Consider the following 72089-nt stretch of genomic DNA (forward strand, 5'->3'; position numbering starts at 1 on the left):
GCACTTGTATTGATGTGGAAAAAACACTTTTCGCACTTGTGTTAGTGTTGAAAAACCACTTTTCGCACTTGTGTTAGTGTTGAAAAACCACTTTTCGCACTTGTGTTGGTGCAGGAAACCACTTTTGCACTTGTATTAGTGTGGAAAAAACACTTTTCGCACTTGTGTTAGTGTTGAAAAACCACTTTTCCCACTTGTGTTAGTGTTGAAAAACCACTTTTCGCACTTGTGTTAGTGTTGAAAAACCACTTTTCGCACTTGTGTTGGTGCAGGAAACCACTTTTGCACTTGTATTAGTGTGGAAAAAACACTTTTCACACTTGTATTAGTGTTGAAAAACCACTTTTCGCACTTGTGTTAGTGTTGAAAAAACACTTTTTGCACTTGTGTTAGTGTTGAAAAACCACTTTTCGCACTTGTGTTGGTGCAGGTAACCACTTTTGCACTTGTATTAGTGGAGAAAAAACACTTTTTGCACATGTGATAGTGTTGAAAAACCACTTTTCACACTTGTGTTAGTGTTGAAAAACCACTTTTCGCACTTGTGTTAGTGTTGAAAAACCACTTTTCGCACTTGTGTTAGTGTTGAAAAACCACTTTTCGCACTTGTGTTGGTGCAGGAAACCACTTTTGCACTTGTAATAGTGTGGAAAAAACACTTTCTGCACTTGTGATAGTGTTGAAAAACCACTTTTCGCACTTGTGTTAGTGTTGAAAAACCACTTTTCGCACTTGTGTTAGTGTTGAAAAACCACTTTTCGCACTTGTGTTAGTGTTGAAAAACCACTTTTCGCACTTGTGTTGGTGCAGGTAACCACTTTTGCACTTGTATTAGTGGAGAAAAAACACTTTTCGCACTTGTGTTAGTGTTGAAAAACCACTTTTCCCACTTGTGTTAGTGTTGAAAAACCACTTTTCGCACTTGTGTTAGTGTTGAAAAACCACTTTTCGCACTTGTGTTGGTGCAGGAAACCACTTCTGCACTTGTATTAGTGTGGAAAAAACACTTTTCGCACTTGTGTTAGTGTTGAAAAACCACTTTTCGCACTTGTGTTAGTGTTGAAAAACCACTTTTCGCACTTGTGTTGGTGCAGGTAACCACTTTTGCACTTGTATTAGTGGAGAAAAAACACTTTTCGCACTTGTGTTAGTGTTGAAAAACCACTTTTCCCACTTGTGTTAGTGTTGAAAAACCACTTTTCGCACTTGTGTTAGTGTTGAAAAACCACTTTTCGCACTTGTGTTGGTGCAGGAAACCACTTCTGCACTTGTATTAGTGTGGAAAAAACACTTTTCACACTTGTATTAGTGTTGAAAAACCACTTTTCGCACTTGTGTTCGTGTTGAAAAAACACTTTTCGCACTTGTGTTAGTGTTGAAAAACCACTTTTCGCACTTGTGTTGGTGCAGGTAACCACTTTTGCACTTGTATTAGTGGAGAAAAAACACTTTTTGCACATGTGATAGTGTTGAAAAACCACTTTTCCCACTTGTGTTAGTGTTGAAAAACCACTTTTCGCACTTGTGTTAGTGTTGAAAAACCACTTTTCGCACTTGTGTTGGTGCAGGAAACCACTTTTGCACTTGTAATAGTGTGGAAAAAACACTTTTTGCACTTGTGATAGTGTTGAAAAACCACTTTTCGCACTTGTGTTAGTGTTGAAAAACCACTTTTCGCACTTGTGTTAGTGTTGAAAAACCACTTTTCGCACCTGTGGTGGGGCAGGAAACCACTTTTGCACTTGTATTAGTGTGGACAAAACACTTTTCGCACTTGTGTTAGTGTTGAAAAACCACTTTTCGCACTTGTGTTAGTGTTGAAAAACCACTTTTCGCACTTGTGTTAGTGTTGAAAAACCACTTTTCGCACTTGTGTTGGTGCAGGTAACCACTTTTGCACTTGTATTAGTGGAGAAAAAACACTTTTCGCACTTGTGTTAGTGTTGAAAAACCACTTTTCCCACTTGTGTTAGTGTTGAAAAACCACTTTTCGCACTTGTGTTAGTGTTGAAAAACCACTTTTCGCACTTGTGTTGGTGCAGGAAACCACTTCTGCACTTGTATTAGTGTGGAAAAAACACTTTTCACACTTGTATTAGTGTTGAAAAACCACTTTTCGCACTTGTGTTCGTGTTGAAAAAACACTTTTCGCACTTGTGTTAGTGTTGAAAAACCACTTTTCGCACTTGTGTTGGTGCAGGTAACCACTTTTGCACTTGTATTAGTGGAGAAAAAACACTTTTTGCACATGTGATAGTGTTGAAAAACCACTTTTCCCACTTGTGTTAGTGTTGAAAAACCACTTTTCGCACTTGTGTTAGTGTTGAAAAACCACTTTTCGCACTTGTGTTGGTGCAGGAAACCACTTTTGCACTTGTAATAGTGTGGAAAAAACACTTTTTGCACTTGTGATAGTGTTGAAAAACCACTTTTCGCACTTGTGTTAGTGTTGAAAAACCACTTTTCGCACTTGTGTTAGTGTTGAAAAACCACTTTTCGCACCTGTGGTGGTGCAGGAAACCACTTTTGCACTTGTATTAGTGTGGACAAAACACTTTTCGCACTTGTGTTAGTGTTGAAAAACCACTTTTCGCACTTGTGTTAGTGTTGAAAAACCACTTTTCGCACTTGTGTTAGTGTTGAAAAACCACTTTTCGCACTTGTGTTGGTGCAGGAAACCACTTTTGCACTTGTATTAGTGTGGAAAAACACTTTTCGCACTTGTGTTAGTGTTGAAAAACCACTTTTCGCACTTGTGTTAGTGTTGAAAAACCACTTTTCGCACTTGTGTTAGTGTTGAAAAACCACTTTTCGCACTTGTGTTGGTGCAGGAAACCACTTTTGCACTTGTATTAGTGTGGAAAAAACACTTTTCACACTTGTATTAGTGTTGAAAAACCACTTTTCACACTTGTGTTAGTGTTGAAAAACCACTTTTCGCACTTGTGTTAGTGTTGAAAAACCACTTTTCGCACTTGTGTTGGTGCAGGTAACCACTTTTGCACTTGTATTAGTGGAGAAAAAACACTTTTTGCACATGTGATAGTGTTGAAAAACCACTTTTCGCACTTGTGTTAGTGTTGAAAAACCACTTTTCGCACTTGTGTTAGTGTTGAAAAACCACTTTTCGCACTTCTGTTGGTGCAGGAAACCACTTTTGCACTTGTAATAGTGTGGAAAAAACACTTTTCGCACTTGTGTTAGTGTTGAAAAACCACTTTTCGCACTTGTGTTAGTGTTGAAAAACCACTTTTTGCACTTGTGTTAGTGTTGAAAAACCACTTTTCGCACTTGTGTTGGTGCAGGAAACCACTTTTTGCACTTGTGTTAGTGTTGAAAAACCACTTTTCGCACTTGTGTTGGTGCAGGAAACCACTTTTGCACTTGTATTGGTGTGGAAAAAACACTTTTCGCACTTGTGTTAGTGTTGAAAAACCACTTTTCGCACTTGTGTTAGTGTTGAAAAACCACTTTTCGCACTTGTGTTGGTGCAGGAAACCACTTTTGCACTTGTATCAGTGTGGAAAAAACACTTTTCGCACTTGTGTTAGTGTTGAAAAACCACTTTTCCCACTTGTGTTAGTGTTGAAAAACCACTTTTCGCACTTGTGTTAGTGTTGAAAAACCACTTTTCGCACTTGTGTTGGTGCAGGAAACCACTTTTGCACTTGTATTAGTGTGGAAAAAACACTTTTCACACTTGTATTAGTGTTGAAAAACCACTTTTCGCACTTGTGTTAGTGTTGAAAAAACACTTTTTGCACTTGTGTTAGTGTTGAAAAACCACTTTTCGCACTTGTGTTGGTGCAGGTAACCACTTTTGCACTTGTATTAGTGGAGAAAAAACACTTTTTGCACATGTGATAGTGTTGAAAAACCACTTTTCACACTTGTGTTAGTGTTGAAAAACCACTTTTCGCACTTGTGTTAGTGTTGAAAAACCACTTTTCGCACTTGTGTTAGTGTTGAAAAACCACTTTTCGCACTTGTGTTGGTGCAGGAAACCACTTTTGCACTTGTAATAGTGTGGAAAAAACACTTTCTGCACTTGTGATAGTGTTGAAAAACCACTTTTCGCACTTGTGTTAGTGTTGAAAAACCACTTTTCGCACTTGTGTTAGTGTTGAAAAACCACTTTGCGCACTTGTGTTAGTGTTGAAAAACCACTTTTCGCACTTGTGTTGGTGCAGGTAACCACTTTTGCACTTGTATTAGTGGAGAAAAAACACTTTTCGCACTTGTGTTAGTGTTGAAAAACCACTTTTCCCACTTGTGTTAGTGTTGAAAAACCACTTTTCGCACTTGTGTTAGTGTTGAAAAACCACTTTTCGCACTTGTGTTGGTGCAGGAAACCACTTCTGCACTTGTATTAGTGTGGAAAAAACACTTTTCGCACTTGTGTTAGTGTTGAAAAACCACTTTTCGCACTTGTGTTAGTGTTGAAAAACCACTTTTCGCACTTGTGTTGGTGCAGGTAACCACTTTTGCACTTGTATTAGTGGAGAAAAAACACTTTTCGCACTTGTGTTAGTGTTGAAAAACCACTTTTCCCACTTGTGTTAGTGTTGAAAAACCACTTTTCGCACTTGTGTTAGTGTTGAAAAACCACTTTTCGCACTTGTGTTGGTGCAGGAAACCACTTCTGCACTTGTATTAGTGTGGAAAAAACACTTTTCACACTTGTATTAGTGTTGAAAAACCACTTTTCGCACTTGTGTTCGTGTTGAAAAAACACTTTTCGCACTTGTGTTAGTGTTGAAAAACCACTTTTCGCACTTGTGTTGGTGCAGGTAACCACTTTTGCACTTGTATTAGTGGAGAAAAAACACTTTTTGCACATGTGATAGTGTTGAAAAACCACTTTTCCCACTTGTGTTAGTGTTGAAAAACCACTTTTCGCACTTGTGTTAGTGTTGAAAAACCACTTTTCGCACTTGTGTTGGTGCAGGAAACCACTTTTGCACTTGTAATAGTGTGGAAAAAACACTTTTTGCACTTGTGATAGTGTTGAAAAACCACTTTTCGCACTTGTGTTAGTGTTGAAAAACCACTTTTCGCACTTGTGTTAGTGTTGAAAAACCACTTTTCGCACCTGTGGTGGGGCAGGAAACCACTTTTGCACTTGTATTAGTGTGGACAAAACACTTTTCGCACTTGTGTTAGTGTTGAAAAACCACTTTTCGCACTTGTGTTAGTGTTGAAAAACCACTTTTCGCACTTGTGTTAGTGTTGAAAAACCACTTTTCGCACTTGTGTTGGTGCAGGTAACCACTTTTGCACTTGTATTAGTGGAGAAAAAACACTTTTCGCACTTGTGTTAGTGTTGAAAAACCACTTTTCCCACTTGTGTTAGTGTTGAAAAACCACTTTTCGCACTTGTGTTAGTGTTGAAAAACCACTTTTCGCACTTGTGTTGGTGCAGGAAACCACTTCTGCACTTGTATTAGTGTGGAAAAAACACTTTTCACACTTGTATTAGTGTTGAAAAACCACTTTTCGCACTTGTGTTCGTGTTGAAAAAACACTTTTCGCACTTGTGTTAGTGTTGAAAAACCACTTTTCGCACTTGTGTTGGTGCAGGGAACCACTTTTGCACTTGTATTAGTGGAGAAAAAACACTTTTTGCACATGTGATAGTGTTGAAAAACCACTTTTCCCACTTGTGTTAGTGTTGAAAAACCACTTTTCGCACTTGTGTTAGTGTTGAAAAACCACTTTTCGCACTTGTGTTGGTGCAGGAAACCACTTTTGCACTTGTAATAGTGTGGAAAAAACACTTTTTGCACTTGTGATAGTGTTGAAAAACCACTTTTCGCACTTGTGTTAGTGTTGAAAAACCACTTTTCGCACTTGTGTTAGTGTTGAAAAACCACTTTTCGCACCTGTGGTGGTGCAGGAAACCACTTTTGCACTTGTATTAGTGTGGACAAAACACTTTTCGCACTTGTGTTAGTGTTGAAAAACCACTTTTCGCACTTGTGTTAGTGTTGAAAAACCACTTTTCGCACTTGTGTTAGTGTTGAAAAACCACTTTTCGCACTTGTGTTGGTGCAGGAAACCACTTTTGCACTTGTATTAGTGTGGAAAAACACTTTTCGCACTTGTGTTAGTGTTGAAAAACCACTTTTCGCACTTGTGTTAGTGTTGAAAAACCACTTTTCGCACTTGTGTTAGTGTTGAAAAACCACTTTTCGCACTTGTGTTGGTGCAGGAAACCACTTTTGCACTTGTATTAGTGTGGAAAAAACACTTTTCACACTTGTATTAGTGTTGAAAAACCACTTTTCACATTTGTGTTAGTGTTGAAAAACCACTTTTCGCACTTGTGTTAGTGTTGAAAAACCACTTTTCGCACTTGTGTTGGTGCAGGTAACCACTTTTGCACTTGTATTAGTGGAGAAAAAACACTTTTTGCACATGTGATAGTGTTGAAAAACCACTTTTCGCACTTGTGTTAGTGTTGAAAAACCACTTTTCGCACTTGTGTTAGTGTTGAAAAACCACTTTTCGCACTTCTGTTGGTGCAGGAAACCACTTTTGCACTTGTAATAGTGTGGAAAAAACACTTTTTGCACTTGTGATAGTGTTGAAAAACCACTTTTCGCACTTGTGTTAGTGTTGAAAAACCACTTTTCGCACTTGTGTTAGTGTTGAAAAACCACTTTTCGCACCTGTGTTAGTGTTGAAAAACCACTTTTCGCACTTGTGTTAGTGTTGAAAAACCACTTTTCGCACTTGTGTTGGTGCAGGAAACCACTTTTGCACTTGTATTAGTGTGGAAAATACACTTTTCGCACTTGTGTTAGTGTTGAAAAACCACTTTTCGCACTTGTGTTAGTGTTGAAAAACCACTTTTCGCACTTGTGTTGGTGCAGGAAACCACTTTTGCACTTGTATTAGTGTGGAAAAAACACTTTTCGCACTTGTGTTAGTGTTGAAAAACCACTTTTCGCACTTGTGTTAGTGTTGAAAAACCACTTTTCGCACTTTTGTTGGTGCAGGAAACCACTTTTGCACTTGTATTAGTGTGGACAAAACACTTTTCGCACTTGTGTTAGTGTTGAAAAACCACTTTTCGCACTTGTGTTAGTGTTGAAAAACCACTTTTCGCACTTGTGTTAGTGTTGAAAAACCACTTTTCGCACTTGTGTTGGTGCAGGAAACCACTTTTGCACTTGTATTAGTGTGGAAAAACACTTTTCGCACTTGTGTTAGTGTTGAAAAACCACTTTTCGCACTTGTGTTAGTGTTGAAAAACCACTTTTCGCACTTGTGTTAGTGTTGAAAAACCACTTTTCGCACTTGTGTTGGTGCAGGAAACCACTTTTGCACTTGTATTAGTGTGGAAAAAACACTTTTCACACTTGTATTAGTGTTGAAAAACCACTTTTCGCACTTGTGTTAGTGTTGAAAAACCACTTTTCTCACTTGTGTTAGTGTTGAAAAACCACTTTTCGCACTTGTGTTGGTGCAGGTAACCACTTTTGCACTTGTATTAGTGGAGAAAAAACACTTTTTGCACATGTGATAGTGTTGAAAAACCACTTTTCGCACTTGTGTTAGTGTTGAAAAACCACTTTTCGCACTTGTGTTAGTGTTGAAAAACCACTTTTCGCACTTCTGTTGGTGCAGGAAACCACTTTTGCACTTGTAATAGTGTGGAAAAAACACTTTTTGCACTTGTGATAGTGTTGAAAAACCACTTTTCGCACTTGTGTTAGTGTTGAAAAACCACTTTTCGCACTTGTGTTAGTGTTGAAAAACCACTTTTCGCACTTGTGTTAGTGTTGAAAAACCACTTTTCGCACTTGTGTTAGTGTTGAAAAACCACTTTTCGCACTTGTGTTAGTGTTGAAAAACCACTTTTCGCACTTGTGTTGGTGCAGGAAACCACTTTTGCACTTGTATTAGTGTGGAAAATACACTTTTCGCACTTGTGTTAGTGTTGAAAAACCACTTTTCGCACTTGTGTTAGTGTTGAAAAACCACTTTTCGCACTTGTGTTGGTGCAGGAAACCACTTATGCACTTGTATTAGTGTGGAAAAAACACTTTTCGCACTTGTGTTAGTGTTGAAAAACCACTTTTCGCACTTGTGTTAGTGTTGAAAAACCACTTTTCGCACTTTTGTTGGTGCAGGAAACCACTTTTGCACTTGTATTAGTGTGGAAAAACCACTTTTCGCACTTGTGTTAGTGTTGAAAAACCACTTTTCGCACTTGTGTTAGTGTTGAAAAACCACTTTTCGCACTTGTGTTAGTGTTGAAAAACCACTTTTCGCACTTGTGTTGGTGCAGGAAACCACTTCTGCACTTGTATTAGTGTGGAAAAAACACTTTTCGCACTTGTGTTAGTGTTGAAAAACCACTTTTCGCACTTGTGTTAGTGTTGAAAAACCACTTTTCGCACTTGTGTTGGTGCAGGTAACCACTTTTGTACTTGTATTAGTGGAGAAAAAACACTTTTCGCACTTGTGTTAGTGTTGAAAAACCACTTTTCCCACTTGTGTTAGTGTTGAAAAACCACTTTTCGCACTTGTGTTGGTGCAGGAAACCACTTCTGCACTTGTATTAGTGTGGAAAAAACACTTTTCACACTTGTATTAGTGTTGAAAAACCACTTTTCGCACTTGTGTTCGTGTTGAAAAAACACTTTTCGCACTTGTGTTAGTGTTGAAAAACCACTTTTCGCACTTGTGTTGGTGCAGGTAACCACTTTTGCACTTGTATTAGTGGAGAAAAAACACTTTTTGCACATGTGATAGTGTTGAAAAACCACTTTTCCCACTTGTGTTAGTGTTGAAAAACCACTTTTCGCACTTGTGTTAGTGTTGAAAAACCACTTTTCGCACTTGTGTTGGTGCAGGAAACCACTTTTGCACTTGTAATAGTGTGGAAAAAACACTTTTTGCACTTGTGATAGTGTTGAAAAACCACTTTTCGCACTTGTTTTAGTGTTGAAAAACCACTTTTCGCACTTGTGTTAGTGTTGAAAAACCACTTTTCGCACCTGTGGTGGTGCAGGAAACCACTTTTGCACTTGTATTAGTGTGGACAAAACACTTTTCGCACTTGTGTTAGTGTTGAAAAACCACTTTTCGCACTTGTGTTAGTGTTGAAAAACCACTTTTCGCACTTGTGTTAGTGTTGAAAAACCACTTTTCGCACTTGTGTTGGTGCAGGTAACCACTTTTGCACTTGTATTAGTGGAGAAAAAACACTTTTCGCACTTGTGTTAGTGTTGAAAAACCACTTTTCCCACTTGTGTTAGTGTTGAAAAACCACTTTTCGCACTTGTGTTAGTGTTGAAAAACCACTTTTCGCACTTGTGTTGGTGCAGGAAACCACTTCTGCACTTGTATTAGTGTGCAAAAAACACTTTTCACACTTGTATTAGTGTTGAAAAACCACTTTTCGCACTTGTGTTCGTGTTGAAAAAACACTTTTCGCACTTGTGTTAGTGTTGAAAAACCACTTTTCGCACTTGTGTTGGTGCAGGTAACCACTTTTGCACTTGTATTAGTGGAGAAAAAACACTTTTTGCACATGTGATAGTGTTGAAAAACCACTTTTCCCACTTGTGTTAGTGTTGAAAAACCACTTTTCGCACTTGTGTTAGTGTTGAAAAACCACTTTTCGCACTTGTGTTGGTGCAGGAAACCACTTTTGCACTTGTAATAGTGTGGAAAAAACACTTTTTGCACTTGTGATAGTGTTGAAAAACCACTTTTCGCACTTGTGTTAGTGTTGAAAAACCACTTTTCGCACTTGTGTTAGTGTTGAAAAACCACTTTTCGCACCTGTGGTGGTGCAGGAAACCACTTTTGCACTTGTATTAGTGTGGACAAAACACTTTTCGCACTTGTGTTAGTGTTGAAAAACCACTTTTCGCACTTGTGTTAGTGTTGAAAAACCACTTTTCGCACTTGTGTTAGTGTTGAAAAACCACTTCTTCGCACTTGTGTTGGTGCAGGAAACCACTTTTGCACTTGTATTAGTGTGGAAAAACACTTTTCGCACTTGTGTTAGTGTTGAAAAACCACTTTTCGCACTTGTGTTAGTGTTGAAAAACCACTTTTCGCACTTGTGTTAGTGTTGAAAAACCACTTTTCGCACTTGTGTTGGTGCAGGAAACCACTTTTGCACTTGTATTAGTGTGGAAAAAACACTTTTCACACTTGTATTAGTGTTGAAAAACCACTTTTCGCACTTGTGTTAGTGTTGAAAAACCACTTTTCGCACTTGTGTTAGTGTTGAAAAACCACTTTTCGCACTTGTGTTGGTGCAGGTAACCACTTTTGCACTTGTATTAGTGGAGAAAAAACACTTTTTGCACATGTGATAGTGTTGAAAAACCACTTTTCGCACTTGTGTTAGTGTTGAAAAACCACTTTTCGCACTTGTGTTAGTGTTGAAAAACCACTTTTCGCACTTCTGTTGGTGCAGGAAACCACTTTTGCACTTGTAATAGTGTGGAAAAAACACTTTTTGCACTTGTGATAGTGTTGAAAAACCACTTTTCGCACTTGTGTTAGTGTTGAAAAACCACTTTTCGCACTTGTGTTAGTGTTGAAAAACCACTTTTCGCACCTGTGTTAGTGTTGAAAAACCACTTTTCGCACTTGTGTTAGTGTTGAAAAACCACTTTTCGCACTTGTGTTGGTGCAGGAAACCACTTTTGCACTTGTATTAGTGTGGAAAAACCAATTTTCGCACTTTTGTTGGTGCAGGAAACCACTTTTGCACTTGTATTAGTGTGGAAAAAACACTTTTCGGACTTGTGTTTGTGTTGAAAAACCACTTTTCGCACTTGTGTTAGTGTTGAAAAACCACTTTTCGCACTTGTGTTAGTGTTGAAAAACCACTTTTCGCACTTGTGTTGGTGCAGGAAACCACTTTTGCACTTGTATTAGTGTGGAAAAAACACTTTTCACACTTGTATTAGTGTTGAAAAACCACTTTTCGCACTTGTGTTAGTGTTGAAAAACCACTTTTCGCACTTGTGTTAGTGTTGAAAAACCACTTTTCGCACTTGTGTTGGTGCAGGTAACCACTTTTGCACTTGTATTAGTGGAGAAAAAACACTTTTTGCACATGTGATAGTGTTGAAAAACCACTTTTCGCACTCGTGTTAGTGTTGAAAAACCACTTTTCGCACCTGTGGTGGTGCAGGAAACCACTTTTGCACTTGTATTAATGTGGACAAAACACTTTTCGCACTTGTGTTAGTGTTGAAAAACCACTTTTCGCACTTGTGTTAGTGTTGAAAAAACACATTTCGCACTTGTGTTAGTGTTGAAAAACCACTTTTCGCACTTGTGTTGGTGCAGGAAACCACTTTTGCACTTGTATTAGTGTGGAAAAACACTTTTCGCACTTGTGTTAGTGTTGAAAAACCACTTTTCGCACTTGTGTTAGTGTTGAAAAACCACTTTTTGCACTCGTGTTAGTGTTGAAAAACCACTTTTCGCACTTGTGTTGGTGCAGGAAACCACTTTTGCACTTGTATTAGTGTGGAAAAAACACTTTTCGCACTTGTGTTAGTGTTGAAAAACCACTTTTCGCACTTGTGTTAGTGTTGAAAAACCACTTTTCGCACTTTTGTTGGTGCAGGAAACCACTTTTGCACTTGTATTAGTGTGGAAAAACCACTTTTCGCACTTGTGTTAGTGTTGAAAAACCACTTTTCGCACTTGTGTTAGTGTAGAAAAACCACTTTTCGCACTTGTGTTAGTGTTGAAAAACCACTTTTCGCACTTGTGTTCGTGTTGAAAAACCACTTTTTGCACTTGTGTTGGTGCAGGAAACCACTTTTGCACTTGTATTAGTGTGGAAAAACCACTTTTCGCACTTTTGTTGGTGCAGGAAACCACTTTTGCACTTGTATTAGTGTGGAAAAAACACTTTTCGCACTTGTGTTAGTGTTGAAAAACCACTTTTCGCACTTGTGTTAGTGTAGAAAAACCACTTTTCGCACTTGTGTTAGTGTTGAAAAACCATGTTTTGCACTTGTGTTAGTGTTGAAAAACCACTTTTCGCACTTCTGTTGGTGCAGGAAACCACTTTTGCACTTGTATTAGTGTGGAAAAAACACTTTTCGCACTTGTGTTAGTGTTGAAAAACCACTTTTCGCACTTGTGTTAGTGTTGAAAAACCACTTTTCGCACTTGTGTTGGTGCAGGAAACCACTTTTGCACTTGTATTAGTGTGGAAAAAACACTTTTCGCACTTGTGTTAGTGTTGAAAAACCACTTTTCCCACTTGTGTTAGTGTTGAAAAACCACTTTTCGCACTTGTGTTAGTGTTGGAAAACCACTTTTCGCACTTGTGTTGGTGCAGGAAACCACTTTTGCACTTGTATTAGTGTGGAAAAAACACTTTTCACACTTGTATTAGTGTTGAAAAACCACTTTTCGCACTTGTGTTAGTGTTGAAAAAACACTTTTCGCACTTGTGTTAGTGTTGAAAAACCACTTTTCGCACTTGTGTTGGTGCAGGTAACCACTTTTGCACTTGTATTAGTGGAGAAAAAACACTTTTTGCACATGTGATAGTGTTGAAAAACCACTTTTCACACTTGTGTTAGTGTTGAAAAACCACTTTTCGCACTTGTGTTAGTGTTGAAAAACCACTTTTCGCACTTGTGTTAGTGTTGAAAAACCACTTTTCGCACTTGTGTTGGTGCAGGAAACCACTTTTGCACTTGTAATAGTGTGGAAAAAACACTTTCTGCACTTGTGATAGTGTTGAAAAACCACTTTTCGCACTTGTGTTAGTGTTGAAAAACCACTTTTCGCACTCGTGTTAGTGTTGAAAAACCACTTTTCGCACCTGTGGTGGTGCAGGAAACCACTTTTGCACTTGTATTAATGTGGACAAAACACTTTTCGCACTTGTGTTAGTGTTGAAAAACCACTTTTCGCACTTGTGTTAGTGTTGAAAAACCACTTTTCGCACTTGTGTTAGTGTTGAAAAACCACTTTTCGCACTTGTGTTGGTGCAGGAAACCACTTTTGCACTTGTATTAGTGTGGAAAAACACTTTTCGCACTTGTGTTAGTGTTGAAAAACCACTTTTCGCACTTGTGTTAGTGTTGAAAAACCACTTTTCGCACTTCTGTTGGTGCAGGAAACCACTTTTGCACTTGTATTAGTGTGGAAAAAACACTTTTCGCACTTGTGTTAGTGTTGAAAAACCACTTTTCGCACTTGTGTTAGTGTTGAAAAACCACTTTTTGCACTTGTGTTAGTGTTGAAAAACCACTTTTCGCACTTGTGTTGGTGCAGGAAACCACTTTTGCACTTGTATTGGTGTGGAAAAAACACTTTTCGCACTTGTGTTAGTGTTGAAAAACCACTTTTCGCACTTGTGTTAGTGTTGAAAAACCACTTTTCGCACTTGTGTTGGTGCAGGAAACCACTTTTGCACTTGTATTAGTGTGGAAAAAACACTTTTCACACTTGTATTAGTGTTGAAAAACCACTTTTCACACTTGTGTTAGTGTTGAAAAACCACTTTTCGCACTTGTGTTAGTGTTGAAAAACCACTTTTCGCACTTGTGTTGGTGCAGGTAACCACTTTTGCACTTGTATTAGTGGAGAAAAAACACTTTTTGCACATGTGATAGTGTTGAAAAACCACTTTTCGCACTCGTGTTAGTGTTGAAAAACCACTTTTCGCACCTGTGGTGGTGCAGGAAACCACTTTTGCACTTGTATTAATGTGGACAAAACACTTTTCGCACTTGTGTTAGTGTTGAAAAACCACTTTTCGCACTTGTGTTAGTGTTGAAAAACCACTTTTTGCACTTGTGTTAGTGTTGAAAAACCACTTTTCGCACTTGTGTTGGTGCAGGAAACCACTTTTGCACTTGTATTAGTGTGGAAAAACACTTTTCGCACTTGTGTTAGTGTTGAAAAACCACTTTTCGCACTTGTGTTAGTGTTGAAAAACCACTTTTTGCACTCGTGTTAGTGTTGAAAAACCACTTTTCGCACTTGTGTTGGTGCAGGAAACCACTTTTGCACTTGTATTAGTGTGGAAAAAACACTTTTCGCACTTGTGTTAGTGTTGAAAAACCACTTTTCGCACTTGTGTTAGTGTTGAAAAACCACTTTTCGCACTTTTGTTGGTGCAGGAAACCACTTTTGCACTTGTATTAGTGTGGAAAAACCACTTTTCGCACTTGTGTTAGTGTTGAAAAACCACTTTTCGCACTTGTGTTAGTGTAGAAAAACCACTTTTCGCACTTGTGTTAGTGTTGAAAAACCACTTTTCGCACTTGTGTTCGTGTTGAAAAACCACTTTTTGCACTTGTGTTGGTGCAGGAAACCACTTTTGCACTTGTATTAGTGTGGAAAAACCACTTTTCGCACTTTTGTTGGTGCAGGAAACCACTTTTGCACTTGTATTAGTGTGGAAAAAACACTTTTCGCACTTGTGTTAGTGTTGAAAAACCACTTTTCGCACTTGTGTTAGTGTTGAAAAACCACTTTTCGCACTTGTGTTAGTGTTGAAAAACCATGTTTTGCACTCGTGTTAGTGTTGAAAAACCACTTTTCGCACCTGTGGTGGTGCAGGAAACCACTTTTGCATTTGTATTAATGTGGACAAAACACTTTTCGCACTTGTGTTAGTGTTGAAAAACCACTTTTCGCACTTGTGTTAGTGTTGAAAAACCACTTTTCGCACTTGTGTTAGTGTTGAAAAACCACTTTTCCCACTTCTGTTGGTGCAGGAAACCACTTTTGCACTTGTATTAGTGTGGAAAAAACACTTTTCGCACTTGTGTTAGTGTTGAAAAACCACTTTTCGCACTTGTGTTAGTGTTGAAAAACCACTTTTTGCACTTGTGTTAGTGTTGAAAAACCACTTTTCGCACTTGTGTTGGTGCAGGAAACCACTTTTGCACTTGTATTGGTGTGGAAAAAACACTTTTCGCACTTGTGTTAGTGTTGAAAAACCACTTTTCGCACTTGTGTTAGTGTTGAAAAACCACTTTTCGCACTTGTGTTGGTGCAGGAAACCACTTTTGCACTTGTATTAGTGTGGAAAAAACACTTTTCACACTTGTATTAGTGTTGAAAAACCACTTTTCGCACTTGTGTTAGTGTTGAAAAACCACTTTTCGCACTTGTGTTAGTGTTGAAAAACCACTTTTCGCACTTGTGTTGGTGCAGGTAACCACTTTTGCACTTGTATTAGTGGAGAAAAAACACTTTTTGCACATGTGATAGTGTTGAAAAACCACTTTTCGCACTCGTGTTAGTGTTGAAAAACCACTTTTCGCACCTGTGGTGGTGCAGGAAACCACTTTTGCACTTGTATTAATGTGGACAAAACACTTTTCGCACTTGTGTTAGTGTTGAAAAACCACTTTTCGCACTTGTGTTAGTGTTGAAAAACCACTTTTCGCACTTGTGTTAGTGTTGAAAAACCACTTTTCGCACTTGTGTTGGTGCAGGAAACCACTTTTGCACTTGTATTAGTGTGGAAAAACACTTTTCGCACTTGTGTTAGTGTTGAAAAACCACTTTTCGCACTTGTGTTAGTGTTGAAAAACCACTTTTTGCACTCGTGTTAGTGTAGAAAAACCACTTTTCGCACTTGTGTTGGTGCAGGAAACCACTTTTGCACTTGTATTAGTGTGGAAAAAACACTTTTCGCACTTGTGTTAGTGTTGAAAAACCACTTTTCGCACTTGTGTTAGTGTTGAAAAACCACTTTTCGCACTTTTGTTGGTGCAGGAAACCACTTTTGCACTTGTATTAGTGTGGAAAAACCACTTTTCGCACTTGTGTTAGTGTTGAAAAACCACTTTTCGCACTTGTGTTAGTGTAGAAAAACCACTTTTCGCACTTGTGTTAGTGTTGAAAAACCACTTTTCGCACTTGTGTTCGTGTTGAAAAACCACTTTTTGCACTTGTGTTGGTGCAGGAAACCACTTTTGCACTTGTATTAGTGTGGAAAAACCACTTTTCGCACTTTTGTTGGTGCAGGAAACCACTTTTGCACTTGTATTAGTGTGGAAAAAACACTTTTCGCACTTGTGTTAGTGTTGAAAAACCACTTTTCGCACTTGTGTTAGTGTTGAAAAACCACTTTTCGCACTTGTGTTAGTGTTGAAAAACCACTTTTCGCACTTGTGTTAGTGTTGAAAAACCACTTTTCGCACTTGTGTTAGTGTTGAAAAACCACTTTTCGCACTTGTGTTGGTGCAGGAAACCACTTTTGCACTTGTATTAGTGTGGAAAAAACACTTTTCACACTTGTATTAGTGTTGAAAAACCACTTTTCGCACTTGTGTTAGTGTTGAAAAACCACTTTTCGCACTTGTGTTAGTGTTGAAAAACCACTTTTCGCACTTGTGTTGGTGCAGGTAACCACTTTTGCACTTGTATTAGTGGAGAAAAAACACTTTTTGCACATGTGATAGTGTTGAAAAACCACTTTTCGCACTTGTGTTAGTGTTGAAAAACCACTTTTCGCACTTGTGTTAGTGTTGAAAAACCACTTTTCGCACTTCTGTTGGTGCAGGAAACCACTTTTGCACTTGTAATAGTGTGGAAAAAACACTTTTTGCACTTGTGATAGTGTTGAAAAACCACTTTTCGCACTTGTGTTAGTGTTGAAAAACCACTTTTCGCACTTGTGTTAGTGTTGAAAAACCACTTTTCGCACCTGTGTTAGTGTTGAAAAACCACTTTTCGCACTTGTGTTAGTGTTGAAAAACCACTTTTCGCACTTGTGTTGGTGCAGGAAACCACTTTTGCACTTGTATTAGTGTGGAAAATACACTTTTCGCACTTGTGTTAGTGTTGAAAAACCACTTTTCGCACTTGTGTTAGTGTTGAAAAACCACTTTTCGCACTTGTGTTGGTGCAGGAAACCACTTTTGCACTTGTATTAGTGTGGAAAAAACACTTTTCGCACTTGTGTTAGTGTTGAAAAACCACTTTTCGCACTTGTGTTAGTGTTGAAAAACCACTTTTTGCACTTTTGTTGGTGCAGGAAACTACTTTTGCACTTGTATTAGTGTGGAAAAACCACTTTTCGCACTTGTGTTAGTGTTGAAAAACCACTTTTCGCACTTGTGTTAGTGTAGAAAAACCACTTTTCGCACTTGTGTTAGTGTTGAAAAACCACTTTTCGCACTTGTGTTCGTGTTGAAAAACCACTTTTTGCACTTGTGTTGGTGCAGGAAACCACTTTTGCACTTGTATTAGTGTGGAAAAACCAATTTTCGCACTTTTGTTGGTGCAGGAAACCACTTTTGCACTTGTATTAGTGTGGAAAAAACACTTTTCGGACTTGTGTTAGTGTTGAAAAACCACTTTTCGCACTTGTGTTAGTGTTGAAAAACCACTTTTCGCACTTGTGTTAGTGTTGAAAAACCACTTTTCGCACTTGTGTTGGTGCAGGAAACCACTTTTGCACTTGTATTAGTGTGGAAAAAACACTTTTCACACTTGTATTAGTGTTGAAAAACCACTTTTCGCACTTGTGTTAGTGTTGAAAAACCACTTTTCGCACTTGTGTTAGTGTTGAAAAACCACTTTTCGCACTTGTGTTGGTGCAGGTAACCACTTTTGCACTTGTATTAGTGGAGAAAAAACACTTTTTGCACATGTGATAGTGTTGAAAAACCACTTTTCGCACTCGTGTTAGTGTTGAAAAACCACTTTTCGCACCTGTGGTGGTGCAGGAAACCACTTTTGCACTTGTATTAATGTGGACAAAACACTTTTCGCACTTGTGTTAGTGTTGAAAAACCACTTTTCGCACTTGTGTTAGTGTTGAAAAACCACTTTTCGCACTTGTGTTAGTGTTGAAAAACCACTTTTCGCACTTGTGTTGGTGCAGGAAACCACTTTTGCACTTGTATTAGTGTGGAAAAACACTTTTCGCACTTGTGTTAGTGTTGAAAAACCACTTTTCGCACTTGTGTTAGTGTTGAAAAACCACTTTTTGCACTCGTGTTAGTGTTGAAAAACCACTTTTCGCACTTGTGTTGGTGCAGGAAACCACTTTTGCACTTGTATTAGTGTGGAAAAAACACTTTTCGCACTTGTGTTAGTGTTGAAAAACCACTTTTCGCACTTGTGTTAGTGTTGAAAAACCACTTTTCGCACTTTTGTTGGTGCAGGAAACCACTTTTGCACTTGTATTAGTGTGGAAAAACCACTTTTCGCACTTGTGTTAGTGTTGAAAAACCACTTTTCGCACTTGTGTTAGTGTAGAAAAACCACTTTTCGCACTTGTGTTAGTGTTGAAAAACCACTTTTCGCACTTGTGTTCGTGTTGAAAAACCACTTTTTGCACTTGTGTTGGTGCAGGAAACCACTTTTGCACTTGTATTAGTGTGGAAAACCACTTTTCGCACTTTTGTTGGTGCAGGAAACCACTTTTGCACTTGTATTAGTGTGGAAAAAACACTTTTCGCACTTGTGTTAGTGTTGAAAAACCACTTTTCGCACTTGTGTTAGTGTAGAAAAACCACTTTTCGCACTTGTGTTAGTGTTGAAAAACCATGTTTTGCACTTGTGTTAGTGTTGAAAAACCACTTTTCGCACTTCTGTTGGTGCAGGAAACCACTTTTGCACTTGTATTAGTGTGGAAAAAACACTTTTCGCACTTGTGTTAGTGTTGAAAAACCACTTTTCGCACTTGTTTTAGTGTTGAAAAACCACTTTTTGCACTTGTGTTAGTGTTGAAAAACCACTTTTCGCACTTGTGTTGGTGCAGGAAACCACTTTTGCACTTGTATTGGTGTGGAAAAAACACTTTTCGCACTTGTGTTAGTGTTGAAAAACCACTTTTCGCACTTGTGTTAGTGTTGAAAAACCACTTTTCGCACTTGTGTTGGTGCAGGAAACCACTTTTGCACTTGTATTAGTGTGGAAAAAACACTTTTCGCACCTGTGTTAGTGTTGAAAAACCACTTTTCCCACTTGTGTTAGTGTTGAAAAACCACTTTTCGCACTTGTGTTAGTGTTGGAAAACCACTTTTCGCACTTGTGTTGGTGCAGGAAACCACTTTTGCACTTGTATTAGTGTGGAAAAAACACTTTTCACACTTGTATTAGTGTTGAAAAACCACTTTTCGCACTTGTGTTAGTGTTGAAAAAACACTTTTCGCACTTGTGTTAGTGTTGAAAAACCACTTTTCGCACTTGTGTTGGTGCAGGTAACCACTTTTGCACTTGTATTAGTGGAGAAAAAACACTTTTTGCACATGTGATAGTGTTGAAAAACCACTTTTCACACTTGTGTTAGTGTTGAAAAACCACTTTTCGCACTTGTGTTAGTGTTGAAAAACCACTTTTCGCACTTGTGTTAGTGTTGAAAAACCACTTTTCGCACTTGTGTTGGTGCAGGAAACCACTTTTGCACTTGTAATAGTGTGGAAAAAACACTTTCTGCACTTGTGATAGTGTTGAAAAACCACTTTTCGCACTTGTGTTAGTGTTGAAAAACCACTTTTCGCACTCGTGTTAGTGTTGAAAAACCACTTTTCGCACCTGTGGTGGTGCAGGAAACCACTTTTGCACTTGTATTAATGTGGACAAAACACTTTTCGCACTTGTGTTAGTGTTGAAAAACCACTTTTCGCACTTGTGTTAGTGTTGAAAAACCACTTTTCGCACTTGTGTTAGTGTTGAAAAACCACTTTTCGCACTTGTGTTGGTGCAGGAAACCACTTTTGCACTTGTATTAGTGTGGAAAAACACTTTTCGCACTTGTGTTAGTGTTGAAAAACCACTTTTCGCACTTGTGTTAGTGTTGAAAAACCACTTTTCGCACTTCTGTTGGTGCAGGAAACCACTTTTGCACTTGTATTAGTGTGGAAAAAACACTTTTCGCACTTGTGTTAGTGTTGAAAAACCACTTTTCGCACTTGTGTTAGTGTTGAAAAACCACTTTTTGCACTTGTGTTAGTGTTGAAAAACCACTTTTCGCACTTGTGTTGGTGCAGGAAACCACTTTTGCACTTGTATTGGTGTGGAAAAAACACTTTTCGCACTTGTGTTAGTGTTGAAAAACCACTTTTCGCACTTGTGTTAGTGTTGAAAAACCACTTTTCGCACTTGTGTTGGTGCAGGAAACCACTTTTGCACTTGTATTAGTGTGGAAAAAACACTTTTCACACTTGTATTAGTGTTGAAAAACCACTTTTCGCACTTGTGTTAGTGTTGAAAAACCACTTTTCGCACTTGTGTTAGTGTTGAAAAACCACTTTTCGCACTTGTGTTGGTGCAGGTAACCACTTTTGCACTTGTATTAGTGGAGAAAAAACACTTTTTGCACATGTGATAGTGTTGAAAAACCACTTTTCGCACTCGTGTTAGTGTTGAAAAACCACTTTTCGCACCTGTGGTGGTGCAGGAAACCACTTTTGCACTTGTATTAATGTGGACAAAACACTTTTCGCACTTGTGTTAGTGTTGAAAAACCACTTTTCGCACTTGTGTTAGTGTTGAAAAACCACTTTTTGCACTTGTGTTAGTGTTGAAAAACCACTTTTCGCACTTGTGTTGGTGCAGGAAACCACTTTTGCACTTGTATTAGTGTGGAAAAACACTTTTCGCACTTGTGTTAGTGTTGAAAAACCACTTTTCGCACTTGTGTTAGTGTTGAAAAACCACTTTTTGCACTCGTGTTAGTGTTGAAAAACCACTTTTCGCACTTGTGTTGGTGCAGGAAACCACTTTTGCACTTGTATTAGTGTGGAAAAAACACTTTTCGCACTTGTGTTAGTGTTGAAAAACCACTTTTCGCACTTGTGTTAGTGTTGAAAAACCACTTTTCGCACTTTTGTTGGTGCAGGAAACCACTTTTGCACTTGTATTAGTGTGGAAAAACCACTTTTCGCAGTTGTGTTAGTGTTGAAAAACCACTTTTCGCACTTGTGTTAGTGTAGAAAAACCACTTTTCGCACTTGTGTTAGTGTTGAAAAACCACTTTTCGCACTTGTGTTCGTGTTGAAAAACCACTTTTTGCACTTGTGTTGGTGCAGGAAACCACTTTTGCACTTGTATTAGTGTGGAAAAACCACTTTTCGCACTTTTGTTGGTGCAGGAAACCACTTTTGCACTTGTATTAGTGTGGAAAAAACACTTTTCGCACTTGTGTTAGTGTTGAAAAACCACTTTTCGCACTTGTGTTAGTGTTGAAAAACCACTTTTCGCACTTGTGTTAGTGTTGAAAAACCATGTTTTGCACTCGTGTTAGTGTTGAAAAACCACTTTTCGCACCTGTGGTGGTGCAGGAAACCACTTTTGCATTTGTATTAATGTGGACAAAACACTTTTCGCACTTGTGTTAGTGTTGAAAAACCACTTTTCGCACTTGTGTTAGTGTTGAAAAACCACTTTTCGCACTTGTGTTAGTGTTGAAAAACCACTTTTCCCACTTCTGTTGGTGCAGGAAACCACTTTTGCACTTGTATTAGTGTGGAAAAAACACTTTTCGCACTTGTGTTAGTGTTGAAAAACCACTTTTCGCACTTGTGTTAGTGTTGAAAAACCACTTTTTGCACTTGTGTTAGTGTTGAAAAACCACTTTTCGCACTTGTGTTGGTGCAGGAAACCACTTTTGCACTTGTATTGGTGTGGAAAAAACACTTTTCGCACTTGTGTTAGTGTTGAAAAACCACTTTTCGCACTTGTGTTAGTGTTGAAAAACCACTTTTCGCACTTGTGTTGGTGCAGGAAACCACTTTTGCACTTGTATTAGTGTGGAAAAAACACTTTTCACACTTGTATTAGTGTTGAAAAACCACTTTTCGCACTTGTGTTAGTGTTGAAAAACCACTTTTCGCACTTGTGTTAGTGTTGAAAAACCACTTTTCGCACTTGTGTTGGTGCAGGTAACCACTTTTGCACTTGTATTAGTGGAGAAAAAACACTTTTTGCACATGTGATAGTGTTGAAAAACCACTTTTCGCACTCGTGTTAGTGTTGAAAAACCACTTTTCGCACCTGTGGTGGTGCAGGAAACCACTTTTGCACTTGTATTAATGTGGACAAAACACTTTTCGCACTTGTGTTAGTGTTGAAAAACCACTTTTCGCACTTGTGTTAGTGTTGAAAAACCACTTTTCGCACTTGTGTTAGTGTTGAAAAACCACTTTTCGCACTTGTGTTGGTGCAGGAAACCACTTTTGCACTTTTATTAGTGTGGAAAAACACTTTTCGCACTTGTGTTAGTGTTGAAAAACCACTTTTCGCACTTGTGTTAGTGTTGAAAAACCACTTTTTGCACTCGTGTTAGTGTTGAAAAACCACTTTTCGCACTTGTGTTGGTGCAGGAAACCACTTTTGCACTTGTATTAGTGTGGAAAAAACACTTTTCGCACTTGTGTTAGTGTTGAAAAACCACTTTTCGCACTTGTGTTAGTGTTGAAAAACCACTTTTCGCACTTTTGTTGGTGCAGGAAACCACTTTTGCACTTGTATTAGTGTGGAAAAACCACTTTTCGCACTTGTGTTAGTGTTGAAAAACCACTTTTCGCACTTGTGTTAGTGTAGAAAAACCACTTTTCGCACTTGTGTTAGTGTTGAAAAACCACTTTTCGCACTTGTGTTCGTGTTGAAAAACCACTTTTTGCACTTGTGTTGGTGCAGGAAACCACTTTTGCACTTGTATTAGTGTGGAAAAACCACTTTTCGCACTTTTGTTGGTGCAGAAAACCACTTTTGCACTTGTATTAGTGTGGAAAAAACACTTTTCGCACTTGTGTTAGTGTTGAAAAACCACTTTTCGCACTTGTGTTAGTGTTGAAAAACCACTTTTCGCACTTGTGTTAGTGTTGAAAAACCATGTTTTGCACTTGTGTTAGTGTTGAAAAACCACTTTTCGCACTTCTGTTGGTGCAGGAAACCACTTTTGCACTTGTATTAGTGTGGAAAAAACACTTTTCGCACTTGTGTTAGTGTTGAAAAACCACTTTTCGCACTTGTGTTAGTGTTGAAAAACCACTTTTTGCACTTGTGTTAGTGTTGAAAAACCACTTTTCGCACTTGTGTTGGTGCAGGAAACCACTTTTGCACTTGTATTGGTGTGGAAAAAACACTTTTCGCACTTGTGTTAGTGTGGAAAAACCACTTTTCGCACTTGTGTTAGTGTTGAAAAACCACTTTTCGCACTTGTGTTGGTGCAGGAAACCACTTTTGCACTTGTATTAGTGTGGAAAAAACACTTTTCGCACTTGTGTTAGTGTTGAAAAACCACTTTTCCCACTTGTGTTAGTGTTGAAAAACCACTTTTCGCACTTGTGTTAGTGTTGGAAAACCACTTTTCGCACTTGTGTTGGTGCAGGAAAGCACTTTTGCACTTGTATTAGTGTGGAAAAAACACTTTTCACACTTGTATTAGTGTTGAAAAACCACTTTTCGCACTTGTGTTAGTGTTGAAAAAACACTTTTCGCACTTGTGTTAGTGTTGAAAAACCACTTTTCGCACTTGTGTTGGTGCAGGTAACCACTTTTGCACTTGTATTAGTGGAGAAAAAACACTTTTTGCACATGTGATAGTGTTGAAAAACCACTTTTCACACTTGTGTTAGTGTTGAAAAACCACTTTTCGCACTTGTGTTAGTGTTGAAAAACCACTTTTCGCACTTGTGTTAGTGTTGAAAAACCACTTTTCGCACTTCTGTTGGTGCAGGAAACCACTTTTGCACTTGTATTGGTGTGGAAAAAACACTTTTCGCACTTGTGTTAGTGTTGAAAAACCACTTTTCGCATTTGAACAAAACTCGACTAATCACGCGTTTGCCCTACAGCGCCATTAACTGCTTCCCGCGCTTGCGTCATCAGAGTACGTCTACCTGAGTTCGTCTACCTGGGTACCTCTACAGATAGCAGAAATACTCAACCTGACCGCCCCTGCCCAAAAGTGCGTGTCATAACGTGGCGGCCTTCGAGGGCGACTAGCCAACATCGAGGACTTATGCCGTTAATCGATAAGGCATGGGGAATTTGGGAGTACACGGTGACCCCATGAGATGGTAACATTGAGCGTTGCGCCCGACTCCCTTGTCTCCTGAGCAAGCCACGCGGGCACCGTCCTGCCTGTTCACCCTTGACTCTGGGCTTGTTGCTTCTAGGACAGGGCTCTTGGCTCGCCTCCATGACACATTTCGAGACTGCGAGACGCCTCGCCTGGCCGCTGCCTGTTTGCGTTTCCCTCAGACACAGACTGTGAAGGTCGCTCGACTTCGGTACGCGGCGTGCGGCTGCTATCTCAAAACTAGAAAAGCGGGGGGGGGGGTGGATGAGTGGGGGGTGAGATGATGGACATTCCATCCGGGACGTTCTCTCGCTTTGAGTCCATGGATGGACAATCCATCCGGGACATTCTCTCGGTTTGTCAATAGGACGGGCCATGGATGATGGACAATCCATCCGGGACGTTCTCTCGCTTTGAGTCCATGGATGGACAATCCATCCTGGACATTCTCTCGGTTTGTCAATTGGACGGGCCATGGATGGACAATCCATCCGGGACGTTCTCTCGGTAGCCGGTATAGCCGATCTTCTCCGATCCTCCGAGCGCTGTACTGCAGGACGGGATTGCCGTATGCATTGCGGAGGTTCTGCGCGCTTCGCTGGGGAGGCGCATTTTGGTCGTTTTGTGCGTCGTCAGTTTCGGTCGTTTTGTGCGTCGTTGTAATCTGCCATGCCGGTCGTTCGGGCAGCCTTCGGTGGGTGCTCGTGGCAAACGTATATTTGCCGGAGCTTGTAATTCATACACGCTGCCGTCAGAGGGCGCTCGGGTCTCGTGAGAAGGATCGCTGCCAACGGTAGTTTCACGTGCCGAAGCAAGAGTTTGTAATTCGTATGAGCTGCCGTCAGAGGGCGCTCGAGTCTCGTGATTTCAAAAAAGGCCGCTGCCGGAATCGACTATCTCTCGTTATGGCTCTCATCGATTCTCTCCCTCGGCAATTCCATGACATGGATCTAACATGGATCGACCATGTACCCTTGGGAGCCTAGGCAGGTACAGACTTACTGTAATGGACTTACTGTAATGGCCTCCTGTCATGTAATCTTACTTACTGTTACAGCTTACTGTAAAGAGGCTTACTGATTTACACATCTTCCACATCGACACATCTTCCTGTAATGTGTTGCATTGCGACGAATGGACATTCGCTCTTCGACAAGGTACAACTTATCCTATCTAGCTACTGTGCCGACGACCCCACTGTAAGACTAGACTACTGTGACCCAGGCTATGAGTGCGCCTAGGGAACATCTGCCGTCCCTCCCGTTGCCTGATACACCCCTGCCTGAAGCAGTGAAGGCACTGAGGTGCCCCATCCGACAGCTGCCTCCAGCGGCTACTCCGAAGCAGGGGACTCCGGGCTTGGGGATGTCGTACCCGGTAGTTTCTGAACCTGTGCTGGCAGGGTAATTCGCCACCTTGACCGCTACGGATGGACCGACTGACCTGTAATAATAATAATGGATTTATTTTATACTAGGGCATGCCTGTACGTGGGTGCCCGTTCCTTGCCAAAAAAAAAAAAAAACGCTACCCGTACGCTCTGCCCCGCCCGTACGCCCGTAAACAAAAAAAACAACGCTCTTCGCTTCCGCCCTTCGCTCTGACTGAATTGGGAGAAATAATGCGCATAAGAAATCGAGAAATTATTATTTTCTCCGGAAGAAATCGAATTACGAACCGTAATGGCGCACGCGCTCGGCTCGGCTCGCTCTCACATCGGCCACGCCTACGCAACAACGCGTTCTGTGATTGGCTGCCGGAAGTGCAGTCTTCACTGTCCGGAAGGTCGCATATCGCAGTTACGATGAATCGCAAATTAGTTTTAATTAGTTTTAAAACATAGTTGAACGCAAACATAGTTTGCCGAAGGGAAATAAATGAATACGCTCTCAAATGTGCCGTCCGAGGCAGAGTCTGTTCGCCACGTTTCGGCACATGTGATAGCTCGCTGCTCTCTGATTGGTTGAATCGTTTTTTGGACATAGCTCGGTAACTACTTCTCCGATTAATTTAAAACCTTGAAAAGGCACATCCTCGGGTCCCCAGCAATATACCTGGCAAGTTTCAAGTATATCGGACACGTGGTCGTCGAGAAACAGCGGTCACAGACAAACACACAGACATACACACATACACACACACACACACACACACACACACACACACACACACACACACACACACACACACAGAGAGATTACTGGAATTATAGATAGATAGCGCTTTCCAGGAAGCCCTAAAGACGCTTTGACAGAGTGCGAAACATGAAACAATTGCACAAAGACAAGAATCAATAGGGAAATATTTCTTTGACACCCCAATAATGATATAATGACTTCCTCAATCCATTAATGCTGACGCGCGCTCGCTTCCTGCCTAGCGGCAGTATAGTTCTAACGGCGGGGAGAATGTGGTGAAAATGTACCAAAGTTGAACCCAGGTGAGATGCTCACTTAAACCACTGAGCGGCGTCTATAAGACCTCGGACGTCCGCGACTCGAGGCCACTCCTGCGACATTATACAATGACATGTAGAATTGAATGGTACATACCCACATATATTCTAGGCTTGCTTGCATTGACTGATATATTCAATCTTTCTCATATGATGCCTAGATCCTGACATATATATTGCATGATGTATTTTACAGGATGATGCAAAGACCTGATTGAGATTAAACATACATATGGGACAAGTTGTGGACTTGGTTGATTTTCACAACACCCGGCATTGCCGGGCGGGGGAGGGGAGGGGGAGCGGGAAGGGGAGGGGAGGGGAACGGGGGGGGGGAGCGAGCCCCTTGGCAAAGCGAGCTATTTTTTTTTTCATAGCGTCAAAGCGTCATAGCGTTCATAGCGTCATAGCATTCATAGCGTCATAGCGATTTTTTTTTTCATAGCGTCATAGCGTCATAGCGTTCATAGCGTCATAGCGTTCATAGCGTCATATCGTTCATAGCGTTTCATAGCGTCATAGCGATTTTTTTTTTCATAGCGTCATATCGTTCATAGCGTTCATAGCGTCATAGTGTTCATAGCGTTTCATAGCGTCATAGCGATTTTTTTTTTCATAGCGTCATAGCGTCATAGCGTTCATAGCGTCATAGCGTTCATAGCGTCATATCGTTCATAGCGTTCATAGCGTCATCACGTGATCGCTCTGAGCGAATCAGCGCCCACCTGCTCTGATTCCGTTGATTCCGTGCGCTGAAATGCGCTGAGGTAAATATGAATAAAAAATATGGATCGTCAAATATTTGGAGTTCGGCCATGTTCGTCCCAGGCTCAATGGCGATGTCTATGCCAAATATCAAGCACGTAAGCCTCTCCGTTTAGGAGTCTATTGGTAACATTACACACACACACACACACACACACACACACACACACACACACACACACACACACACACACAAACTGTGTTTTATATATATAGATGAACGATTCCGAAAAGGGAAATAAAGGACATTCTTACTGAAAGTTCATATGGTGAGTGCTGTATAACAGATATGTCAAAATGAAAACTGAAATAAGTAGGGAGTTCGTAGAACACCTCACTGTGCACAGTTTTGAGGGAAAAGGACATGGGTGGGTCTGCTATCGGCAAATTTGATTGGTCGAGATTACGTGAAATGTTGTCATATTTTGTCCAAGTATTGCTAAACGGAAGAATGAATGAATAAATGATCGTTTTAAGGCCATTTCCCCCGCTTGAGCCGGGGTTAGCCTTGCGGGCCCCATGACAATCATGGTTCCCTGTTTTGAGGCAATGTTTTTATGGCCGGATGCTCCTTCCTGATGCCAACCCTCGGTCGCCTCTTAGGATGCGCAGGGATACGGTGTACCTATTCTAAACTGGGGTACACACCGTGATCATTCATCCCAGCAAGCTGGTACTCAATTTGCCGAACTCGGAAGGATGACAGGCTGAGTCAACCCCCCTGGTGTTAATTCAGCGATCGACTGGGATTACGAACCCAGGATCGTAGGACCCCAAGCCAGCACACTAACCGCTAAGCCAACACCAGGCTAAACGGAAAGTTATTGAAAATGCCAAAAATGCGATTTGTGTTCTACAATGTTCAATTATATGATTTAATTGAAATAAAATCGATATTTTAAAAGCCACCGACAAAACAATTGAGAAGTTTACCGCCGTTGAATACACCACCTTATTTAACACGTTACATTCGTTATTCTTGCCTGTTGTCCTTTAGGACGTCGCTAAAAACAGTAAGTTTCATCTTTGGAATGATTTTCAAGCTTGTGTGACAGGCAGAGTAAAAAATATTATCGCACTCATCTCTGCGCATGTGCGATCGGGACAGTTTCAGAGCCAAAGTATGGTAAAACTGCAGGTTTGCATTCCCATCCATGTTCCGATTCGTGCGCAAAATACAACATTCAAATGAAATAAAGTTGTTCCTCGTTTGTAGACAGGACAGATCGATAGACAATGTGAACCAATTGCTTAACCCTGATTTTAACTTCGCGCAAGTGGGGTAATAAAAATGAAATTGCATTCCTAGTAAGAGTGAGTGTTAAGACTGATCTTTTGAATTACAGAGCAGTCAATGTTCTCATCATCTTGTGTTGGTAATGGTATAATTAATCTATACTCGCAACGGTACCCGCCCTATGGGCGGGGCTTCAATTGGGGGCGGGGCTTCAATTGAGAGGCCCAAATGAAAAGGCAAAATATCAGAAATGTAAGGCTTTTTTTATTTTAAACGATTTATATAAACATCCGTCAAATCATACCACACGCAAATCATCAAAATCTAAACAGTATTTGTAGAATTTCAATAAAAGTCACATCACTGTTCATATCGGTAAATATTATTCCATGGTGTTTGGAAAAACTGGAAAAACGGAAAAATTGGAAATTGGAAAAAATTGGAAAATCAATAAAGCCTGTTTTACTCCAGGTGGTCCCAGGGTTACCCACCCAAAATTTCGTTGCGATCCGTTCAGCCGTTTTTGCGGTACCTGGGAATGGACAGACAGACAGACATTTTGTGAATGATAGTAAGATGCTGATTTAAGGTAAATTTGACGTTAGGGTTCAAATTAATTTTGGCCCACAAAACGTCTTTCCTTTCAGTATCTATGAAAAGAAAACTTTTCAATGTACATTTCACGAAAAAAATTAATAAACGCCAAGCTTGAGAATTGTACTGCGCACCACCATGGCTAGGTATCCAGCTCACCTACATATAAGAACGGAAATGTCACCTCACCTGAACAATTTTTGCTCCAGGTGACCTAAAAATAGACGGCTCCATCAGTAAATGTTTTGATTTAAAAAATTATTTTCCCATGTTATGGAATTTTGGCCCACTGTGGAAAATGTGACGCGATCACTGCTTTGCGTGAGTTTGACATTCAAAGCGAACGGCCATGGGAATCAAACGCACGTCAACAAAATCAAAACGTACAAAAAAACATTCTATATACTTAACTCTGTCACAGTTTAAAATGTAATAAAAATAATTGCGTTGGTAATTAAAAATGTGACGTTTATGAGAATGAACCTATCGTTGAGGAGAACGTGAGGAAATGTTATCCAATCAGAATCCGCCGTATGTTTGACGTCAGAATCCGAAGAACGTCCAATCAGCAGTCGTTTTATTGAAATTGGGGTTGTTGGTGTTTTTTGCGCTTGCCTTTGTGTATGTAGGATTCGGGCCTTTTCATTTATTTATTTCATTTAAATCTCGTCTCTTTTGCTTTTATCGTGAGTATGTTGGAAAGTTATGATTTGGTAACGTGTGTTTACTTGGATTTATTGTTGGAACAGTGCATGTTGAGCACTGTATAGTGTATATTACAATACTGTACATTGAGAGAATTTACTTCAGGATAAACGGACACCCCTCATTGGCTTGTGGGGACGGTGACTCTGACTGTGACACCTTGCCCTGACTAAAAACATCACCTGACAAAGGGTGAATGAGTTCCCTTCAGGAGCCAGCAGACATCCAGTAGTCAGTACGGAAATGGTGTCTCCGAAAACAAAACACCCAATGGTGGTAGGAAAGCTTATTTTGCCCGTTTTCGTGTGAAGAGGTTTCCTTCTTTCAGGATGAGGTGAAGGTTTTGCCGGTTTTCCTCTTCTTCTCTGTAGCCCTTCACCTTTTGTGGATGTCAGTCTTGTTTAGGGCGAATTTGACGAAAATAAATGAAAGGTTGTGTGTGTTCTATCAGAACATTAATCATTATGTCGTCGTGTCCAGGTTAGCAGAGAGTAATGTAGCTGCAGTGTCCGCCGAACAGACTAATCCGGAGCTGCTGCGCCACACGATGTGGAGTGATGTGCAAAAAGGAGCAGAGGGTTTTCCAAAACATTGGAGACGTCGTTTATCGTGAAGATGAACATGATTGGGTCCAAGATACTGGCTTTGGGAGAGGGGACGACGAGGTTCCATTGATGGCAACACGTTTACTATTTGGGTGAAGCGACATGTTTACTGTTTGGGTGGAGGGACCTTTACTATTTGGGTGAAGGGACATGTTTACTGTTTGGGTGGAGGGACCTTTACTATTTGGGTGGAGGGACATGTTTACTGTTTGGGTGGAGGACGTGTTGACTGTTTGGGTGGAGGGACGTGTTTCCTGTTTGGGCAGAGGGACATGTTTACTGTTTGGGTGAAGGGACCTTTACTATTTGGGCGGAGGGACATGTTTACTATTTGGGTAGAGGGACGTGTTTATTGTTTGGGTGGAGGGACGTGTTGACTGTTTGGGTGGAGGGACCTTTACTATTTGGGTGGAGGGACGTGTTGACTGTTTGGGCGGAGGGACATGTTTACTGTTTGGGTGGAGGGACCTTTACTATTTGGGTGGAGGGACATGTTTACTGTTTGGGTGAAGGGACATGTTTACTGTTTGGGTGGAGGGACATGTTTACTGTTTGGGTGGAGGGACATGTTTACTGTTTGGGTGGAGGGATATGTTTACTGTTTGGGTGGAGGGATATGTTTACTATTTGGGTGGAGGGTCATGTTTATTTCGGTGAAGGGACATGTTTACTGTTTGGGTGGAGGGACATGTTTACTGTTTGGGTGAAGGGACATGTTTACTATTTGGGTGGAGGGACATGTTTACTGTTTGGGTGGAGGGACATGTTTACTATTTGGGCGGAGGGACATGTTTACTGTTTGGGCGGAGGGACATGTTTACTATTTGGGTGGAGGGACGTGTTTATTGTTTGGGCGGAGGGACGAGTTGACTGTTTGGGCGGAGGGACGAGTTGACTGTTTGGGCGTAGGGACGAGTTGACTGTTTGGGCGGAGGGACGAGTTGACTGTTTGGGCGGAGGGACGAGTTGACTGTTTGGGCGGAGGGACGAGTTGACTGTTTGGGCGGAGGGACGAGTTGACTGTTTGGGCGGAGGGACGAGTTGACTGTTTGGGCGGAGGGACGAGTTGACTGTTTGGGCGGAGGGACGAGTTGACTGTTTGGGCGGAGGGACGAGTTGACTGTTTGGGCGGAGGGACGAGTTGACTGTTTGGGCGGAGGGACGTGTTGACTGTTTGGGCAGAGGGACGTGTTGACTGTTTGGGCGGAGGGACGAGTTGACTGTTTGGGCGGAGGGACGCGATTGCTGTTTGGGCGGAGGGACGAGTTGACTGTTTGGGCGGAGGGACGAGTTGACTGTTTGGGCGGAGGGACGAGTTGACTGTTTGGGCGGAGGGACGTGTTGACTGTTTGGGCGGAGGGACGTGTTGACTGTTTGGGCGGAGGGACGAGTTGACTGTTTGGGCGGAGGGACGCGATTGACTGTTTGGGCGGAGGGACGAGTTGACTGTTTGGGTGGAGGGACGAGTTGACTGTTTGGGCGGAGGGACCTTTATTATTTGGGTGGAGGGACGTGTTGACTGTTTGGGCGGAGGGACCTTTATTATTTGGGCGGAGGGACGTGTTGACTGTTTGGGCGGAGAACGTCAAAAATCCTGTAGTGTGTAAAAATTATACAAAGAGTTACTGATTACATTATGGGGTCAAGAGGTTAAAGGTCAGAGGTCTTATTAGGTAAAAACTGTAAATGCGCTAGCTTGTGAACCAGGAATGGTATTTTGACCAAGCTTGGTACAAGCATATATTATGATGCAAAGATGAACTGATTAGATTTTGCCATCAAGAGGTCAAAGGTCATGTGAGGTAAAAATGTGATGCTTCAGAAGTGCTTAAGGGATTTTTAACCAAACTTGGTAGAAGTATTATCAATCATGTATCAGGTAAAAAAAAAAAACACATGGATACTGCTAGGACTTCCAGGAAAGAAGTCGGTATTTCAAAAAAGTGGATCTGGGGTGAATTAACGGGGGTAGAAAAGATCAAGGTTTTGGATGGGGGAAGATAAGAGATGGTGGTGAACAGCTGTTTTAAAGACCTGGAGGGAGGAGTGGGATTGAAGGGAGTGGGGGAGTTTGTTCCAGAGGCGGGAGAAAAGAGGAATGAAAGAGTGAAGGTGAGCAGAGAGCCGAGATTTCGGCAGTTTAACCATCAGAGGGTTGCTGGCAGATCTTGTGCGACCTGTAGGAATATTTGGGGGACAGAGCACAGAGAGAGCTGGGGGAGCAAGGCCGGAGAGGAGTCGGTAGAAGACAGAAAGACCACCAACCTGCCTGCGGTGAGTGAGTGAGAGGCCCTCGGAGTTAGCTTCATCGCGGGAGATTCCAATGATTCTGAACGCTTTGGCCTCAACAGCGTGAAGCCGAGCTAGGTGTGAGGCAGGAGCACCGGCCCAGAGGGGAGAACAGTATTCCATTGAGCTGCGGATGAAAGCCTTGCATGTGGTAAGGAGCTCAGGTGTGCCAAGGAAGGACTTCGCACGACGGAGGATGCCCAGTCGGCGACTGGCTTTGGAGGCCAGCTTGGAAATGTGGTTTTCCCAGGAAAGATCATGGTTCATATTATAAATGCCAAACTGACCCACGTCCTTCGGACACGGGTGTGATTTATTTTTTAATTATGGTGATCACCTTGAAATGTTTGTTTCTGAAGATAATTGCATGCTTGCTCTCTTCTAATAACAATCAATGCCCTCATCTCCTGTGTGGGTGCCAGGGGTGGAAGACACGTCCGGCTGAAAGCGGCATGCGAGTTGCTGTGGAGGGTTGCTGTCATGGAGAGCTGGACAAAATCTATGAAACGGTGAGTTTGGTTTGTTGTTACTTGGGCACAAAAACTTTGGGGTATGTTATGTTGTTAGGTCATCTCATCCTGACTCTCAGAGATGAACTTATAAAATGGGTCATGATGTCCGGATGTCTGTCCGTCCATGCGGTCATCCGTCAGTTAACGTTTTGCTATTTTTTCGACTCCTCCCTTGACTCTCTGCCTATTGTTTTGAAACTCGACACATTGATACAAGACAGTGGTCTCACAATCGCCTGGGCTTCGATGTTTATATTTCATATCATAGGGGCGGAGGGGGGGGGGGGTGGAGGGAGGTGGGGGTATCCACTGAAACTTCAGATCCCTACTCGTCCCTTATTTACCAACCAATTGCTCTGCAATCTGATACAGCCCTTATACGTGATGGTGCACAGGATAGCTCGGTCTTATATATCTCGATTTTGGATCAAGGGGCTTCCTGGTGGGTTCTTCTGAACTACAACCTCAAGAGATGCGACTTGATATGAGCCTCGACTTGGTATCAGCCCACTCGGGGCTATTTAATGATTGTTGCTCAAATTATTTATTTATTTGGACCCATGTTGGGAACACTTTGAGTAACGTTGCACCTTATGGTGGCAGAGATGCAGTAACTATTGAATGTTCACAGCTTTTATTATTCCTTCCCTTTTGTACACAAAGAAAATGTTTTTTAATTGCAGCTGGCAGAGGCGGTACAGCAAGGTGGGCAGCCCGTGGACCTCCTCCTTTGCTGTGGTGACTTTCAAGCTGTTCGTAATGAGAGCGACCTGCTTTGCATGGCTGTACCCCCGAAGTACCGACACATGCAAGACTTCCACAGGTAACCAAACACCTTTTAGCCAGCCATACCATGAGTGTCCAGTCTCTGTCGGGAGATGGAATTCCGTCTTGAGAGATTTCTGCCATTTATTTATTCCATTCATTCGGGCTGACAGGATGGCCTGCAGGTACCTACACTCGTCCCTAAGCTGTCTAGCCTGGATTTGAATCCTGACCCAGCTATAAACTGTCATCCTGGTGTTCCACGGGCAGGGCGAGTTGTCAATGAGTGTGCCATCCCTCGGATTGATGTTAAACTGGGGTCCCGTCTCTCGGCACTAGTTGGTGGACGTTAAAGATCCCACGATGTCATTCACAAAGAGTAGGTGCACTCAACGCCGACACCATGAACAAATTAGAAATTCTTGCCCTGACCTTAGTCGAGCATCAGGTGTGGCCAGCTGGTTCGTGAAAGACTCTTACACAAGCCTCGACTTGATATACATAAATAAATAATTAAATAAACTTCCCCTTCACCACCGGCATCTGCCTTCCAGCTCTAGTAAGGCATTGGATACAAGTGCTGCTGCCTTTCATGTCTTGCTCCAGCAGGCCTTGGCATGTCTTGGTGCCTTTTGGAGATTGAAGCCATTTCCTTGTCCCCACTTATTTCACTTCCTTGATCAGTTTGTCTGATCTTCCGTAATATTAATCCTATAGTTACTGTTAACTTGGTATAACATAACATCTACATACCTTTAACATCTTTTGGCAGTCTTCCCCTTCTGACCACTCACTAGTCCTTCATTATTGGACCCATATTGAGGGGTTTTGTAAGGGGCGGTGCAGGATGACGGACTTTGATTGTACGTGCCATTACTTGATGTCGCAGGTATTATTCTGGAGAGAAGCAGGCTCCTGTGCTGACGGTGTTTATCGGAGGAAACCACGAGGCATCAAACCATCTGCAGGAGTTACCTTTTGGTGGATGGGTGGCACCAAACGTCTACTACATGGGTGTGTTTTCCATGAGACACCTCACACACAACCTCATTCTATATGAGCTGTGTTCTAGCAGGAACCTGTCTTCTCTTTTGTTTGTTTGCGTGTTGTAAATAAATGGTTCTTGATCTGCGGTTCCTGAGATGATGCGTTTTGCTTGGTGCACTTTGTACCTTCGTCTCCATCCTCGGTCCTTGACTGCTGCCTGCAGGTCAACTACGACCGAGCCAGAGGGTCCTGGTAGGCAGTGGTCATGGGCCGAGGACTGCGGTGGCGATGCAGTCACACAGGACTGAAAACGTGTTCTCTCAAGGACTGCAGGTTTGTTTGTCTTGCTTCTTGTTGTTGCTGCTGCTGTTGTTGTTTTAAAATATTAATTTCTGCACATTACGAGGTTGATTTGCCTTTGTGTGACATGTGTGCAGGGTATGCTGGCGTGTTGTGTGTTGGTGGGATTCGGATAGCAGGCCTTTCTGGGATCTACAAAGGTCACGATTACCACAAAGGTTTGTTGAAATGCTTGTGCACCTGGATGTAGACAGTGATGGAAACTTTTTGTGTCTCCACACCGCTAGAGTTTTTCGCAAGTTTTAATTCGACCGATCTTGGCAACAGTGGACATTTTCATTTCTCTATTGCAGGCCATTTTGAATGCCCACCATACTCGCAGGATTGCCTGCGGAGCACCTACCACGTCCGCAGCCTGGATGTGTATCGCCTCATGCAGGTGGGCTTTACCTGTGACCAATGCTTGCATTACCATGGTACTCGAGCCTGCACTGCGATTATTATTTTTTTGATCACAGTTGCCTTCCATTTTCTTTCAACATGAATGAATGAATGAATGATCGTTTTAAGGCCATTTTCCCCGCTAGAGCGGGGGTTAGCCTTGCGGGCCCCATGTCAATCATGGTTCCCTGTTTGAGGCAATGTTTTTATGGCCGGATGCCCTTCCGGAAGCCAACCCTTGGTCACGCTGTTACGATGCACAGGGATACGGCGTACCTATTCTAAATCGGGGTACACACCGTGATCATTCATCCCAGCAAGCTGGTACTCAATTTGCCGACCTCGGAAGGACGACAGGCTGAGTCAACCCCCCTGGTGTTAATTCCGGGATTCGAACCCAGGATTCTAGGATCCCAAGCCGGCACCCTAACCGCTAAGCCAACACCAGGGCTCAAGCTTTTGCTTTCAACATTCTTTGCATTTCCAAGTCCTCATTATTTTCCTCCTTGTTTCAGCTTTCCAATCCCCCAGATGTTTTCCTCAGTCATGACTGGCCCCTGGGAGTTACGGTGGGAAGCGGCGTTGCAGGGTTGCTCAGAAGGAAGCCGTTCTTTGCTCAAGAAGTGGAAGGGGGCAGGCTTGGTAGTCCTCCAGCTGGAGCATTGCTGAGGAAACTACAACCTGAGGAAACTGCAACCGTCTTATTGGTTCTCGGCGCATCTCCATGTTAAATACGCGACCATTGTCCAGCACCAGGTACATTAGAACCAGCTGGGTTACCAGGGGCACCTTGGAAGCAAACCTTCCATTGATTCAAAGGGCTGGGCTGATTAGATGACCACAAGGCCCATCAAATAATCACAGAGAACCGCATCCTTTGCTCTTATCATGAATTTCTCAATGTGATTTGTTGCTGTAGCTGGAAGAGGGACAGAAATCTCCACAAGTGACTAAATTCCTCGCTCTGGATAAATGTCTTCCCTGGCGGGAGTTTCTCCAGGTGGGGTTCGTGCAAAATGCTTTCTTTGATCAGAGATTTTTTTTCCCCTGTATATTTCTTTTGTTGAGTATTTTTTGATATAAAAATATAATTAGGTGCTGTTCATGCTGGTGTTTTACCAAGATATCCTTAAACCCATCCGGATTAGGTTCTGGAACTGGGACTCTCGTGGAACTCCCCTCCCAAGCTGGAATATGATGAGTGGCTGGCGATCATGCAAGCCACGGACCATCTGACCTGTGCCTCTCCACGCAACCAGTTACCACCAGACAGGTTAGCATGACCCCCGCACTAATTTGCTAATTTTTTTCATTACTGTACACATTCATCAAGGAACCCCTTCCTCGGTGACATTCAGTTTTGCTCATCTTTCCCTGGGCAGTAATTGAATTTGTCGTGCTTTGGAGGATGGTGTTTTTTTTTGTTTTTTTAACGGTGTCCCTGAATTTCAACGAGAATATTATTGTTGTAGCTGTCGGGTCACCTGGTGCGAATCCCAGTGGACTGTCCACAGCGGCCGTAACTGCCAGCTGAGTCAAAGACCCCGAACCGGATCATGATACCTTACTGATGGGACCTCCAAGTCGGCCGATACGTTATGCTAATTTGTGCCACGCACTTCGCCTCTAAAGGCTGAGCTGGTGAGGAGCACGGCACCGTGTGGATGCATGGCGTTTGTTGCCATTCACAATTGATCAACAATGAATGAATGAATGATCGTTTTGAGGCCATTTTTCCCCGCTAGAGCGGGGCTTAGCCTTGCGGGCCCCATGACAATCATGGTTCCCTGTTTGAGGCAATGTTTTTATGGCCGGATGCCCTTCCTGACGCCAACCCTTGGTCACGCTCTTACGATGCGCAGGGATACGGTGTACCTATTCTAAACCGGGGTACACACCGGGATCATTCATCCCAGCAAGCTGGTACCCAATTTGCCGACCTCAGAAGGATGACAGACTGAGTCAACCCCCCTGGCGTTAATTCAGCGATCGGCCGGGATTCGAACCCAGGATCCTAGGATCCCGAGCCGGCACCCTAACCACTAAGCCAACACCATGGATCAACACCATTGATCAACAATGGACTTTCCTAATTGGAAGGGCGATCACCACGGCTCAAATTCACCCTTCGATCAGGTATATTTAATTGTAGTGATAATGGTGCGTGCCGCGTGGTGGAAGGAAATACAAAAGTAGCAATTCCACTGAATCACCAAGAAACCCCTTAACCCTTACTGATACGTGCCCACGAAGCAACGATGAACAGAAGATCCACAATAACTTAAGCCTTTTGGGGCCCAATCATTTATACAATAGAAAGGCAGAGGGATTCTGGAGACGACAAATACCGGGCGATGGCCGGTAGAACCAGGCAGAATGGTTGAAAGTTACAGATTCCGGCTGCTCTGCTGGGAACGAGTCACTCTGTCCCGGTTGTTCCGGCTCGAGAGGAGAGGGCATGCCTCTGGCTGTCTGGGCATGCTCTGGAATGGCAGCTCAAGCGAATTACGCAATTGAATCCAGGCTTCTGCTCTGCTGCCTCTCAGTGCACCCACATTTATAGCTCCGGCCTCCGTCACCCATGACTTGTTGCATCCCTCCCCTCCCCTTTCGTTCATCATTGGGCCATGGGGGCATGATGCCCCATCCTGACCTTTCACCCTGGTGGTCTGGTGCACAACAACGGCTACAGCTGTCGAGCTGACTTCTCCCATCCAAACCTGTGCCTAAAGGCCTGGTCTTTCGCTTAAAAGAACATAAAACAGGCTCAAAATGATTGCAGTTTTTTTTTTTTGGGACTCGCACATTAGGGAGGGTGGACATCATCTATATATCACATAAAACACTGAATATCTAATATCACGATGAATTAGTTTTCAATTCAATTCAAAGAAACCTTCATTTCCATAGTTGCCAAAATAGAGTCAAACAAAAATATACAAAAGTAATACTTTTGTGACACTTGACTTCACTTCACACTTATTCTGTTACATTCACTGCAGAGATGACTAAACTATACTACGGAGATAACTACACACCCTGGCGCTGTCTATTGAGGTCTTTTGTCCGGCACTTCAAGTGTCCTTGGTGACTGACCACAAGGCCTGTCCCTGGCCCAAGCAGCCTCTCCATAACTTGAGGATTAGCAAGGGCCCATGTGATTTTTCTACTGGTGGTGTCTTTGGCCCATGTAGCCCAACACGAGCAAGCAAACGGCACTTGTGGCTCAACAAGAAATAAAAGGCATTTGGCCTTGAAACGAGTTTTGTCTTCTGGCTTTTAAGGCCCAGCAAAATGATGCAGCAGATAAGTGGCAGCAGGTGCCACAGCAGGTGAGCAGCACGACCTGGCAGATGGCATGGCTTACAGGAAGGTAGTGTTGTTGAAGTGGCAAGTCAAGTGAGTGGCCAGTAGATGTCGTGAACCGGCAGATGAATGACGTGATGGTAAGATCATGTGATTGCAGCAGATAGGATGGCTGGCTTATGCCCCAACCTACTCTACCCGAGCTGCCCAGCTTATCCCTCTTTCCTATCTCGAACTCCATCCTCTCTAAACCGCTCTTGGCTAATATATCCCTCCTGGGCCCGCTAATTCCGTCAAACTAATCTATCTTCCAAGAGAAGATCAAGGCACGTGTCGTGACTATAACATGATGAAGTGGCATGGCCTTACCTGGATCGCTAGCGGAGCGAGCCCTGCACTAACAATTTGGAATGCAATGGGTCATCACAAAAAAAAATTACCCACTCAGTTTGTCTCGGTGGCTTGGTAGTCCAAATGGTAGTCTAACATTTACAATGATACGAAGGGGAAGTATCTCCAACTGACGTAACTTTTGCAAAAACACTTTTTCATTTTACTTTAAACCCACTTTACTGTGGTTCTATGTAACCAATTGACCCGCCATCCCACGTGCTGGTGCCCTAACAAGTGCGTGCGTGCCTGGCTCTAAAATTTTATTTTCTTTGCCAAAGCACAATATCTCTCTTATGGCTCTCTCTGCAGGCTTCTGCCTGCTTCCCAAATGTGTCATCCCTGGGCTGCTGGGGCCATTTCCGAGCTACCTGCTCCACTCTGAGTTCTGGAGAGTTCTCTCTGGCTCTCGCAAGTTCCCTTTCTAGCCCGTGGCACCTCCAGCGCTCTCTTCGGTGTTTGGGCCCACTTCACAAATTTCTGGGTCGCCCCTCTGGACCCAGTGCACACTGAGCACCCAAGATGCCCCTCCCCAAATACCTACACTCAATGAGCCACACCCCCAGCCTGTCAACGAATTATTGCACCCAATAAACAAAACTTTACTTATTCCAGCACCAATAACGGAACAGCATCCACGTTTCAAACCAGCTGAATCCCCTCCACCCATTTTAAATGGGGATTCCCTCTCCACAGCGGTGTGCTTCTTCTTCATGATTCACACCCTATTTACACCATCAACAACAACAACATGCATTTTAAAGGCCATTTTCCCTGCTAGAGCGGGCGTTAGCCTTGCGGTCCCCATGACGATCTTCTCCATCTTGCCCTATTTTCTGCATCTCTCCTTGTTAACCCCCTTGCCCGCATTTCTTCATCAACCATGTTTAGCCAGTCTTTCTCAGTCTTCCCCGTCCTCAACTTCCTTCTACATTCATTTCCATCACTCTTCTCAACCAGTCACTTTCATCCTTCCTCAACACATGACCAAACCATCTCAACCTGATCCTCTTCACAGCATCCATCACAGGCTCTATTCCCATCATCTTTCGCAATTCATCATTTGTCTTCCTCTCTCTCAACGATACTCCGCACATCCGTCGAACCATTCGCATTTCCACCCTTTCCAGCCTTCGTTACCCATGTCTCGCTCCCATAAATCATAACACTTCTCACACATGCAGCATACACCTTTCCCTTCAGCTTCAACGACACTCCCCTCCTCGTCAGCACGCCACTCAGTTCCCGAAACTTCCACTCAGTATGATCCACCTTCTCCATTCAGCATGTCTCCTAGGTAGCAAAATGTTTTCACACTTTCCAGCTTCACGCCGTCTCCAAGATCCAACTCAATACACCATTCGTCCAATATTTATTCCTAAACATTTTAGGTCCACGTACCTCATTCACATTCACCTTATCAACTCCTCACCCATTCATAATCTTGTCAGGATGAGAAGAGGAAGGCATCTACTGTATCCTGTCAACCAATTAAAAATGAAAGTATAAATCATCGGAAAAATACAAAGCCCATCCGCATGCGCTTTGTATTTATGCTTCTTCTTCTTTCTTCGTATACTAAACAAAACGAAAACGGCTAAAAATAAAATAAACTGACGATTTTTATGCAGCCTTGACTTTTGACCTTTTCATCTAAAAAAGAACAATCTGCTTCTAGCTTTTGATTCGTGAACCAATCATGTGAAATTATTACAATTTCAGGTCAATTGGATGAATATTGGCAATTTTATGTGATGCTGACCTTTTGACTAAATTATTTATTTGTCTTCTCCATATTGTCCCCCGTCGCTCAGCGGAGCGAAAGGGGGACTATCGCTTTCCCCTCCGTCCGTGTGTCCGTCCGTCCATCCGTGCGGGCGGGCGTGTGTGCGTGCATGCGTACGCGATGGACCGCATTCGAATTTGGTGTGTGGGTGCAACCCACGTCAAAATCCAAGATGGCCGCCGCCATGTATGTCTGATGCCATGTATGTCTGAACCTTGTAACCTGCATATCTTGAAAAATAAGCGAAGTACCAACTTCTAATCTGGTGTGTGGATGTATCTATGCATAAGGAAGAACGCTATTGAAAATTGGGTTGCCACGTCAAAATCCAAGATGGCCGCCGCCATGTATGTCTGAACATTGTGAGATGAATATCTTGAAAAATAAGCAAAGTACCAATGTCTAATTTGGTGTGTGGGTGTATCTCGGCATAAGGAAGAACGCTATTGAAAATTGGGTCTCCACGTCAAAATCCAAGATGGCCGCCACCATATATATGTCTGAACCTTGTGAGTGAAATATTTTGAAAAATAAGCGAAGTACCAACTTCTAATTGGGGGGGAGGGGGGGGGGTATCTAGGCACAAGCAAGAACGCTGTTTAAAATTGGGTCGCCACGTCAAAATCCAAGATGGCCGCCGCCATGTATGTCTGAACCTTGTAACCTGCATATCTTGAAAAATAAGTGAAGTACCAACTTCTAATCTGGTGTGTGGGTGTATCTAGGCATAAGGAAGAACGCTATTGAAAATTGGGTCGCCACATCAAAATCCAAGATGGACGCCACCATGTATGTCTGAACCTTGTGAGATGAATATCTTGAAAAATAAGCGAAGTACCAACTTCTAATCTGGTGTTTGGGTGTATCTAGGCATAAGGAAGAACGCTATTGAAAATTGGGTCGCCACGTCAAAATCCAAGATGGCCCAGCCATGTATGTCTGAACCTTGTGAGATGAATATCTTGAAAAATAAGCGAAGTACCAACTTCTAATTTGGTGTGTGGGTGTATCTCGGCAAAAGGAAGAACGCTATTGAAAATTGGGTCGCCACGTCAAAATCCAAGATGGCCGCCACCATATATATGTCTGAACCTTGTGAGATGAATATCTTGAAAAATAAGCGAAGTACCAACTTCTAATCTGGGGTGTGGGTGTATCTCTGCATAAGGACGAACGCCCCCCCTTCCCACACCTCCTCCCCCCAAGCCCTCTCCCTCACACAGATCTCTCGATGTCCCTGCTCTCAAATGTAGTGTTTGTGTGCTTCCCCCTCTCTCCCCATCTTGTCTCCCGCTCCCTTTATTATATGTTTTATGTGTCTGTTTGATTTTTTTGTGTGATTAATGTTAGCTCTTTCACGAGCCTCGATCCTGTATACAAAGAAAAAAAACGCGATTGAAAATTGGGTCGCCACGTCAAAATCCAAGATGGCCGCCACCATATATATGTCTGAAACTTGTGAGCGAAATATCTCGAACAATAAGCGAAGTACCAACGTCTAATCTGGTGTGTGGGTGTATCTATTGGGTCGCCACGTCAAAATCCAAGATGGCCACCGCCATGTATGTCTGAACCTTGTGAGATTAATATCTTGAAAAATAAGCGAAGTACCAACTTCTAATTTGGTGTGTGGGTGTACCTCGGCATAAGCAAGAAGGCCATTGAAAATTGCGTCGCCACGTCAAAATCCAAGATGGCCGCCACCATATATATGTCTGAACCTTGTGAGCGAAATATCTTGAAAAATAAGCGAAGTACCAACTTCTAATTTGGTGTGTGGGTGTATCACGGCATGAGGAAGAACGCTATTGTAAATTGGGTCGCCACGTCAAAATCCAAGATGGCCGCCACCATATATATGTCTGAACCTTGTGAGCGTAATATCTTGAAAAATAAGCAAAGCACCAACTTCTAATCTGGTGTTTGGGTGTATCTAGGCGCAAGGAAGAACGCTATTGAAAATTGGGTCGCCACGGCAAAATCCAATATGGCCACCGCCATGTATGTCTGAACCTGAACAACGTGGCAACTCCCCTCACATCCGGAATCTTGGCGTCATCTTTGACCAAACCCTTTCCTTCGACAAATACACTAAACAGATCACAAAGTCAGCCTTCTTTCACCTGAAAAACATTGCCCGTCTCCGCTCATCCCTCTCCTCCACGGCTGCAGAAACCCTCATCCACGCCTTCATCACCTCCCGTCTGGACTACTGCAATAGCCTCCTCTATGGTTCACCCTCAAAAATCACCAATAAACTCCAATACATTCAGAACTCCGCTGCCCGTCTACTCACTCATTCCCGGACCCGTGACCACATCACCCCCGTCCTTTACAAGCTTCACTGGCTCCCCATCCCCCAGAGAATCCAGTACAAAATCCTCCTCTTGACATACAAAGCCCTCCATAACCTGGCCCCATCCTACCTGGCTGACCTCCTCTCCAGACACACTCCCACCCGCAACCTCCGCTCTGCTGGTACCAACCTCCTGACCCCCTCCATCCGGACCAAATTCAGATCCTGGGGGGACAGGGCCTTCTCCATCGCTGCTCCCACCCTCTGGAACTCACTACCTCACACCATCAGAGACTCCTCCTCACTCACCACATTCAAAACATCACTAAAGACCCACCTGTTCAACGCTGCATTCAACATTCAACCCACAGCATTTAACCCCTGACTATCTCTTCTCCTTCTCCCTCCTTTTGCTTTAAATATTTCCCTATTGATTCTTGTCTTTCTGCAATTGTTGTTTTCATGTATTGTTATGCATTATGTTTGCCACTCTGTCAAAGCGCCTTTGGGCTTCTGGAAAAGCGCTATACAAAATAAATGAATTATTATTATTATTATTATTAACCTTGTGAGCAGAATATCTTGAAAAATAAGCGAAGTACCAACTTCTAATCTGGTGTGTGGGTGCATCTAGGCATAAGGAAGAAGGCTATTGAAAATTGGGTGGCCACGTCAAAATCCAATATAGCCAGCTCCATGTAGGTCTGAACCTTGTGAGCGAAATATCATATCATAGCATGTTTTCTGCGTCTTAAACTTTGTCAACTCACATCACTTCACCGACGGGGGACCTAGGCGTAACGCTTTTTCTCATAATAACACTGGTGACAATTTGATAAAAGCTTCTTTTTTTTCTTTTTTTTACCAAAAAATGGTAAAAACGTTATGGCCTGGACAGACAGATGGACAGCCACACACATATGTTCACAGGCAGACACAGAAGTGATTGGAAACCCCAGTTTTCCGCTGCAAGGGCAATGGGCTAATTATTTGAAACCCCGTCGATTTGTGTCGTCATCTAAATCCTGAGAGAACTCGTCCTCGGCCTCCACGCCCAACGCCCTTGCTACGGGACCCCATGCCTTGCGGTCACCATGCCCACTTTCGCTATGCTCTCTGCATGGTCCTCCATGCACGTTGCACGGGCTGCCGTGCACTCACCGAGGGGTCCCTACGTGGCCCATCCCTGAGAGTTATGGTTCCTCCACCTTCTTGCCAATACTCATGGGGGGACCATGCAAATTTATCTTTTTGCTTCCCCCTCCATTTCTGCAGGGCTCGTGGGGGATCCGTCCCTTTCTCCGATTTACCTTTCAGCCCCATCCTTCTCTCCAAGGCTTACTGGGGCTAACATGGTGCCATTTCCTTTTTGTACTCTAAGCTTTCCATAAACTATGGAGTGAGCATGCAAGTTAAATTCCAACTACACTCCAGGGGCATGCATGCTCCCACATGCGGCCCTCGGCTCACCCTGAGCTGGAGCTGTGCTTGTTAATCCCTCGGGAAGCCACTCTAAAACTGCTGCTATACAGTCTGTCGACAGAGGTGGCTCTCCCATCTGCGTTCCTCCATTTTTTTCACCTTGCACAGGTGCCCCGCATTTGTCGCTCACCACTTACATGCACATGCACACTTTCCCTCTGCAACACCTGGCCCAGTATGCACAGGCCATGTGGTTTCAATCTCTCGGCAAGAAAGGTCGATGTGCACCGAAAAGCATAGTTTGTAAACCGGCCATTCAATGGACCACACAGGCCTTCGCTGCGGCTTCGGGTAGTTCATGTGCTGGGCTCCTTCACATCTACATGCACCTTGGGAAGCGTCCCTGTCCAAACTCATGTTATCTGGACCCCTGTTCCCCATTCACACCATTTATCCACATACCTGGTGTCCATTGCCGGACGCCGCCCGCAATCATGTTTCTCCGGCATGGATCCCTGCACGTGCAGAGTCGCACATGCCGCAGACATCTCCACCTAAGTACGTCCACTGACCTCATCTGCCATGGCCTGTTCTAACTCTCCTCTTGACCTCCTGGCTCTGGCTACTAGATCCCCAACTGGCGCTCCCATTCTTTTCTTTCCCTCTAACTCCCGTTCCGATGCTATTCCTAATCTGTCAGTCCTTGCTATGAACTACGCACATCTGCCAGGCTTCCGCCATTCCTCATGGTTGGCCTTGATTTCTTCCGTCCTCTCGACTTGGGCTGCTTCCATGGCAGCCATCAGCTGTTAACATTGGCCATCACTTCCTGGCTATCGCCCTGCTGCTGCAGTAATGCCGGCCTGTTACCCCCCACTGCTGATTCAGTTGGAGGCACCGGGATAGCTATTGGAGTCTATGGGGCTACTGGGTAGTGGGGGCAACACCACAGCACTCGATAACGACCCCTCTGCTTGCATTTTGGCCGAGGCTATAGTGGCATCAGTCCAGTGGGCCCCCTGGTTCGAGCCACTTTGATCGCTCATCGCAATTAATTTGTAGTGCCAATCGCGCTCAGCAATTTCTCCTGAGGTGCGATTTCTCATACCTTCGGTCCATATCTCGCTGACACCAGTATTGTAGCCATCGGGTCGTCCCAGTTGTGGTGCTCTATGATCAGGGCCCATGCCTGCTACGGGGACGTACACCTGCTACGGGGACGTACATGGTTCTCGGTGCCTCTATCCGGGTGGCTGCCTTGCGCCACAAATACCAGTTTTTCACTGTGTCCAGGCCATGTGGAATCTTGCACTGCCATTATTTATTTAAGGAAAACATACCAACACCTCACAATGGGGAAAACCATATAAACACAAAGGTGGGTATATCGTTTTGTAGATATGAGCTGTCTGGGAGGGAAGGTGAAGGAAACTTAAGAAAAACAAATTTGACACTGCCTGGCATACACATGTTACGTACACTTATGCTGAACATGTACTATGGAAATAACTAGTATAAACTAAAAACCAATTACACCTGAGACACATCAGTAGCAATATTTTGTTTTGGTTCACAAGATAATTTCTGTTATCTGAAATTGTTTTGGTGGTGATGATGGTGCTTTCTGTCGCCCATAGCGTTGTGAAGCTTTGTGCTGATGACCTGTCCCGTGTTCGTGACCTCCTGAGCGGTGATCTTGCTGTTCCAACCAGTTTCTCACCCACGGTTCCATTCTACTCCCCGAAGAATATTGTAGGGGGGAAGGTTAAGCCACCTGTTCCTGTACCCAGCCCACAGACGGCCACCTATTGTCGCCGCCTGGGACTTACAGATGTGTTCATCTTGGCAGCAGCTCGGTGAGCCCGGTGGTGACTTTGGGCTGGCACTGCTACCTTCAGTGATCATTGTGTTAAAGCAGACTGGTGCAGACAATATGAGGCATTTTCACATTTATTCAATGCGTTTGCATCAATAGCTCTTCATTTGTCTTCGTTACTTGGAAGCGTGAAAGCTACGACAGTTTATTTTGACAAAAGCAGGCAGTTGTGTGAAGGTGCCCGGATGTTAGAATCTCTGTGTAACCTCGGGTTTATTTTAGCAATGAATTGCATTTTTTATTTCTTCTTCTTATTATTTATTTATTTTGTATACAAGATCGAGGCTCGTGGAAGAGCATTAAAACTGTTAAAGCATTAAACTGAATTGCGTCGAAATTTTAATTTGCATTAAAACTGAATTCCATTTACAAAGCCAGACTCGTGGTGTAATTGTTAGACCAATCGTCTGGGAGGTTGGAGGTTCAAACCCCGGCCCAGTACTACCAAACACTTTCAAAATGGTACCTGCCGCTTCCTTGCTTAACCCTCAGCATTATAAAAGAATACGAGCACGGACAATCCATGGGGAGGAGGGATTCCTCCTTGGGGAATTCCCTGCTCTTAGTGTGTTGAGAAATGTTGTGCCATTGTTGTGGCATCGCTCGTAACCACAATGCCCTGGGAATTCCCGGCTTTGTCGTGTGTGTGTGTGTGTGTGTGTGTGTGTGTGTGTGTGTGTGTGTGTGTGTGTGTGTGTGTGTGTGTGTGTGTGTGTGTGTGTGTGCGTGTGTGTGCGTGCATGTCTGCGTGCATATGCGTTTATTTCTAGCATTCGATCATGTAAAATTAAAGATTTTTTTTTTTTTGCTTGTGCAATTTTTCTCTCCATTACCTTTTATTGGTAAACATGGTGTTGTATTCCATTTGCCGTAATTTATCATCCATTGTAGAAATGTTGGTTCCATGTGTGCATTTCCATGCAGGGCTGGCCATGGACTTGCTGAAGCATCCAATTCGTCCCTCATTGTAAACCTCAGCAGTGCTGACCTATCAGGGAATTCTTCTTTGAACCCCGATGAGATCCTGCTGGACGATGATGATGTTGACGGAGATGAAAGGGCCGCCGATGATGAAATTGACGGCATTTGTCTCGCTGACACGAGTGGTAAGCTGATTCGGCGAGCACTTTGTGATGTCAATGCTTATCTCATCTACTCGCCTCTCCTCGACTCATTTGAAACAAAAGCCAAACTTATCAAACTGAGAAATACACAGCAATTCCAAGCCGCTTATTACATAACTCCCCTCTTATCCAATTGGAATGTATCCCCACCAAACTTTGTTTCAAAGGTACCGCATTTTTGGAGTAAACATGCCATGAGTTGCTTCATTACCTCCGCCACCGAAAGAGGATGGAGGTTATATTTTCACCCCGGCTTGTTTGTTTGTCTGTCTGAACAAGATATCTCAACGTTGTGACGGAATTTGGTGTGACATTGTGAATTTGGCGTTGACGGATTCGGACGGAATTTGGTAGAGAGGTTGGGTGTGTGACAAAGACGAAATTATTAGATTTTGATGAAGATCCAGATGTGGAACTGAGAATTTTAGTGATTCTTCACCATTGAGCGATCAAAATTACACACTCCCGCTGTGCAATTCAAAATGCCTCATCACACGTCGCCATAGAGACAGCCTTGTTTTAACTGAGGATAACAACTGAGTGAAGATTGATGAAATGCAGTTTGGATTTATGCCAGGAAGAGGAACGACAGACGTGCTTTTTATTGTGAGGCAGTTGCAGGAGAAGTATATGGAGAAGAGGAAGAAGTTGTTTCTTGGGTTTGTTGATCTGGAGAAGCATTCGATTGGGTTGCACGTGAAGTAGTGACATGGGCAATGAGGAAGTTAGGAGTGGAGGAATGGTTGATCAGAGTAGTGATGGCAATGTACAAAAGAGCGCGCACAGCTGTAAGGATGAAGCACGGGAACAGTGGTGAGTTTGAGGTGAATGTGGGAGTGCATCAGGGGTCGGTACTAAGTCCACTACTATTTGTAGCTGTGATGGAGGTGCTGGCTCAGACCGTAAACGAGGGTTTACCGTGGGAGTTGTTGTATGCAGATGATCTGGTGTTGATTGCAGAAAGTATGGATGGACTGAAGGAGAAGATGAACAAGTGGAAGGAATGTATGGAGACAAAAGGTCTGAAGGTGAATATTGGAAAGACGAAGGTGATGGCAAGTGGTAAAGCATGTGGTGAGGTGGAAAGAAGTGGGAAGTGGCCGTGTGCTGTGTGCAGGAAGTGTGTCGGAGTGAATTTCATTCAATGTCCAATGTGCGCTGAGTGGGTTCATCAAAAATGTAGTGGTTTGAGAGGGTCATTAACCAGTGTGGCAGCTACATTCAAATGTAAGGTGTGCACAGAGGGATCTGAGGAAATGTTGAGTTGGATCTTGGAGACGGCGTGAAGCTGGAAGGTGTGAAAACATTTTGCTACCTCGGAGACATGCTGAATGGAGAAGGTGGATCTGACTCGGCAACGGTTGCTAGAGTGAGATGTGCATGGAAGAAGTTTCGGGAACTGAGTGGCGTGCTGATGAGGAGGGGAGTGTCGTTGAAGCTGAAGGGAAAGGTGTATGCTGCATGTGTGAGAAGTGTTATGATTTATGGAACGAGACATGGGTAATGAACGTAGAGCAGCAACGAAGGCTGGAAAGGGTGGAAATGCGAATGGTTTGGTGGGTGTGCGGGGTATCGCTGAGAGAGAAGAAGACAAATGATGAATTGAGAAAGATGTTGGGAATAGAGCCTGTGATTGATGCTGTGAAGAGGAACAGGTTGAGATGGTTTGGTCATGTGTTGAGGAAGGATGAAAGTGACTGGTTGAGAAGAGTGATGGAAATGAATGTAGAAGGAAGTAGAGGATGGGGAAGACTGAGAAAGACTTGGCTAAAGAAGGTCGAAGAAGAAATGCGGGCAAGGGGGTTAACAAGGGGAGATGCAGAAAATAGTGCAAAATGGAGAAGATTGTCATGGGGACCGCAAGGCTATCCCCCGCTCTTGCAGGGAAAATGGCCTTAAAATGCCTGTTGTTGTTGTGTTGTATAACGACTGCACGTGAGTTGCTGTGCTATGATTTACACCAATAATACAAACATTTCTTTTGCAGAAATGTATTTGTAATATTCATGTTATTACATTTTTATAAGCAATTGAAGTTGCCATTACATCACCTTCAAAAAAATTTCATGAGTAACTGCTTAGCACTTGCACATGGGAGGGGTACATGCAGACTGGATGTTTGGGAAAATTTCGCAAGAGTTTGAGCGAATAGTTCAGTTATGTGACGGGACGTGACAGACACTGCATTGACGTAAATTAAATATGACCATAAGTATGTTAAATACTTGACCTCACCAGCACGTAATTCAAAACACCTCACACAACCATGTACATGCCACATGATTCAAAACGCCTCACCAACATATAAACGCCAAATTATTAAAAACACCTCACAGCCCCGTTATTAAAATTACCTCACCTCCACGTAATTACCAACTTCCACTGTGCAATTCAAAACACCCAATCAGACGTCGCTATAGAGACGAGCTGCATGTGAGTAGCTGTGTTAGTTTGCTGACACCAATCGTAATACATTTGTTTTGTACATGTATTTGTAATATTCGTGATTTTACATTTTTATAAACAATTGAAGTTGAAGATTTAAGTAAAAAAAAAATTATGAACTTAAAAACACCCCCCTTGGGACATACACATGGGAGAGGTAGGTGCATACCGGAAGTTTGTTACGATTTCACAAAAGTTTGAGGGAGTAGTTCAGCGACAACACAGGACAGACAATGCATACGTGTATACAGTCACGTGAAAAAGTAAGTCCACCCCATGTAAAGTTTTGACTTTTTCAACATATTTCAACATACAGCTATTTGATCTTCATTTCAACAATATTGACAGATAAAGGTGATATAATATAACAAACATCATGAAACATTTACATTTTGTAGTCCATTATATAATTTAAATAAACATAAATGCAAATTTCGCATGTGGAAAAAGTAAGTACACCCCTACATTTATCACTACTTCAAATACCTAAAATTAGAATCAGGTGCACCAACTCGGGTGCAAAAGATTAGAACATTGTTGGGGAGGATCTTGGAGGTACCTGTCTTATTTAAACCTCAGACATTTAGTTTGGTTTGCTCTTTGTTGTTGAAGTGTGCGGCGTCACCATGCCTCGATCAAAAGAGCTCTCTGAGGCCTTCAGAAAGAAGGTTATAGATGCCTACGAGTCTGGGAAGGGATTTAAAAAGATCTCCAAACAATTTGAAATCAATCATTCGACTGTCCGGAAAATCATCTACAAGTGGAGAAGATTCCAAACAACTGCAAACTTGTTCAGGCCAGGCCGCCCCAGCAAGAGCAGACCGAAAGATGCTGAAAGAAGTCTCGAAGAACCCCAGAATGTCATCACGGGCCCCCAGGTAGCTCTTGCCACTGTTGATGTCAAAGTGCACGAGTCTACCATTAGAAAGAGGCTGCACAAATTTGATCTGCATGAGAGGTGTGCCAGGAGGAAACCTTTGCTGTCCAGAAAGAACATCAAGGCAAGATTAAAGTTTGCCAATGAACACTTAGGCAAAGACCAGCACTTCTGGAACAATATGCTCTGGACAGATGAGTCAAAGGTAGAGCTATTTGGCCACATTACCAGAAGACATGTTTGCCGAAAACCAAAGACAGCATTTGACCACAAGAACCTGATACCAACTGTGAAGCATGGTGGTGGAAATATTATGGTTTGGGGCAGCTTTGCTGCATCAGGGCCTGGGCAGCTCACCATCATATAATCCACTATGAATTCTTCATTGTACCAGAAGGTGCTTGAGGATAATGTGAGGCCATCTGCCGGAGAGTTGAAGCTCAACTGAAGGTGGACCCTTGCAACATGACAATGACCCTAAACATACCAGTAAATCCACCAACGAATAGCTGAAAAGAAAGAAATGGAGGGTTCTGGAATGGCCAAGTCAAAGCCCGGATCTAAATCCCATCGAGATGTGGGGGGATTTGAAACGAGCTGTGCATGCAAGAAACCCCTCAAACATCGCACAGCTGAAAGAATTCTGCATGGAGGAGTGGGCAAAAATTTCTCCCAGTCGATGTCAGAGACTGGTAGACAGTTATAAGAAACGCCGACTTGAGGTTGTTTCTGCCAAAGGGGGCAATACCACCTATTAGAGCCAAGGGTGTACTTACTTTTCCACATGCGAAATTTGCATTTATGTTTATTTAAATTATACAATGGACTACAAAATGTAAATGTTTCATGATATTTGTTATATTATATCACCTTTATCTATCAATATTGTTGAAATGAAGATCAAATAGCTGTATGTTGAAATATGTTGAAAAAGTCAAAACTTTACATGGGGTGTACTTACTTTCTCACGTGACTGTATGTATATATGTATGTGTATATATGCACACTGACCTTATGACATGACACTGACGTCATGTGCATAAATTATACCAACACATCACCTCAAAATTAGGAGGCATCCACGTGGTACTGAAGTATTTGCAGACTGAGATTAAAGCTCCATGGTCACAGACACGAAAGCAGAGATGTCCATCTCTTCAATGCCACTTTTTCGATTGATTTTAATATTCCTGACTAATTTATCAGCAGGGCAGAGACTATGTGTTCGCGTGGCAGGCAACACGTTGCTAGTGGGTCATAGAGCAACCGCTGTGGTGGGACTTGATCTGTGCCTTGCTGCCTCATCAAGTTGGGGGGGGGGGGGGGGTTGATCTGTGTATGGTATATATACACATACATGTATACTGTATTTGTATTTGGGTGCATTCAGTATTGATTCGAATTTCATTTTCTTTCTTCTCTTGCAACTCATCTCAGATTCTGCTTTGAACATCCTGCCAAGCCCCGTGCCTTTGCACAATTCCACCCCATCTAAGGTTTTCAGCTCTTTCCTCAGCACATCCCCGTCCTCTTTCCTCGACGATTCAGTCCAGTCCGGCAATGCCTTTAGCTCGTGCTGCAGTCCTGTCTCGCGCGATTTGGGCGAGGCCGAGGACTCCATGGAGTCCGAGGAACCGGATCAGACCAAGAGTTCTGGGGGCTCTGGGGGTAAGCGTGTTGGTGTGAGCGATGAGCGTTCAGGGGAGCGCAAGATCAAGCGCCGAAATCGGGACGTTTATGCCTCGCAAGACTACGACTAGCTCTTAAATACAGAGAACATGAAAATGCTTGCTTTGTAAAATGTTTTTATTACTGTGTTCATTTTATTTTGGACAGTTGAGGCAAAAAAAGAAGAAAAAAAACCATTGTGGATGGAAAGGGTGACCGTGTACATAGCATGATGGTGTTGCTGAGCAAATGACTGCAACAACAACACAATATGCATTTAAGGCCATTTTCCCTGCTAGAGCAGGGGTTAGCCTTGCAGTCCCCATGACAATCTTCTCCATTTTGCCCTATTTTCTGCATCTCTCCTTGTTAACCCCCTTGCCCGCATTTCTTCTTCCACCATCTTTAGCCAAGTCTTTCTCGGTCTTCCCCGTCCTCTACTTCCTTCTGCATTAATTTCCATCACTCTTCTCAACCAGTCACTTTCATCCTTCCTCAACACATGACCAAACCATCTCAACCTGTTCCTCTTCACAGCTTCAATCACAGGCAATATTCCCATCATCTTTCGCAATTCATCATTTGTCTTCCTCTCTCTCAACGATACTCCGCACATCAATCGAACCATTCACATTTCCACCCTTTCCAGCCTTCGTTGCTGCTCTACGTTCATTACCCATGTCTCGCTCCCATAAATCATAACACTTCTCACACATGCAGCATACACCTTTCCCTTCAGCTTCAGCGACACTCTCGTCCTCATCAGCACGCCACTCGGTTCCCGAAACTTCTTCCATGCACATCTCACTCGAGCAACCGTTGCCGAGTCTGATCCACCGTCTCCATTCAGCATGTCTGCGAGGTAGCAAAATGTTTTCACACCTTCCAGCTTCATGCCGTCTCCAAGATCCAACTCAACATTTCCTCCATCTGCAGCTCCCTCTGTGCACACCTTACATTTGAATGTAGCTGCCACACTGGTAAATGACCCTCTCAGACCACGACATTTTTGATGAACCCACTCAGCGCACATTGTACATTGAATGGAGTTCACTCCGACACCCTTCCTGCACACAGCACACGGCCACTTCCCAGTTCTTTCCACCTCACCACATGCTTTACCACTTGCCATCACCTTCGTCTTTCCGATATTCACCTTCAGACCTTTTGTCTCCATATATTCCTTCCACTTGTTCATCTTTTCCTTCAGTCCATCCATACTTTCCGCAATCAACACCAGATCATCTGCATACAACAACTCCCATGGTAAACCCTCCTTTACGTTCTGAGCCAGCACCTCCATCACAGCTACAAATAGTAGTGGACTTAGTACCGACCTCTGATGCACTCCCACCTTCACCTCAAACTCACCACTGTTCCCATCCTTCGTCCTTACAGCTGTGTGCGCTCTTTTGTACATTGCTATCACTACTCTGATAAACCATTCCTCCACTCCTAACTTCCTCAATGCCCATGTCAATACTTTGCGTGGAACCCTATCGAATGCTTTCTCCAGATCAACAAACCCAAAAAACAACTTCTTCCTCTTCTCCATGTACTTATCCTGCAACTGCCTCACAATGAAAAGCGCATCTGTCGTTCCTCTTCCTGGCATATATCCAAACTGCATTTCGTCGTTCTTCACTTTCTTCCTTATCCTCCTCTCCAACACCCTTTCCAATACCTTCATTCCATGCTCCAATAACTTTATCGCTCGGTACGAGCCACTCTCCAGAGGGTCACCTTTCCCCTTGTATAGAGGGACGAGGGTACTCAGTTCCCAGTCCACTGGAATGCGGCCCTCTTTCACCACCAGATTACAGATCTCTGTCATTCTCTTCACACCCCAACTTCCTGCTGCCTTCAACATATCTCCCACAACTCCCGTCGGCCCTCCCGCTTTTTCACTCTTCATTGCTTTTATCGCTTCCTCAACTTCCTTCTCAGTTATCGTCTCTGCCGGTCCTAAAACTGGGTTACTCTCTATGTTACCATCCCATTCATTCTCTGTATTCAACAGCATTTCCATATATCTTTTCCATCTTCCTTTCATTCCATCTGGGTCGACAACGATTTGTCCCACTTCATCCTTCAAGCAACTCACCCCCATCACATCACACCTCTTTCGCTATGTGCTTTGCAATCCTGAATACTGCTTTCTGACCCTCTTCCGAATCCAAGCGTTCTCCGAACATTTCCTACATGCCTCCTGCGCCTTTGCTACCTCTTTCTTTGCAGCCTTCCTGGCTGCCTTATAACTTTCATGCTCTGCTGTTCTGCTCCCGTACCCTTCGCCTTCTGCCACTCCTTGAACTTCTTCCTCTTCTCGTCAATCCTCTTTCCAACTTCATCATCTCACCACCATGTTTCCGAGTGCCTCGATGGTCCTTTTGTCCATCCACATACCTCACCAATGGCTCCCAACAGACCAGCTTTCATTGACATCCAACCACTTTCAAGCTCAACCACATCATCCTCTACCCTACTCAGCCTCTCTTTTAATGCCTCCCTTACTGTCGCCTCTTTCAACCTCCACACCTTCATTCTTGGTTGGTACTTCACCCGCCGAGCTCTCCTCGCACCTTTCACCCTTATGTCGCAGACAACCAAGTGGTGCTGTGAAACAGCCTCCTCCCCCGGGATCACCTTTGTGTCCCAGAGGTGCGCCCTATCTCGCCTACGCACCATCAGGTAGTCAACGGTTGTCGTCGACCCACCTGACGTGTATGTAACAAGCTTATTATCCTCTTTCTGGAACTGAGCATTACAAATCAACAAATCAGCTCCACCAGCAAACTCCAAAATCCTTTCACCTTCTCCATTTCTCACACCATATCCGTAACCCCCATGAATTCCCTCAAAACCATCCATACTCCTTCCCACATGTCCATTCAGGTCTCCTCCCACCACAACAACTTCCTCATCTTTCACGTTTTCCATCAGCTTCTCTATCGCACACCAGAACTTGTCCTTCTCTTCATTGCTTCGACCAACCTGCAGAGCATATCCCGAGATGACGTTCACCAAGAGCTTTCCAATCGTCATTTTCACCATCATCAACCTATCACTCACTCTAGTCACACTCACCACACTGTCTACAAACTCCTCAGAAAACAGGACGCCAACACCATTCACGCCCTCCGGGCACCCTTGCCACACAAACTTGTATTTCTGTCCCTGCCTACCCTTCACCATTCTCACACCACTTCCCTTCCATCTCGTCTCTTGCACACAACATATGTCCACTCTTCTTCTGACCAATACTTCCACCACTTCTCCTGATCTCCCTGTCATTGTCCCTACATTCCATGTCCCAAACCTCAGAAACCGATCTCGACTTCGGGCTGCACCCTGCCCTGCCCATATGTAGTTGTAATTGTCATGGTTCTCTTTTTTGAGGCAATATTTTTTATGGCCGGATTCCCTTCCTGACGCCAACCCTCTTAGTCGTCTCTTACGACACACAGGGATACGGTGTACCTATTCTGACCAGGGTACACACTGGGAAACGTTTAAAACATGGAAATTTGGGGTGGGGGGAGGGCGGAGGGGCGGCGTCAGCATCACGGCTGCGGTTTAAACATATTCCAACAATATCCAAACAGAACCATGAAAACCATGAAAAACAATCTGGGAAAAGTCTCCAAGCGAGAACGTGGATTTGAGAAAGAAGGAGCAGAGGTGGAAGAAAAACGAGATACAGGGGGCGGGGCACCAGTTGAGACGAGGAGGAGAGCGAACAAACATGTCCGGGAGGAGAGAAAGAATCAATATAGAATTATTTGTCTAGGGAGGTGAGGTGAGGGGGAGAAAATAAAATAAAAGAAACGAGCAATACAGTGAAGGAAAGAACCCAAATCGACAAAACACCGACGGGGGGAGGGAAGCCCCAAGTTACCAGGCCGCGCACGAGGTACGACCCAGAAAACGATTAACTACACACAAGTTTGTACGAATTACAAACCAATACCAACCAGAAACACACAATAACACGTACACAGCAAAATAACCAGTGGAAATTTGACAAAGACAAGAATGGGAAAACACTTAAACTTCAATGCCGTGGAGAGCTCGAAGTACGCTTCACTCGCCCGAGGAACCGGACTTCGGCTTCAGCCAGAGGAACCGGCTGAGCAAATGACTGCGTTGCCTCGTATTTTAGAGCATTGTTTATTTTTAGGTTTACTCTCCATGAAATGGAGAGGAAACCTATTTTTACTGCTAGAGTTTTTCTTACTAGGACGTGCCCGTACGTGGGTGCCCGTTCCTTGCCAAAAAAAAAAAAAAAAAATGTCTTCGCCCATGCATGCATGGTCGTGCCCATGGGCCCATGGGCGTGCCCGTAAGTGCGTGATGTGACCGTGCAATGAATGTATCGTCCCGACGCCGCAGCTCGGATGGCGCTGCAGTTAATCGGGCCTGTATCGGCAGAGTTATTATAAACGTGTACTACAATCGATCGTACCTTACAGCGTCTGCTCGCCACGTTCAACATCAGTACGTCGTCACTATGACTATCCATAAGTCCGGAAGTGACGTCCTCATTTGACTGTCCGGAAGGTCGCATATCGCAGTTACGATGAATCGCAAATTAGTTTTAATTAGTTTTAAAACATAGTTTAACGCCAACATAGTTTGCCAACGTGAAATAAATGAATACGCTCTCAAATGTGCCGTCCGAGGCAGAGTCTGTTCGCCACGTTCGGCACACGTGATAGCTCGCTGCTCTCTGATTGGTTGAATCGTTTTTTGGACATAGCTCGGTAACTACTTCTCCGATTAATATGAAACCTTGAAAAGGCACATCCTCGGGTCCCCAGCAATATACCTGGCAAGTTTCAATTAGATCGGACCCGCGGTTGTCGAGAAACAGCGGTCACAGACACACACACATACACACACACAGAGATTACTGGAATTATAGATAGATTAGGTTTACTCTCCATGAAATTGAGAGGAAACCTATTAATTACTGCTAGAGTTTTTCTTATTAGGTTTACTCTCCATGAAATCCATGAAATGGGATTTTTTCCCCAGATGCTCAGTTAAAAAAAACTCAGATTGCAAAAAATTTCGAAGTCATACGTCACATGGTTCGGCCGCCATCTTGTTTTTCGTGAAAAAAACACAAAAAACCCTTTTTCTCCGCAACGGCTGAACGGATCGAGCCCAAACTTGGCATGCGTATTCGCATACCCATGACGAACAAAAAAGTCAATCAGCACGACGTCATCCGACACATGGTTTCAGAGTTATAACGTTTTAAAGCTCAAACTAGAAATGGTATCACCTCTATAATTTGTGGATATCGAGTGGAAACTTTACACAAATGTTCCTCATGGGGGGATGTTTCAATGTTACTTGAGACGTTTTGATAAGTCACATGGTTTGGCCACAATAAATAATTGAAGTTAAATTTTAAAAAGCTTGTAACTCTTGAACCACTGCATGGATCGACTTGAATTTTTAATGCAATGTAGCTCTCATAAAGCGGAAGAAGTGTGCAAAATTTCAAAATGATTGGATGTACGGTCTCGAAGCTATCTATATAATAATAGCGTAAGGACTCGACTTTGTTATCCCTTTTACGCCGCACCCAGTGACCCGATGCCCACGGCACTAATGGATTTACGATCTACGAACCGCGCTCTTTGTTTATCACGTACAGCCATACTCGAAAAATCTGAATTAGCCGACGGCGGGGCCCAAAAGCATCCGATTAACTGCCAATACGACGCCATCTTACGACGCCATCGTATTGGCGTCTGCTGGGCGAAGGCGAAGCAAGCCGTCCGCTGATTGGACAGGCGAAGGCGAAAGCAAGCCGTCCACTGAGTGGACAATCCAGAACATGCATTTGTGCCGGTGTCGGCGATCGTTGTTCATATATGCACTCTTCATTCTCATCTTTCTTCCTAACTCTTACTCGGACAAGCAAATCCCCTATGCCATCCGTAATGGTACACTCTATCCATACACCACATCCTCCCTTCCGTGGATGTTCCACGGGTTTCGGCGAGTAAGTCTTTATTGTTGAAAGAAGAAGAAACACACCGTTTTGTCCTTCCAGAACGTGATCACGATAACGCGATCTCTCGCGGTCATTTCAACCTCAAATGAAATTCCAATTGCAGATTTGTCAATATATATATATATATTTTTTGTATTTTTTTTTTTTTGTATACAAGGTCGAGGCTCGTGAAAGAGCGAACATTAATCACACAGAAAGACAAACCGACACATAAAACATATAACATCGGGTGCGGTAGACAAGATGGGGAGAGAGGGGGAAGGACACAAACACAACATTTGAGAGCAGGGACCGAGAGACATGGAGACATCTGAGATCTGAGAGAGGGCGAGGGCTTTGGGGGTGAGGGGGGCATGAGAAGTGTGCGGTGGGAGAGGTATAAAACATATGGACACTGCCAGGACTTCCAGGAAAGAAGTTGGAATTTCAAACAAGGTGGATCTGGGGTGAATTAGTGGGGGTAGAAAAGATCAAGGTTTTGGATGGGGGAATATAAGAGATGGTGGTGAACAGCTGTTTTAAAGACCTGGAGGGAGGAGTGGGGTGGGATTGAAGGGAGTGACGGAGTTTGTTCCAGAGGCGGGAGAAAAGAGGAATGAAAGAGTGAAGGTGAGCAGAGAGCCGAGATTTCGGCAGTTTAACCATCAGAGGGTTGCTGGCAGATCTTGTGCGACCTGTAGGAATATTTGGGGGACAGAGCACAGAGAGAGCTGGGGGTGCAAGGCCAGAGAGGAGTCGGTAGAAGACAGAAAGACCACCTACCTGCCTGCGGTGAGGGAGTGAAAGGCCCTCAGAGATAGCTTCATCGCGGGAGATTCCAATAATTCTGAAAGCTTTGGTTTCAACAGCGTGAAGCCGAGCTAGGTGTGAGGCAGGAGCACCGGCCCATAGGGGAGAACAGTATTCCATTGAGCTGCGGATGAAAGCCTTGTATGTGGGGAGGAGCTCAGGTGTGCCGAGGAAGGACTTCGCACGACGGAGGATGCCCAGTCGGCGACTGGCTTTGGAGGCCAGCTTGGAAATGTGGTTTTCCCAAGAAAGATCATGGCAGATAGTGAGACCCAAAAGCTTGAGCGACAGAACTTCTTGGAGAGGATTGTTGAGAAAGTAGATGGGAGGGTTGTCCAGTCGATCTTTTCGGAGAGACATAGTAAGAGTGTGAGATTTGTCAGGATTGAAAGACATGTTCCACTTGTTTGACCAGTCTGTGATTTTGTCCAAGTCTTCAGAGAGTGAGGAGGCTGCAGACTGCCGATCTGAGGGAAGAGGAATGGAGCGGCAGAGAGTGGAGTCATCAGCAAAGAGATAGAGAGGATTTTCAAGAGAGTCAGAGAGATCATTGATGAAGACCAGAAAAAGCATGGGGCCCAGAACACTGACTGCCTTGGGGAACTCCAGCCTGAACAGGAAGAGAAGATGAGAGAAACCCATTCAGGGCCACACGTTGACGACGACTAGAGAGGAAGTCCGCCAGCCATGCGTGGAGATTTCCATGGATACCAAAGGAGGAGAGTTTGGTGAGCAGTGCGGGGTGCCAGACCGTGTCGAAGGCACGTGATATGTCGAGGGAGACAGCTCTAATTTCCTGTTTGGCATTGAGGACCTCCATCCATTGTTGAGACAGCAGAAGCAGCATGTCCAGAGTAGAGTGACCTGGTCTGAAACCAAATTGATGATCAGAGATCAAGCCATTGGAGAAGAGGAAAGATTTCATATCCGAAGCAATGATGGATTCCATGACTTTGCTGATAATTGGGAGAAGCCTGATTGGTCTGTAGTTGCTAGGATCTGTTTTTGCACCTTTTTTGTGCAAAGCGGTGATGTTGGCTGATTTCCAAGCAGATGGCAGTTGACCTTGAGCAAAAGAGAGGGTGAAGAGAACAGAGAGAGGGTGAGATAGAGTGGCAGAGCAGGATTTTAGGACCCGTGGGCTGATGCCGTCGGGTCCAGTTGCAGAATCAGAGTCGAGGGTTGACAGAAACTTTTCCACCTTGTCAGGAGGAAAGGACACGGAGTCCAGGAGCAGCAGGGTACGACTGGGTATGGTGGGTACAGAGAGGGATGGGTTTGGGACACAAGATTTAGAGGCAAAGACAGAGTTGAGGCATTCAGCTTTTTCACGTGCGGAGTCAGCTGTGTAGCCGTTTGAGGTAAGGGATGGGATGGAGGGGGAACAAACACCAGAAACAGATTTGACCAGACGCCACCAGGATTTGGAAGAGGGAGACAGATGAGAGAGTTCGGTCTTGAGAACGGAGAGATATTGTTTCCTGGCTCTCCTGAGGGTGGACACACACTTGTTTCGGGCTTTGTGAAAGGAAATGAGATTTCCTTCCGTTGGATTTGCTTTCCAGGAGACTAAGGCAAGTTGTTTCTGGGCAACAGCCTCACCACAAGATTCCGTGTACCATGGACGGGAGGAAGGGTATGACAACTGAAGACGAGATGGGATAAATCTGTGCATGAGAGAGAGCAATTTACTTTGGAAGAATTCCCAGGATGAGTTGATGTCAGAGGTGGTAGAGATGGGAGACCAGTCCAGATGATTGATGGCTGCTTGAAGACCGTGCCAGTTGTCCTGAGTGAAATGCCAGACTCGTCGACACTGAGCAGGCTCCCTGAGGATGGTCAGAGAGATGTCCACTTTAACAAGGACATGATCAGATGATCCGATTGGAGCAGAAGAAGAGCAGCAGACATTTTCAGGGAAGTTAGTCATAACCAAGTCCAGAAGAGAAGATGTTCCGTTGACTGAGATCCGGGTCGGGAAATTGACAGATTGTGTCAGTCCCAGTGAGTCGCAGAAGTCCTTTGCTGATGAGCCATGGCTGGTGAGAGAGGTACCCACACCCAGCCAACTGGCATGATGACAGTTGAAATCACCACATATGAGGAAGAGAGAGTTGGGATGAGTAGATAGAAGTTGGTCCATATTATCAGACAGCGAGATGTAGATGGAGTCATCACTGTTTGGTGGACGGTACAACACACATATGAACAAGAGGTGGGAGCGAAGGGGAAGCCGTAGCCAGAGGTATTCCTGGGGGTGAGGTGGAGAGAGTGCAGTGCAGGGCGAGTGAGGAAGAGAGTTTTTGATAAAGATAGCAACCCCACCTCCAGGACGAGGCTCAGGTCTATCATACCGGAGGAGGGAGTAGCCCGGGAGAGATACTAAGGAATCAGAGACATCACAAAGGAGGAAAGTTTCTGTTAAGCAGATCACGTCTGGTTTGACAGAAGCAACCTGTATGGAGAGATCAGTTAAGTTTGAACGAAGGCCCCAGATGTTTGAGGTCCATACCGTTAATGAAGAGGAAGGGGGAGCATCAGATACAGAACAGGGGGTAGGAGGGGTAGGGTAAGATGTGGAAGAGGTGGAAGAGGTAGGGAGAGCTGTTGAAGGTGTGTCAGAGATTGCAGAATAGCTCGGAGAAAGGGAAGGATGGGGCGGACAAAAGGTTTGATGGTGATTGGGTGAGGCACAATGAGGTGTTATTTGAGGAGGGGGAAGAGCGAGGCAGAAGGTTGGGGGAGATGGAGGTGAGAGTTGGAAGGGGGAAGAAGCGGGGAGGACGCTTTGAGGAGGGGGAGTGAGAGGGGGGAAATTGAGAAGCAATGAGGGTGGGGAGATTTGAAGGGGAGGGGCAAGGGGGGAGTTTGGGAGGGAAGTGACAAGGGGAGGGATTTGAAAGGGATGGGATATGGGGGAGATTTGGAGGGGAGGGGTGAGGGAGGAGTCTAGGAGGGGAGGGGCGAGGGGGCATCTTGGTGGGGAGGGGTGAGGGGGTAGTTTAGGAGGGAGGGGGCAAGGGGGGAGATTTGAAAGGGATGGGTGATTTTTTTTTTTTTTTTTTTTTTTTTTTTTTGTATACTGAATCGAGGCTCGTGAAAGAGCTAACATTTACTTCACAAACAAATCAACCAGACAAACAAAATATATAAAAAGAGGGAGCGGAAAACAAGATGGGGAGAGAAGGTGAAGCACACAAACACAACATTTGAGAGCAGGGAGATGTGTGGAAGGGAGAGGGCTTGGGGGGAGGAGGCATGGGAAGGGGGGGGGGGTGGAGGGAGAAGTATAAAACACAAGGACACCAATGACTTCCAGGACAGAAGTTGGTATTTCAAAAAAGTGGAATTGGGGTGAAATTAGCGGGGGTAGAAAAGATCAAGGTTTTGGATGGGGGAAGATAAGAGATGGTGGTGAACAGCTGTTTTAAAGACCTGGAGGGTGGAGTGGGATTGAAGAGAGTGAGGGAGTTTGTTCCAGAGGCGGGAGAAAAGAGGAATGAAGGAGTGAAGGTGAGCAGAGAGTCTTGATTTTGGCAGTTTGACCATAAGAGGGTTGCAGGCAGATCTTGTGCGACCTGTAGGAATATTTGCGGGACAGAGCCCAGAGAGAGCTGGGGGGGCAAGGCCAGAGAGGAGTCGGTAGAAGATGGAAAGACCACCAACCTGCCTGCGGTGAGTGAGTGAGAGGCCCTTGGAGTTAGCTTCATCGCGGGAGATTCCAATGATTCTGAATGCTTTGGTTTCAACAGCGTGAAGACGAGCTAGGTGTGAAGCAGGAGCACCAGCCCAGAGGGGAGAGCAGTATTCCATTGAGCTGCGGATGAAAGCCTTGTATGTGGTGAGGAGCTCAGGTGTGCCAAGGAAGGACTTCGCACGACGGAGGATCCCCAGTCGGCGACTGGCTTTGGAGGCCAGATTTGAAATGTGGTTTTCCCAGGAAAGATCATGGCAGATAGTGAGACCCAAAAGCTTGAGTGACAGAACTTCTTGGAGAGGATTATTCAGAAAGTGGATGGGAGGGTTGTCCAGTCGGTCTTTTCGGAGAGACATCGTAAGAGTGTGAGATTTGTCAGGATTGAAAGACATGTTCCACTTGTTTGCCCAGTCTGTGATTTTGTCCAGGTCTGCAGAGAGTGAGGAGGCAGCAGACTGCCGATCTGAGGGATGAAGAATGGAGCGACAGAGAGTAGAGTCATCAGCAAAGAGATACAGAGGATTTTCAAGAGAGTCAGAGAGATCATTGATGAAGACCAGAAAAAGGACAGGGCCTAGAACACTGCCTTGTGGAACTCCAGCCTGAACAAGAAGAGGAGATGAGAGAAACCCATTCAGGGCCACACGTTGACTACGACTAGAGAGGAAGTCCGCCAGCCATGCGTGGAGATTTCCATGGATACCAAAAGAGGAGAGTTTGGTGAGCAGAGCGGGGTGCCAGACCGTATCGAAGGCACGTGATATGTCAAGGGAGACTGCTCTAATTTCCTGTTTGGCATTGAGGACCTCCATCCATTGTTGAGAAAGCAGAAGCAGCATGTCCAGAGTAGAGTGTCCAGGTCTGAAACCAAATTGATGATCAGAGATCAAGCCATTGGAGAAGAGGAAAGATTTCATATCTGAAGCAATGATGGATTCCATGACTTTGCTGATAATTGGGAGAAGGCTGATTGGTCTGTAGTTGCTGGGATCTGTTTTTGCACCTTTTTTGTGCAAAGCGGTGATGTTGGCAGATTTCCAAGCAGATGGAAGATGACCTTGAGCAAAAGAGAGGGTGAAGAGAACAGAGAGAGGGAGTGAAAGAGCGGAAGAACAGGATTTTAGGACCCGTGGGCTGATGCCGTCAGGTCCAGTTGCAGAATCCGAGTCGAGGGTTGACAGAAACTTTTCCACCTTGTCAGGAGGAAAGGACACAGAGTCCAGGAGCAGCTGGGTACGACTGGGTACGGTGGGTACAGAGAGGGATGGGTTTGGGACACAGGATTTAGAGGCAAACACAGAGTTGAGGCATTCAGCTTTTTCGCGTGCGGAGTCAGCCGTGTGGCCATTTGAGGTGAGGGAGGGGATGGAGGGGGAACAAACACCAGAAACAGATTTGACCAGACGCCACCAGGATTTGGAAGAGGGAGACAGATAAGAGAGTTCGGTCCTGAGAACGGAGAGATATTGTTTCCTGGCTCTCCTGAGCGTGGACACACACTTGTTTCGGGCTTTGTGAAAGGAAATGAGATTTCCTTCCGTTGGATGGGGAAGATTTGGAGGGGAGGGGTGATGGGGAAGATTTGGAGGGGAGGGGTTATGGGGAAGATTTGGAGGGGAGGTGTGAGATTGGATTTTAGAAAGTGTACGATTTATGGGAAACGAACATTTATTGCAAAATGAGTTTCTTGTGACCTTCGAGTTAAAAATACGTTTAAGGACGCTGGATGGAGGATGGAGTGCAGGAGAGTTTAGGGAATGTAGAAAAAGGGCACTATAGGAGATGGATATTTTTTTGGGGATGAATTGATTTGGTGAGCAAGTCGAAAGCAGCCTTTTAAAGAAGAAGAAAAAGGTGTTATAATATATTACGGAATACATAACTTGAGGGGAAAGTGTAAACATTGAAGGTTAATAACAGTGAAAACTATCTGGGGAAATGGGGGAGAAACACGGGTCGAAGAATGAACGAACGAATAAGAATGAATAAACGAATGAGAACAGAGAAGGAAATGTTTTTGTTTTTTTTTTTTTTTTTTTTTTTTTGAGTTGAGATTTACACAAGGAAGTAGGCTATGAGTGAAAAGACTGCGAATACAGAGAACGAAAGTTATTGGATCACAAACGACGGACCGCTGCGAGAAAAAAACAAAGCCTCAAGGTTGTACAGTGTACACTGTACAAGACCTCAAGACACGACACAAATTAACACGATTTTCAATACAGGCATGAAAGATTTGCACCGAAAAATCTTCGTCGGGACACAATATACGTACAACACCATAAATAAATACAGTTTTAACGAAAATACAAATGGGAACAATCACTTAACTTCGATTTCATATCGTTCGCGACGCGGCAAAGGCGACACGCGGCAAACAGACGATCAATTTATGAAAGATAAACACCGAGAAACAACCAAAGTTGCACACAATAACTTCACACACCGAAAGATAAATACAGTTTCGACAAAATACAATTGTGAACAGACTTAGCTTCGAAAATCCCTGCCCAGATGAGGCATATTAACAAACGAATGAAACAGATTTGGTCAAATTCTGACTTTTTTTCACTTGATCGCATTCGACACAAAGTTTTGAGCTACTAAAGAAGAAGATGTCCTTCGAGGACATGATCACTATCACAAGATCTCCCGCGGTCATTTCAACCTCAAATGAAATTCCAATTGCAGATTTGTCAATAGAAGAGGCATATTAACAAACGAATGAAACAGATTTGGTCAAATTCTGACTTTTTAAAACTTGATCGCATTCGACACAAATTTTTGAGCAACTGAAGAAGAAGCTGTCCTTCCAGGACTTGATCACTATCACACGATCTCCCGCGGTCATTTCAACCTCAAATGAAATTCCAATTGCAGATTTGTCAATAGAAGAAGCATATTAATAACCGAATGAAACAGATTTGGTCAAATTCTGACTTTTTTAAACTTGATCGCATTTCACACAAAGTGAGAAACTAAAGAAGAAGAAGAATCCTTTGGCTTCTTAGATAAAATAAATAATTCTGTCTCTGCAATTTCTGGCTAATTTTCTTTTTAAAATAGCTTTTTCTGCAATCAGTGCATGGATTGACATGTGTGGATGTGTATGTGGGTGTGGGGGGGGAGGGATGTGTGTGTGTGTGTGTGTGTGGGGGGGGGGGGGTTGGTGTGTGTGTGGTGGGGGGGGGGGGTCTGTGGATGTGTGTTTATGTGTGTGTATGTGGGTGGGGGGTAGGGGGAATGTGTGTGTGTGTGTGGGGGGGGTGGATATGTGTGTATGTTGGGGGGTGGGGGGGTGTTGGGGTGTGTGTGTGGAGGAGGGGGGGTTGGATGTGTGTGTGGGTGGAGGGGTTGTGTGTGTGTGTGTTTGTGTGTGTGTTGGGGGTGGGGGTGTGTGTTTCTGTGTGTGTGTGTATATGTGGATATGCGTGTGTGTGGGTGTGGGGATGTGCGTGTGTGTGGGGGGGGGTGGATATGTGTGTATGTTGGGGGGTGGGGGGGTGTTGGGGTGTGTGTGTGGAGGAGGGGGGGGGTTGGATGTGTGTGTGGAGGAGGGGGGGTTGTCTGTGTGTCTGTGTGTATGTGTGTGTGTGTGTGTGTGTGTGTGTCTCTGTGTGTGTGTGTTTGTGAATGAAAGAGAGGGATAGAATTGTGAGGAACAGAAATGAAAAAACGAGGTGTGTGTGTGTGTGTGTGTGTTGGGGGTGGGGTGTGTGTGTGGGGGTGGAGAGATGTGTCTGTATAGGCGGGGGGGTGGGGGTTGGGGTTGGTGTGTGTGTGTTTGGAGGGGTGTGCATTTGGGGGGAGGGGTGTGGGTTGGGGTAGGGGGGATGTGTGTGTGTGTGTGTGTCGGGGTTGTATCCAAGGGGTTTGTGTCAAAGCATGTCCAATGAAAGTGGGGTTGTATGAAAAGTGGGGTTGTATGAAAAGTGGGTGCGAGTAAACCGGTCATCACTGCCAGCAGTTTTTAAGTGGCAGTTCTAGTTATTATTATTCTTCCACCATATTTTGCACCTCTGAAAACTTCATAATTAATGTTCTCAGCAACCCTTGGTCGGATTGACAGGAAATTTCATCAAATGATCGTCTCTGCTGGTATAATTTTTTAATGCTAATTATGACGTCATAGGTCACGTGGTATGGGCGCCATCTTGTAAAACACATTCAACTTTGCCCCGCTGTATCTCCGAAACGGCTCAATGGAAAAATTTGAGGAATGGCTCATTCCAAAGAACTCTGCAATGGGAACAAAAGACATGTGTATCGAGTATATTAAAAATGCTAACGTTAAGAGGTTAGAATTCGTCAAACAAAATTTTTTGTCAAGATGATTGGATGTATGGTCTCGAAGCTATAAGTCTTTATTGTTGAAAGAAGAAGAAACGCACCGTTTTGTCCTTCCAGAATGTGATCACTATCACACGATCTCCCGCGGTCATTTCAACCCTAAATGAAATTCCAATTGAAGATTTGTCAATAGGTGAGGAATATTAACAAACGAATGAAACAGATTTGGTCAAATTGGTGTGTGTGTGTGTAGGGGTGTGCATGTGGGGGGAGGGGTGTGTGTGGGGGGATGTGTGTGTGTGTGTCGGGGTTGTATCCAAGGGGGTTGTGTCACAGCATGTCCAATGAAAGTGGTGTTGTATCAAAAGTGGGGTTGTATCAAAAGTGGGGTTGTATCAAAAGTGGGGTTGTATCAAAAGTGGGGTTGTCTTAAAAGTGGGGTTGTATCAAAAGTGGGGTTGTCTCAAAAGTGGGTGCGAGTAAATCGGTCATCACTGCCAGCAGTTTTAAAGTGGCAGTTCTCGTTTATTTTATTTTTACCCGACTTAAATGAGCTTTGCTGCGAAAATGCAGGAGTTTACAGTAATAAGCAGTGCAGTGGAACCTCTTTCACTTTGCTCTAATTGGGTTCGAAACTTACAGTTCAATGTCTTGTGTGTTTCGGAACGCATACCCATTTATGTCCACCTGCGCACACAAGAAGGCCAGCCACTTGATCCAGAACGAGTGGTCGATTTTTGGTAGAGTGTGGTAAACCAGCATTTTATCTTTGAAATTTAAAAATACTCTTAACGAGAGGATTTTTGTCTTTACAAGAGAGATGGGGTGTGTCTGTATGTGCCATCCTCCATCGACTGTTCAACAGGTCTGTAGCGCATGGCACATTCATCGTCGTTTTAAACTTTTATACGTTTTTCTTTCATTTCTGCCCGAATTTTAATCGGCTGCTTTGTGAAATAAAAGCATAAATCTTTCTCGTTTTTTGCTTCCTTCGTACGTCATGTTTCCTTTTGAGGTGAATTGGATTTCTCTGTTACTCTGGATTGGGTTTGGTTTATTGTGTTGTGCCAACCTGGAACCTAGCCTGGTGTGGGCTTAGCGGTTAGGGTGCCTGCTTGGGATCCTTGGGTTCGAATCCCGGTTGATCGCTGAATTAACACCAGGTGGTTGACTCAGCCTGTCATCCTACCGAGGTCGGCAAATCGAGTACCAGCTCACTGGTAATTCCCTGCGTGTCGTAAGAGGCGACTAACAGGGTTGGCCGCAGGAAGGGCATCAGGCCATAAAACATTGCTTCAAAAAGGGGCACGGTGCCCGAAAAAGACCAACCCCTGCTCTGCGAAGAAAAATGTTCTCTGAAGGCGGTTCTTTCAACCTGGAACCTAAACGGGCACTGGACACGCACCTCAATTACCTGGAATGAGCGAAGCGAAAAGTGGGGGTAAGCAAGTGGTACACTTTGTCTCTCTGTCTGTCTTTCTGTCCACAAACGTCAGTTTATGATGGAGGAACAACTTTATCTCAATTGAATGTTATATTTTGAACACTAGTCGGAACATTGATAGGAAGACAAGTTTGCTGTTTTACCGTACTTCTATACTACAAAAAGAGTTCCAGACCCCTTTATACCTTTTGACACCATGAAGGCTCTGTAGTCGAATTTCTTTATTCTACCACTAAAACTTCAAGAAACTCGTTTTAACAAAATCAATGTTTTATTGACTTTTGAGAGTTTTTGCTGTATAAATAAACGTACTAATTCCAGATCTTAATGACGTCGTTCTGCCGGTTGTAGCTGGAGCTCCTTCTCGTTGTTGACCAGTCTCTCCAGTTGCTTGATCAGTTTAACTGGTCTTCAGTTTTTCACTCCTCTCCAGTCGCTCTCCCAGTTTCACTCTATTTCCAGTTGCTCTCTCTCCATTATAAAGCAAAAACTCCTTTGATTTTACGAGCATGCAGGGGTCAACCCAGGGATGAATACCCCTGGGACATGAGAGCTTGCAAGCGTCTCTGCTTCTCATCCAAAAGCCTTACTTGGCTCTTTTGGGTTAACTGTCTATATTGGGAACTAAAAAACTACATACTCCCTCCAAGAGGTCACTTTCTTATGACCTGCCTGAGGGGGAATTTGCCCAGGCCTGGGGTTGTCGGAGATGACAAAAAACTATTCCAGAGATAGCACATTTCTGTTCTGGCTCCATAAATGGAACAAAGGCTATTTTGACAGACACAGATGCTGTCTTTAATTATATTGGCTCTAGTCCCAAGACTCTTACTCAGTTAACAGTTCAACATATTCCATTTTACACAAGATCACATTAAGATATATTTTAGCAATATTGTCAATAAGAATATTTATTCCACAGTCCCTGATTTTTTCTTTTTGTTTATATTAACCATTAATCTAAACATTACCACATTAAATATTCAAACCACCAATTTGGTAATTCAATTTCCTAAGGCATACACCGTCATTCTGGAAGAATTGTGATCACAAAACATTTCCTTGTTCATTGACTCTTTTCATGCTGATAATTCAATTCAACTCATTTGCATAAAGATCACAAAACATTTCACCTTTACCAAAACACAATAATTTCAGTTCATCATTAAAATAATAAAGCGTCTGCAACATTTGGCAAAACGTTTGCCCTCAATCAAATATTGACTTTCTTTGTTTGAAAAAAAGGGGCTGATCACTTGTGTTTGAAATTCAAGCATGAAACATTTTTCTTCTGATGTCTTCATAGCACCTACACTATTTGCGTAGGATTTTCCGCTGTTGTGATAGCTGGGCAGAGTCATAAACTGACCCTGCTCTCCATGCATCATCCTTGCCACTCTTGCTGTGAGCCATAGTAGATTTGAACAAGGCCTCCATCCAGTTGTAGTCGACTTGCCTCCCCACTCATCGTGAGTATGGAGCAAGTGTTGATGTGATGTTGATTGGCCAGCAAGATGTGGAGCAGGGATGCCAGATGCATCCACAATGATGTTGGGACCATGGTGTTCAAGTCGTCCATGGTCCATACCAGGAGCAACCAGCAGAATCGTGCACAGCTGTTGTGAAGGAAAAGGCGCAGCCGTTCGCTTGCAGCTCCATGCTGGCTCCCCGGAAGTTGCTGAAGTAATGACACACGTCACCGCATCCCGTAGAAGTTGCAGGTAAAATGTCATCGTCCTGCAATTGCTGATGTGATGAATGTTCGAGGTATTCGAACAAAAGTAAGTGATCGCCCTTTTTCATATGTTGCAGTGTGATCCAGACAAATGGTCACATAATTTTCCCTTGGTGAAGGTAAACATCCATCTTACAAAGGAGTATGTCTTCATCATTCTTTGAGAAGGAGGGTGTATGCCAAGATTAACTTCATTTCTTCACAAATTTTCCTTTCTCAAACTTCTTCCCACATGTCGTTATCACTCCATTTGGGATGTGAACTTGTCTTTCCTTTACTCAGCCACATTTATATCTGCTCTCCACACAGATTGAATCAGATGGGGTACATCATAACATGAAATCACTATATATATATTTTTTAACTCATCATGTATATCTTATAACAACTTCACACGAATAATATTCAAATCAGGTATGTGTTTTATACTACTAAACTAAGAATAGCATCCACAATTGCTTTCAGGTTAATATAATTCACAAATTAAACTCATGCAGGTATTGTAACACAACTCAAAGAAAATAAATGAATTAATAATGAGTATATATGATTGAAATCACAAACAGGAATATCTAATTCCCAACAAGTCTTGCAAACAAGCAAACTATGCATAATGTATTATTATCATAGTCCTCCCCACTTTTTGTTTTTCTTTAACAGTGTAACTTGTGGTGATATGAGTTCATCGATCTTGTAAAACGGACACAATTCACAACATTGTGTTATGCCCTTATTTTAACTCTCCTGTATTCATTTGCAACATCACTTGATTCAATCTTTGAATCTCAGTATTCATGTCGCCATAGAAGTCTTCCTCTTGTGGTTCCACATTTATTTCCTCATTTGTTGCTTCTTTTATTTCCTCTTTTGTGGCTGCTTGCACTATCATAGTGTTGTTTGTTATCTTATTCAAACCCACCGTCACGAAGGTTTTCAAGCAAGCCACCATTAAAACTATTGCCAATATAACTACTAATCCAATGAACAAGTATTGGAGTATCTCAGCTGCTACTCCTCCCAATGTGTTTTCCAGCCATGCAAAGGCACCCCCTTTCACATAATCGTGATATTTTGCTCCCTCTCATCTTATTGTATTGGCTATGTTATAAACGTCTCCCGAATTATCAGGTATGTATGTACAACAATCTGTACCAATCACTGCGCATGTACCTCCTTTTTCTGCTAACAGCATATCTAATGCCATACGATTTTGTAATGCCATGGTTCTTGTCGCTGCCAGCTCACTTG

General features: G+C 43.6%; 1 pseudogene across 1 annotated transcript; it reads left to right on the forward strand.

Annotated features, from left to right (window-relative positions):
* Positions 1-29894: 29894 nt before the first annotated feature.
* Positions 29895-53131, forward strand: LOC137438263 (uncharacterized; annotated as a pseudogene). The gene is made up of 12 exons (XR_013621488.1): positions 29895-30042; positions 33083-33169; positions 33856-33995; positions 34827-34951; positions 35362-35442; positions 35578-35663; positions 36181-36421; positions 36585-36665; positions 36814-36938; positions 46503-46721; positions 47666-47847; positions 52625-53131. The product of XR_013621488.1 is annotated as an uncharacterized LOC137438263 (transcript).
* The last annotated feature ends 18958 nt before the right edge of the window (positions 53132-72089 follow it).

The sequence above is a fragment of the Myxine glutinosa genome, unplaced genomic scaffold (assembly GCF_964187855.1).
Source record: "Myxine glutinosa unplaced genomic scaffold, kmMyxGlut1.1 SCAFFOLD_329, whole genome shotgun sequence".
Taxonomy (NCBI): domain Eukaryota; kingdom Metazoa; phylum Chordata; class Myxini; order Myxiniformes; family Myxinidae; genus Myxine; species Myxine glutinosa.